At 33.2% G+C, this 60,948-nt stretch overlaps 3 protein-coding genes and 1 long non-coding RNA gene across 5 annotated transcripts; 3 read left to right on the top strand and 1 right to left on the bottom strand.

The window, feature by feature from the left end:
- Positions 1–2,665: 2,665 nt before the first annotated feature.
- Positions 2,666–20,688, top strand: LOC146944229 (eukaryotic translation initiation factor 4E-1-like). Its single transcript, XM_085742635.1, has 5 exons — positions 2,666–3,013; positions 18,961–19,126; positions 19,232–19,357; positions 20,298–20,363; positions 20,453–20,688. The coding sequence occupies exons 1-5, from the start codon at positions 2,742–2,744 to the stop codon at positions 20,501–20,503; spliced, it is 681 nt and encodes a 226-aa protein (XP_085598761.1). The 5' UTR covers positions 2,666–2,741; the 3' UTR covers positions 20,504–20,688.
- On the top strand, positions 3,027–5,144 carry LOC146944230 (uncharacterized). 2 transcript variants are annotated; one of them, XR_015025882.1, is made up of 3 exons: positions 3,027–3,444; positions 3,557–3,576; positions 3,673–5,144. It is a non-coding gene; the product is annotated as an uncharacterized LOC146944230 (long non-coding RNA). The 2 variants fall into 2 exon arrangements; XR_015025881.1 differs by having other exon boundaries at positions 3,027–3,576.
- A 1,134-nt stretch (positions 20,689–21,822) lies between the features above and the next one.
- On the bottom strand, positions 21,823–27,775 carry LOC146944228 (transcription factor GTE12-like). Its single transcript, XM_085742634.1, has 10 exons — positions 27,691–27,775; positions 24,443–25,292; positions 24,236–24,296; positions 23,869–23,918; positions 23,720–23,777; positions 23,547–23,630; positions 23,314–23,435; positions 23,153–23,219; positions 22,436–22,557; positions 21,823–22,352 (listed from the first exon to the last, which is right to left on the bottom strand). The coding sequence occupies exons 2-10, from the start codon at positions 25,163–25,165 to the stop codon at positions 22,080–22,082; spliced, it is 1,560 nt and encodes a 519-aa protein (XP_085598760.1). The 5' UTR covers positions 25,166–25,292; positions 27,691–27,775; the 3' UTR covers positions 21,823–22,079.
- An 18,922-nt stretch (positions 27,776–46,697) lies between these two features.
- On the top strand, positions 46,698–47,969 carry LOC146944227 (uncharacterized). The gene is made up of 2 exons (XM_085747925.1): positions 46,698–47,591; positions 47,880–47,969. Exons 1-2 carry the CDS (start codon positions 46,698–46,700, stop codon positions 47,967–47,969), a joined length of 984 nt encoding a protein of 327 aa, XP_085604051.1.
- The last annotated feature ends 12,979 nt before the right edge of the window (positions 47,970–60,948 follow it).

The raw sequence follows: 60,948 nt of genomic DNA, 5'->3' as shown, positions 1-60,948 counted from the left end.
AAAATCTTGTGAGTCTTTCGTTCAGCGTTCTTGCATTACCAATTCTCTAGGTCTTCACTCCTTTATATAGAGGTGTGAGAGAGACGTTGTGAAATTGCCAGCACACCAAAGAGTGGTTGTTGAAGCTTGATCTTTCACCAATAATCTTTTGCCTGATTTGGCTGTTGTCCTATGAAGAACAAATTTGAAATCCATTCCTTATCCAAAGGAACATCTATGCAGGCGAAACCGTATTCTGGAGCTGTTTTCTTGTCCTGTAGCGCGGACACAAAACAGAGTAGTGGAGAACGTGGTTGTACAATTCGTACAAAGTACAATGTCAACGCTTTCGTCCAAATTGCAAACACACGCCTTCAAACACCTTTGAAATGACCGTTGCAAACTCCACTAATCCTTTGTTTGTGTTTTCGAATCCAATAGACAGCTTTTGCATTGATAATTCTTCAATTCTTGATTCTTTGCAAATCCAGTTGATATTCAGCTTCTGGTGAAATGGCTTCTGATGAGGCAGCTTCTGATGATGCAGCTTCTGATGATATGACTTCTGCAGCTTCTGATGACGCAGCTTCTGATGATGTGGCTTCTGGACCTCTTGTCTTCAGAAGCACTATTCTTCAGGAGCAGCTTACTTCAGGAGCGCTATTTCTTCAGGAGCAGCTTGACTTCAGGAGCGCTTTTTCTCTTCAGTAGCAAGTTGCCTTCAGGAGCGTCCAAGCTTCAAATTTTTGTTGTTTCCATAGCTCTTTATTTGCTCATTCAGAACCAATGATGATGTAACTTTATAATTATGGTCCTGTACACTTGAACAAATATTAGCTAGTCCAATTTACAATTTTTAATACCTTGTTATCATCAAAACCCTTTAAGGTTCATTGTTAAACACATTTTGTTCCAACATATTCTTGCAACTCCAATGTTCTTATTTAAATCTTATATGGATTATGATGATGTAACGCTAACCCTCAGTGGTTTACCACCTACCTTTCTGTATGGACGGGTAGATGGAGTGCAGGATGCTTAGTTTGTTTGCTTGATGATGCCGAGGAGTGGAGTTCCTCTTTTATGCAAGTGTCTAGATTAGGGCTCTGATCTAGGGTAGTTCTTGCATGTTGGTTTTTTTTTGGACTATGTATTTTGGAGTTGAGATGTTATTTGTTATTTGAGATTTGGAGAATACAATTGTATTTTTGTTGAGATCCGGAGATGTTTTATGAATTATATGTATGTTCCGCTGCTATGTTGTGTAACATGATCTTTATGCATGTATTTTTGTGGTTGATTCGAAGACGTAACATCTATTTCTAGAATATGTTTGTATATTCGCGCGTTTTACCGCTTATTAGAAATAGGGTGTTACACTTAACACACGCAAGGTTTAACACTAGCGTGAGTAAACTCACGCCCAGGTTAACACTAGCGTGAGTAAACTCACGCCCAGGTTAAAACTAGCATGACTTAAGTCACGCCCAGGTTAACACTAGCGTGACTTAAGTCACGCATGTTTGGCAGGTGGTCAGAAGTGAAGAACACGTTTTTTGGACTTTGGTCGGTTATTCAACCATGGTTTTATTGAGTTTTACACGTTTTTTTACTGTTTTTTTGACTGCATTTAGTGCATATAAAACCTATGGACTACATTATTTTCAATTAGGCCTTTTTTCAATTTTTTTAATACGTAACTTTATTCTAATTTAGTCAATGCGCAAATTTTATTCTAATTCAAATTATTTTACGCACTTAAAATAAATATTGTTTCGATATTATTCATTAAATAAATACAAATATAAATAGAAAATAGAAAAATACAAAAATATTTATTCATTAAATACAAAAATAGAAAATAAAAGCAAATATAAAATAAAAAGGAATGAACAAAATTGAGGCACATAACAACATCTTATTTTATTAATAGAATTTAAACAAGATACAATAATTTATTCAAACATTATAATAATTTATTCATATATTTCACCCACTTTGGTATGTACCAATAGCTCTTGGGGTAAATAGTGATCCGTCCTGTTTGGGGAAAACGACATCAAGATCCTTTGAGGTAAATTTAAATTTGGTTCCTTTTATACCCCCATGATGATTTCTTTTTACCCACGGTAAAAAGATTTTGGGAGTAAGAGGAAGCAAATCGAATTTTACCTCAAGGGATGATGCCCCTTTCCCCAACCTAACGGACCAATACTTCCCCCAAAAGCCACTGGTATATACCTAAAGGGGCCTAGAGACTAAAGAAGCAAAAAAAAAAAAAAAAAGAGAAAGAGGGGGAGAGAGATAATGTGAGGAAAAGAGGATAGTTGGGAGGGTATTTATAGGTGGTTTAAGGTCCAAAAATGTGTGAAAAACTTAAAAAAAAAATGTGTAAAAACAAATCAAAACCATTGACCACCGTCCAAGAAACGTTTGTGCTTCAGTTTTTACCACCGGCCAACTAGCGCGAGTTAACTCGTGCAGAGACTCAGTGATGTGTGACTTAAGTCACGCTGAGTTACAATGTGCGTGAGTTAAGTCACGCTGCATGACTTAACTAATGTAACGTATACACTAGCGTGACTTAAGTCACGTAAGGGCATTTCGGACATTTAATTTGGAAATAAGCATAACAGTTTGGTTAAAGAGCAGATTTTAAACCACTAAACTTCTAACTTCATTTCCCATTTTACAATTTGGGAAAAATCAAAGCAAACCGAAAGAGAGAGAGAGAGAGAGAGAGAGAGAGAGAGCAAGCAAAAATGGTTGTAGAAGAAACCCCAAAATCCATCAACGACGATCAAATCACAATCCCTAAAATCGAAGACATCAACAACAATCTCGAAGAAAGAGAGATCGACGACGATGATTCCTCCGCCATTTCCAAACCCCTCACCGCCGGTCACCTATCTCACCCTCTTGAGAATTCTTGGACTTTCTGGTTCGATAACCCTCAAGCTAGATCCAAAAGTCAAGCTTGGGGTAGTTCGATTCGACCCGTCTACACTCTTTCTACTGTTGAAGAGTTTTGGAGGTAAAAATTCTTTTTCACTTTTGGTCTTCTGGCTCTTGAAAAAATTGTTCATTTGTTGTTCTTGGATGAAAAGATTCATTTTTTATTTCTTGGGTGTTTTTAATTTTGGGTTAAAAGATTCAGTTTTTGTGAATTGGGTATTTTTTACATTAGGGTTTGTGATTCATTTTTAGTTAATTGGGCATTTCTTGTTTGTAAAATGTTGAAGAATCTACTATAATATAAGAAAGTAGTGCACGCTCAACCACAGCTTGACCTCTGGCAGCGTGTGTGAGTGCCATTTGGCAGCGGCTTTGCTTGACAAGTGGACAGCTCTTCTGCTTGACATATGGCATCTGGTATTTTCAAATTTGCTTTATGAAGAGAAAGGTCATTTTGGGGGGCAAATTCTTACATTTGAATTTCAAATTTCAATACCCTTTTCTATAAAAGTTAATACTTCTACGGATCTCTTCTTTCATTAGATATCTTCTTTCATTTTTCTTCTCTCTCACTTTTTCTTATCTATGTTTAATGTTTAATAATCTATTTCTTATTTTGCAGGAAATGAAACGAAATGTAAGGTAACAACAACAACAACTCTTCTTTCTTCTTCTTCTTGATGTCCTTTTCTTTCCAAACTTTCTAATCTTTACCTTCTCTTCAATTGGATTTTGCAGGAAACTTGAAGTGTTGCAAAAAAAATATTATGAACAACTTTTCAGATCTACAAGTTCATTTGATGTTTAAAGTGTCTAAAATTTACTCTTTTCTCTTTTCTTTATCTAACATGTACCTTTTCAATATTTGTATTTACATTCAACTACAATTTTTTGATCTAGAAATGTTGCAGGAAAGTTGAATGGAGTTCATTTCTCTTTATCAAACTACAAACAAAGAAAAGAGAAAAAAGGGAAAAAAGAAAACAAAGATGGAGAACAACAAACTTAAATGTGTAAGTATGGATAGGAAAGGTGATTCAATGGATGTATCACCTAAAACGAATGTATCAATGATTCAATGGTGTTTGTTCAATCTTTTTCAAATACTTATAAACTTGCATAATCTTCCTTTAGTTTATTATTATTTTTGAAAGAAAAAAAATTGAGTAAAAATAAAGTTTATACTATTTTGTATCAATGGTGTTTGTTCAATCTTTTTCAAATACTTCTAAACTTACATAATCTTCCTTTAGTTTATTATTATTTTTGAAAGAAAAAAAATTGAGTAAAAATAAAGTTTATACTATTTTGTATAAGAAAAAAATAGCTTATAAATAAAAATGAAAAACAACCATGAAGGATTAAGAACAAGAAAAAGAAAATAAAGATGAGTACAAACATCAAAATAGACAACAATTTTGTCTGATGTAAATTGTGTCTACAATTTTCACTTCCATTAATTTGTTTTTACAACCTGTTGCTATTAAGCTATTAAAATACACAGATCTGTGATTTTTTATTATTCAACATGTGAGTTTTTTTTATTATTCAACTGTGAAAGAGAAAATTCTTTATATATTCTAAAAAGAACAGTCCTCATTTAGACTTAGAAAAAAAAAAACAGAGAGAAAGAAAGAGAATTCTTCTGTTTACATCATTCTGTAACAACGTCAAAAAAAACAAAATTTGCAGAAAAAATGGTTTTTCTATTGATATTATGGAAGAAAAAAAAAGTCTTCATTTTTGCTGGAAACGAAATTTGGGATTTTCAGAAAAAATATATTTTTTTTATCAAAATCCAGTAGAAGGATTGTCAAAAAACATCAATAGAAAAAGATTATTTGATCTACATAAGAAATTCTTACATCTTTTCAAAATACAAGAGAATCAGATCCAATTTCATCTTTTAACTGTTGTTGTTGTTGCATGTAATGGAAACATAAGATGTAAAGAACTTGACCTTGATGAAGACACCAACCCAGTTTCATACCATAACAGCGGCGGTTGCAATTTCAGGCGCGGAGGTCGCAATTTCTGGTGTGGAGGTCGACGGGGAAAGTGTTTCAAATTATGATCTTTTTTGTGGGTTTTGTAGAGGAGTTGGAGGAGAGTCTTTTTATGGTATTGATTTTTCAAAAGGTTGTCTATGTTGGCCGAGATCTAGCCAAGAAGGTGGTAGTTGAGAAGTTTACAAATCTATTTGATCTGAATGATAGATGATAAAGAATAGGGCAAGATTATGAGTGTGGTTCAGCCAAAGGCAGCCGGAAATTAATCATGGAGGTTGTGAACAGTAATCCGGCGGCTAGGGTTTGTTAGAAGAGGAGAGCTTCTCAAATTCCTTTGATGAAGAGAGAGAATAAAATTAACAAATGAGCATTTGTCTAAAAATAATAATAATAATAAAGGGTGGGAGAGATAAATTATAAAACTTAAAAGTTGGATTACCGAAAAGAAAAAAAAAATGAAAACTGGTAGCCTATGTTGTACAATACATTCAATTGTTGTACAATACATTCAATTGTTATTAAATTCTAAAATTAAATGGCTGATCTTTGAGAAAAAAATGTGAAAAAATTGATATGAGTATTTACAATTAGATGTAAGAGCATCCACATCCATGCCACCCAAATGAGTGGTATAAATGGGACCCACATAATATATTATATTACTTTACACTTTTCAATTATTTAAACCACTCAACTATATTTTCTAAATATCCATACCACTCCTCTAAAACTCTAAAATGGGTCCCACTTATCTTACACCTACAATATACTTTAAATTATATTTTACATTAAAATAAGTAATTAAAATAAAAAGAACTCAAAAGCAATACAAAAGTTCTGACAAATTCTGGAATGGAACGGTGGTAATGCATTGCCACCATGGTTGGTTTTACTACTTGCTTTTTTGCCAAATAACAGAGGTTTCCTGACACAATTTCATTTGTGGCAGTTATACCACGGTGCAAAAGCACCGATAATCATGCTCTAAGTTACTTAATTGGTTCTCTTAAAAAAATGTTTTAATTGGTTGTACGTGTAAAATTATTTTTCGACCGTCAACTCATTACCATTAAACTTTAAATATTATTGGTACTCTTAATCAATGGTTGTGATGTCTGTGTTTCCTCTTGATGCGTGTCCTCTCTACTTGCTTAGCCAAAAAAAAAAATCAATGGTTGTGATCACTTAGTCAAAATTAAAAAGGGAGATGTATTTCAAAAATTAATTGTATATTTTTAACCGATCCAACTCTAAAAAATGTGGATCCTTAATCAATTTATTAAAAAAATTATTTGCAATGGGTGTCATTATTTGAGATTTATACAATTACACTATCATGAACTTGCATGTTTTCACTAATACAATTCGTCACTAATGAAATCAATTCTGATAAATGAGACAAGTTCTCATTGATAAAATAATTTTTATTGAGAGGCCATTGATAAAATAATATTTATCTTTGATATATTTCACTGATATGTATAAAAATATGATATCACTATAATGGTGTTCCTATTTTTATACCATAACTTTGATTACACAATGTCATTAAACCATCGTTAACTAAAATGTATGAAAGAAATTGACATTGATTAAAATTTAAAAAATAATTAAAAATGGATGGAAGAAGTTTACATTGATTAATTGAACTATTAAGCACGAAAGAAGTTGTCACTGATAAAAATTATAAAATCTTACTAGACAACGATATTAAACTCTTTAACTAAAATACATGAAAAAAGTGATATTAAACTCTTTAATTAGGAAATTCACTCTAATTCACGAGATAAGTTGTCATTGATAAAATAATATTTTTAGGAGAACATTGATAAAATAATATTTGTCACCGATATATTAAATTATATTTAAGCAGAGAATCTTTGTTTTTTTGTTTTTTTTAACAAGCAAAAATGGATTTTATGAAGTAGATGTAATCGTCACAAGAAAATTTATGTAACACAAGGCAGAATTTCATATAACTCTCCAATTATTGATTAATACATTAAAGGCAATTTATTAATGAATATCAAATTTATGTACGTTGGAAACTACTCATTTAAGTTGGAGAAATGCCAATAGAGCAACTCATGAGCAGAAGCGTGTGACCAACATAAAAACTAATAGACCAACTCACTACCCTTAAGAAACCATGGGCTGTTAACTAAGGAAATTAACTATGTCAACTGGGTTGTAACTATGTATTCAAATGCAAGTCAAAACATGTGTTAGACAAATCATGACATTGGACAATGTAAGAAACAGTACCTGTAACAATTATATTAATAAAAATAGCATTATCAATTGACCAACTTTGAATAGTTCTGTCTAATCAAAGTCTATCATATACTACCTAATCTAGAATAGTAATGAGTACCATTTTTTGGGAACCAATGAAAATTATTTGTCTCAACTAAATTTCGATTACAAACAAATGGTGTTAGAAACTCAAAACAACACACTGTTATAAACACACAAATTCTGCCATCAACCAATCTAATGGATCACCTTCAGCTTACTGAACAACATATTAAGATTAAGAGACAAAAGAAAACAAGTATTAGAAGAGAAAAAAATTGGTGGTACATCTAACATTAGTAGAGATACTTCAACTAAGAAATTTACTCCCAAATTTAGTAAACCTCTTATTTGAGGAGCAAATACGCTAGACAGGTTGTCACTTATAAAATTTTAAAAATCACTTAAATACTTGGGATAAGTCGTCACAAATGAAATTAACTCTGATAAAAGAGACAAACTGTCGTTGATAAAATAATTTTTGTTGAGTGATCAATAAAAAAATAAAGTTTTTAATCGATACATTATATAATATTCAACATAGAGTATCCTCTTTAACTGATATATATATATATATATATATATATATATATATATATATATAAGATGATATCACTAACACGAAGTTCCTATTATTTACACAATAACTTTTATGGTACAACGATATTAAACTCTTTAACTAAAATACATGAAAAAAGTGATAAATTGTCACTAATAAAGTTAAATTTCATTCAGAAGACAAGTTTATTTTCAGAGCAAATACGCTAGATAAGTTGTTACTTATAAAATTCTAGAAATAACTAAAATGCATGGGATAAGTTGTCACAAATTAATTAACTCTAATAAAAGAGACAAGCTGTTATTGATTAAATTATTTTTGTTGAATGTTCATTGATAAAACAATATTTTTTTATCGATATATTAAAGGGTTAATTAAGTAAATGGTCCTTATAAATATTCAGAATTTTGTTTTTAGTCCCTACAAAATAAAATCACACTTTTTAGTCCCTATAAAATTTTCCATCAACATTTTTAGTCCCTATAAAATTTTCCATCCGCATGTTTAGTCCCTATAAAATTTTTCCATCAGCATTTTTAGTCCCTAAAATGCTTAAGAAAAAAGTCACAGGGACTAAAAAATGTGATTTTATTTTATAGGGACTAAAAACAAAACTGTGAATATTTATAGGGACTAAAAACTTAATTAACCCTATATTAAATAATATTTAATGTAACGTATCTTCTTTACTGATATATAAAAAAAACATGAAATCACTATAATGATGTTTCTATTATTTATACCATAAATTCTATTATACAACGATATTAAACTCTCTTTAACTAAAATACATGAAAAAAGTAATTAGTTATCAATAATAAAGTTAAATTTCATACATAAAACAAGTTTTTTTAAGGAGAAATACGCTAGACAAGTTGTCAGTTATAAAATCTTACTAATAACACAAATGCACGGGATAAGTTTTCACAAATAAAATTAACTGCGATAAAATAGACAAGTTGTCACTGATAAAATAATTTTTGTTGAGTGGTCATTGATAAAAATATTTTTCATCGATATATTATATAATATTCAATATAGAGTATCTTCTTTTATTGATATATAAAAAAGTGATACACTAAAACGAAGCTCCTATTATTTATACCATCACTTTTTTTATACAACGATATTAAACTCTCTTTATCATTTATTCATGAAAAAATGATAAGTTGTCACAAAAAAAGTTAAATTTCATACAAAAGACAAGTTTTTTCGAGGAGCAAATACCCTAAACAAATTGTCACTTATAAAATCTTAGAAATAACTCAAATGCATGGGATAAGTTGTCACAAATGAAAATAACTCTGACAAAAAAGACAAGTTGTCACTGATAAAATAATTTTTGTTGAGTGGTCATTGATAAAATAATATTCTTCATTGATACATTCAATAAGATTCAATGTAGAGTATCTTCTTTCGCTAATATATAAAAAACATGATATCGCTATAATGATGTTCCTATTATTTATACCATCACTTTTTTTGTACCACGATATTAAACTCTCTTTAACTAAAATGCATGAAAAAAGTGATAAGTTGTCAATAATAAAGTTAAATTGCATACATAAGACAAGTTTTTTTAAGGAGCAAATACGTTAGACAAGTTGTCATTAATAAAAATTTATAAATAACTCAAATGCACAGGATAAGTTGTCACAAATGAAATTAACTCCGATAAAATAGACAACTTTTCACGGATAAAATAATTTTTGTTGAGTGGTCATTGATAAAATCTTATTTTTCATAGATATATTACATAATATTCAATGTAGAGTATCTTCTTTCACTGATATATAAAAAAAATTATATCACTATAACAATGTTCCTACTATTTAGACCATAACTTTTTTTATACAACGATATTGAACTCTCTTTGTAATTTATGCATGAAAAAAATGATAAGTTGTCACTAATAAAGTTAAATTTCATAAAGAAGATAAGTCTTTTTAAGGAGCAAATACGCTAAACAAATTGTCACTTATAAAATAAATAAATCAAATGAAAGGGATAAGTTGTCACAAATGAAATTAACTATGTTAAAAAGACAAGTTGTCACTGATAAAATAATCTATGTTGAGTGGTCATTGATTAAATAATCTTTTTTATCGATATATAATAAAATATTCAATGTACTTTTATTGATATATAAAAAAATGTGATATCACTATAACGAAGTTCCTGTTATTTATACCATAATTTTATTATACACCGATATTAAGCTCTCTTTAACTAAAATGCATTAAAAAAAGTGATAAGTTGTTGGTTGTCACTAATAAATATAAATTTCATACATAAGACAAGTTACTTTTAGGAGCAAATACGCTAGACAAGAGGTCACTTATAAAATCTTAGAAATAAATCAAATGCCCGGGATAAGTTTTCACAAATAAATTTAACTCTGACAAAAGAGACAAGTGGTCGCACATATGTTTATATAAAAAAAATTATATCAGTACAACAATGTTCCTAATATTTAGACAATAACTTTTATTATACAATGATATTAAACTCTCTTTATAATTTGTGCATGAAAAAAGTGATAAGTTGTCACTAATAAAGTTAAATTTCATACATAAGACAAGTTTTTTTTCTGAGCAAATACGCTAGACAAGTTGTCATTAATAAAAATTTATAAATAACTCAAATGCACGGGATAAGTCGGCATAAATTAAATTAAATCCGATAAAATAGACAAGTTTTCACGGATAAAATAATTTTTGTTGAGTGGTCATTGATAAAATCTTATTTTTCATAGATATATTATATAATATTCAATGTAGAGTATCTTCTTTCACTGATATATAATAAAAAAATTATATCACTATAACAATGTTTGTATTATTTAGACCATAAATTTTTTTATACAACGATATTAAACTCTCTTTGTAATTTATGCATGACAAAACTGATAAATTGTCACTAATAAAGTTAAATTTCATAAAGAAGTTAAGTTTTTTTTAGGAGCAAATACGGTAAACAAATTGTCACTTATAAAATAAATAACTCAAATGAACGGGATAAGTTGTCACAAATGAAATTAACTCTGTTAAAAAGACAAGTTGTCACTGATAAAATAATTTATGTTGAGTGGTCATTGATTAAATAATATTTTTTATCGATATATTATATAATATTCAATGTAGAGTATCTTCTTTTATTGATATATAAAAAAATGTGATATCACTATAACAAAGTTCCTATTATTTATACCATAATTTTATTATACAACGATATTAAGCTCTGTTTAACTAAAATGCATTAAAAAGGTGATAAGTTGTCAGTTGTCACTAATAAATATAAATTTCATACATAATACAAGTTATTTTTAGGAGCAAATACGATACACAAGTCGTCACTTATAAAATCTTAGAAATAAATCAAATGCTCGGGATAATTTTTCACAAATAAATTTAACTCTGATAAAAAAGACAATTTGGATCTTATAAAATCTTAGAAATAACTCAAATGTACGGGATAAGTTTTCACAAATGAAATTATCTCTGATAAACTTTTATTATACAACGATGTTAAATTCTCTTTAACTAACATGCATGAAAAATTGATAAGTTGTCACTGATAAAGTTAAGTTTTATACCTAAAACAAGTTTAGTTTAGGAGCAAATACACTATACAAGTTGTCACTTATAAAATCTTAGAAATAACTCAAATAGACGCGATAAGTTGTTACAAATGGACATAACTTTGATAAAAGAGACAAGTTTCGCTGATAAAATAATTTTTGTTGAGTGGTCATTGATAAGGACGTTATTTTTTATCGACATATTAAATAAGATTCAATGTAGAGTATCTTCTTTCAATGATGTATAAAAAAATAAACATGATATCACTATAACTATATTCGTATTATTTTAACCATAATTTTTATCATACAAAGATATTAAACTCTCTTTAACTAAATGCATGAAAAAAGTGATAAGTTGTCACTAATAAAGTTAAACATCATACGGCAGACAAGTTTTTTTTAGTAGAAAATACGCTAAGCGATTTGTCACTTATAAAATCTTAGAAATAACTCAAATGTACGAGATCAGTTGTCACAAATGGAATTAACTCTGATAAAAAAGACAGGTTGTCACTTATAAAATTTTCGAAATAACTTAAATGTACGGGATAAGTTTTCACAAATGAATTGTTCAAAAGAAAAAAAGTTTTCACAAATGAAATTAACTCTAATAAACTTTTATTATATAACAATATAAAACTCTTTTTAACTTAAATGCATGAAAAAAGTGATAAGTTTTCATTAATAAAGTTAAATTTCATACAGTAGACAAGTTTTTTTTAGGAGCAAATACACTAAACAAGTTGTCACTTATAAAATCTTATAAATATCTCTAATGTATAATATAAGTTGTCACAAATGAAATTAACTGTGATAAAAAAGACAAGTTGTCACTTATAAAATCTTTGAAATAACTCAAATGTACTGGATAAGTTGTCACAAATAAAATTAACTCACATAAACTTTTATTATATAACTATATTAAACTCTCTTTTACTAAAATGCATGAAAAAATAAATGATAAGTTGTCACTAATAAAGTTAAACTTCATACGACAGACAAGTTTTTTTTAGGAGCAAATACGCTAAACGAGTTGTCACTTATAAAATCTAAAAAATAACTCAAATGCACGGGATAAGTTGTCACAAAAGGAATTAACTTTGATAAAAAGATAAGTTGTCACTTATAAAATCTTAGAAATAGCTCAAAGGTACGGGATAATTTGTCACAAATAAAATTAACTCTAATAAATTTTGATTATACAACGATATTAAACTCTCTTTAACTAAAATGCAGGTAAAAAGTGATAGGTTATCATCACTAAAATTAAATTTCATAAGATTAGAACTTTTTTTTAGGAGCAAATACGCTAAACAAGTTGTCACTTATAAAACCTTATAAATAACTCAAATGGACGGGATAATTGTCACAAATGGAATTAACTCTAATAAAAGAGACAAGCTGTCATTGATAACATAATTTTTGTTATGTTGTCATGGATAAAATAATATTTTTTATTAAGTAACCAAAAAAAAAAATATTTTTTATCGATATATTAAATAAGATTCAATGTAGAGTATCTTCTTTCACTGATTATTTATACCAAAACGTTTATTATACAACACGATATTAAACACTCTTTAACTAAAATGCATGAAAAAAGTGATAAATTGTCACTAATAAAGTTAAACTTCATACGACAGACAAGTTTTTTTTTGGAGCAAATACGCTAAACGAGTTGTAACTTATAAAATCTTAGAAATAACTCAAATGTACGGGATTAGTTGTCACAAATGAAATTAACTCTAATAAAAAAGACAATTTGGATCTAAAAAAAAAAATTAGAAATAACTCAAATGTACGGGATAAGTTTTCACAAATGAAATTATCTCTGATAAACTTTTATCCTACAACGATATTAAATTCTCTTTAACTAAAATGCATGAAAAAAATGATAAGAAATCGCTAATAAAGTTAAATTTGATATAAAAGACAAGTTTATTTTAGTAACAAATACGCTACACAAGTTGCCACTTATAAAATCTTAGAAATAACTCAAATACACGGGATAAGTTGTCACAAATGATATTAACTCAGATAAAAGAGAAAAGCTGTCATTGATAAAATAATTTTTGTTGAGTGGTCATTGATAAAATAATATTTTTTGAGTGATCATTGATAAAATATTATTTTTCATCGATATATTAAATAATAGTCAATGCATAGTATCTTTTTTCACTGATATATAAAAAAACACATCACTATAACGATGTTCCTATGATTTAGACCATAACTTTTATTTTACAATGATATTAAACTCCAATAAAAGAGACAAACTATCATTGATAAAATAACATTTGTTGAGTGATCATTGATAAAATATTATTTTTCATCGATATATTAAATAATAGTCAATGTATAGTATCGTTTTTCACTGATATATAAAAAAACACATCACTATAACGATGTTCCTATGATTTAGACCATTACTTTATTATATAACGATATTAAACTCTCTTTAAATAAAATACATGAAAAAAGTGAAAGAAGTCACTAATAAAGTTAAATTTGATACATAAAACAAATTTTTGTGAGGAACAAATACGCTAGACACGTTGTCACTTATAAAATCTTAGAAATAACTTTGATAAAAGAGACAAGCTTCGCAGATAAAATCATTTTTGTTGAGTGGTCATTGATAAAGACGTTATTTTTTATCGACATATTAAATAAGATTCAATGTAGGATATCTTATTTCAATGATGTATACAAAAATAAACATGATATCACTATAACTATATTCGTATTATTTATATCATAATTTTTATCATACAAAGATATTAAACTCTCTTTAACTAAATGCATGAAAAAAGTGATAAGTTGTCAATAATAAATTTAAACATCATACAACATACAAGTTTTTTTTAGGAGCAAATACGCTAAGCGAGCTGTCACTTATAAAATCTAAGAAATAACTCAAATGCACGGGATAAGTTGTCACAAAAGGAATTAACTTTGATATCACCTAAGATAAGTTGTCACTTATAAAATCATAGAAATAGCTCAAATGTACGGGATAAGTTGTCACAAATAAAATTAACTCTCATAAACTTTTCTTATACAACGATATTAAACTCTCTTTCTATACTCTTACTAATAAAGTTAAACTTCATACGACAGACAAGTTTTTTTTAGGAGCAAATACGCTAAACGAGTTGTCACTTATAAAATCTAAAAAATAACTCAAATGCACGGGATAAGTTGTCACAAAAGGAATTAACTTTGATAAAAAGATAAGTTGTCACTTATAAAATCTTAGAAATAGCTCAAAGGTACGGGATAATTTGTCACAAATAAAATTAACTCTAATAAATTTTGATTATACAACGATATTAAACTCTCTTTAACTAAAATGCAGGTAAAAAGTGATAGGTTATCATCACTAAAATTAAATTTCATAAGATTAGAACTTTTTTTTAGGAGCAAATACGCTAAACAAGTTGTCACTTATAAAACCTTATAAATAACTCAAATGGACGGGATAATTGTCACAAATGGAATTAACTCTAATAAAAGAGACAAGATGTCACTGATATCATAATTTTTTTTGAGTTGTCATTGATAAAATAATAATTTTTATCGATATATTAAATAAGATTCAATGTAAAGTATCTTCTTTCGCTGATTATTTATACCAGAACGTTTATTATACAACACGATAATAAACACTCTTTAACTAAAATGCATGAAAAAAGTGATAAGTTGTCAATAATAAATTTAAACATCATACAACATACAAGTTTTTTTTAGGAGCAAATACGCTAAGCGAGCTGTCACTTATAAAATCTAAGAAATAACTCAAATGCACGGGATAAGTTGTCACAAAAGGAATTAACTTTGATATCACCTAAGATAAGTTGTCACTTATAAAATCATAGAAATAGCTCAAATGTACGGGATAAGTTGTCACAAATAAAATTAACTCTCATAAACTTTTCTTATACAACGATATTAAACTCTCTTTTACTAAAATGCAAGTAAAAAGTGATAGGTTATCATTACTAAAATTAAATTTCATAAGATTAGAACTTTTTTTTAGGAGCAAATACGCTAAACAAGTTGTCACTTATAAAATCTTAGAAATTAACTCAAATGTACGGGATAATTGTCACAAATGGAATTAACTCTAATAAAAGAGACAAGATGTCACTGATAACATAATTTTTTTTGAGTTGTCATTGATAAAATAATAATTTTTATCGATATATTAAATAAGATTCAATGTAAAGTATCTTCTTTTGCTGATTATTTATACCAGAACGTTTATTATACAACACGATAATAAACACTCTTTAACTAAAATGCATGAAAAAAGTGATAAGTTGTCACTAATAAAGTTAAACTTCATACCGCAGACAAGTTTTTTTTTAGGAGCAAATACGCTAAACGAGTTGTAACTTATAAAATCTTAGAAATAACTCAAATGTACGGGATCAGTTGTCGCAAATGGAATTAACTCTAATAAAAAAGACAATTTGGATCTAATAAAATATTAGAAATAACTCAAATGTACGGGATAAGTTTTTACAAATGAAATTATCTCTGATAAACTTTTATCATACAACGATATTAAATTCTCTTTAACTAAAATGCATGAAAAAAGTGATATGTTGTCACTAATAAAGTTAAATTTCATACAGAAAACAAGTTTATTTTAAGCGCAAATACGCTATTCAAGTTGTCACTTATAAAATCTTAGAAATAACTCAAATATACGCGATAAGTTTTCACAAATGGAATTAACTTTGATAAAAGAGACAAGCTTCACTAATAAAATAATTTTTGTTGAGTGGTCATTGATAAGTACGTTATTTTTATTGACATATTAAATAAGATTCATTTTTTTTAGAGACATTTTATACCATAATTAAATAAGATTCAACGTAAAGTATCTTCTTTCAATGATGTATAAAAAAATAAACATGATATCACTATAACTATATTCGTATTATTTGTACTATAATTTTTATCATACAAAAATATTAAACTCTCTTTAACTAAATGCATGAAAAAAGTGATAAGTTGTCACTAATAAAGTTAAACATCATACGGCAGACAAGTTTTTTTTAAGAGCAAATACGCTAAGCGAGTTGTCACTTATAAAATCTTAGAAATAACTCAAATGTACGGGATCAGTTGTCACAAATGGAATTAACTCTGTTAAAAAAGACAGATTGTCACTTATAAAATCTTCGAAATAACTCAAATGTACGGGATAAGTTTTGACAAATGAAATTAACTCTAATAAACTTTTATTATACAAGTATATCAAACTCTTTTTAACTTACAAGCATAAAAAAAGTGATATATTTTCACTAATAAAGTTAAATTTCATACAGTAGACAAGTTATTTTTAGGAGCAAATACAGTAAACGAGTTGTCACTTATAAAATCTTATAAATAACTCAAATGTATAATATAAGTTGTCACAAATGAAATTAACTATGATAAAAAAGACAAGTTATCACTTATAAAATCGTAGAAATAACTCAAATGTACGGGATAAGTTGTCACAAATAAAATGAACTCTCATAAAATTTTATTATACAATGATATTAAACTCTCTTTAACTAAAATGCATGAAAAAAGTGATAAGTTGTCACTAATAAAGTTAAATTGCATACAGAAGACAAGTTTATTTTAGGAGCAAATACGTTAAACAAGTTGTCACCTATAAAATCTTAGAAATAACTCAAATATAAGTTGTCACAAATGAAATTAACTTTGATAAAAGAGACAAGTTGTCGCTGATAAAATAATTTTGTTGAGTGGTCATTGATAAAATTATTTTCCACAAAAGAGTCATTGATCTTAAGCTCTCTTTTGCTACAAAGCACAAAAGAAGTCGACATTGACTAAAATTTGAAAAAGAATTAAAATACCTGGGAGAAGTTGTTACTGATTAAATTAAATCTAATACAGAAAACAAGTTTTTTTTGGGGGGACAAATACATAAGACAAGACATCAATATTTTAGAAATAACTCAAATGCATGAGATAAGTTGTCATCAAAAATACTTTAACAATGTTTAAAATTTTTTGTTGAGAAGTCATTGATAAAGTAATATTTGTCATCAATATATTAAATAATAATGATATTACTATATCAATGTTTAATATTAGACAAATATTAAACCCTCTTTAACTAAAATGCATGTAGAGTATCTTCTTTCGTTGATATATATAAAAAATAAGATATTCGCTTTAAATTTTCAACAATGGATATAGTTGTAGGATCCATGCTTTTAAGAGGATTCATGTCCTACATTTATATACTCAATTTCCAAAAAGTTCATCTTCTATGTTCTTAATCTATAATAAAAATTAAACAGATAGTCCAAAGTCCCTTTTTTTAAGGTGATAGTCCAAAGTCCTTATACATTCTTATTTACCCAAATTATTATTCCATTAATCTAATTTATACAATGATGAAAAAAATGCGCTAACGGTACAACCCATGCGTCCGCAAGTGGTGTAATGCACATTTGAATATGTTCATTAATGAAGCTGCATTTTACTCTGTGTTACCATAAATCTATCAATACTACTAATCTTGCTTATTGCTAATTACCATGTTGACTCGGAAATATATTTTATAATACCTCCCATTTACTTTGTCAAAACTTACGATGGGAACATTGCTTCCTATTACTTCCTCATCAAGCTACCATTTATATGAATTTATGATAATTATACGTTATCCAAATCTTACTTATTCCAAAACAAAATAGAATTACTGCCAAAGAAAAATATATTTAAAAATTTTTGCTTTTTTTAAAAAACTCCCAAATTAAATTATAAACATTGGCAAAAAAACATGCGCCAACGGCGCAACCCGTGCGTATGCACGGGTACAGCACTAGTTTTTTAGGTAAAGCTTCAATCTTTTCACTTTAGGGACCTGTTTGGATAAAGAGCTTATTTGCAGCTTATATTACAAGCGTTTATCAATATGCTTATCATGATATCCGCTTTTGTATAAGATTGCATAAGCTGTTTTATAGCAAAAAAATAATAACGCTGAATTGTTTTTTTATATGCTATAAGTTATTTCTATAAGCTATATTTGAGGACTTATGAAAATAAGTTGGAAAAAGCTTATGAAAATTGTCATAAGCTGTTTTCATAAATTCTCCTAAACAGTCTCTCAAAAGATTCAGTTTTTATGAATTGGGTATTTTTCACATTAGGGTTTGTGATTCATTTTTAGTTAATTGGGTATTTCTTGTTTGTACAATGTTGTAGAATTTTTTAGGTAAAGCTTCGATCTTTTCACTTTAGGGACCTGTTTGGATAAAGAGCTTATTTGCAGCATATATCACAAGCGTTTATTATGTGCTTATCATGATAAGCACTAATGTATAAGCTTGCATAAAAATATCGTTCATTTATTGTTTCTTGATTATTTTTGTATCTTGGGTATTTCTTGTTTGTAAAATGTTGCAGAAATTTTGAGGTAAAAATTCAATCTTTTCAACTTTAGATCTTTTGGGTCATCAAAAATATTGTTCATTTATTGATTCTTGGATATTTTTGTTTCTTAGTTATTCGTGTTACTGAAATTTTCATGGTTTTTTCAGCATTTACAATAACATTCACCATCCTAGCAAGTCGGCTGTTGGAGCTGATTTCCATTGTTTCAAGCATAAGATTGAACCAAAATGGGAAGACCCTATTTGTGCTAATGGTGGAAAATGGACTGTGCAATTTTCTAGGGGAAAATCTGATACTAGCTGGTTGTATACGGTAGGCTATTGAATTTGTTTTATGAGGGTATTATTTTGATTATTCTTTGTGATGAATTAAAGTACTAATTGGTCATGTGTGTGTTTTTGTTCTTGGTAACTTTAGTTGTTGGCAATGATTGGAGAGCAATTTGATCATGGAGATGAAATTTGTGGAGCAGTTGTGAATGTCAGGAATAGGGTGGAAAAAATTTCTATTTGGACTAAGAATGCTGCTAATGAAGCTGCTCAGGTAATTTCTTGTTCCTACTTTTGAATCGATAAGAACTAGATGGTTATGATGTTGAAGAGTAATATTATGATTTTCAAACTAAAGATGTGCATTTGTTATGTGACTGAGACCCCAAAGAAAGAATTAGATGGTTATTATAATGGCATGTATTCAATCACAGTTAATGAACAATTTGAATGGACATTTTTTACATTTTTGTTGCTTCAATGCATGTGTTTGTTGTTTTCTCCCAATAATGATGAGCAGTTGTTATGTGAATGGCTCACTCTTATCATTGCTGTTAAATATGAATGTAAAAAGCATGTATTCACAGTTCATAAGCTATTTAAATAGACAGTTTTCACGTTTTTTGTTTATTCAATGTCTCTGTTTCTTGTTCTTCATCAATACCTTATTGGTTAGAGTGAACCACTAATATAGTCTCTGAAGTTTATAGACTTTGGTCAATTTAGCATCTGTAATTTACAAAATTTCTTAATGACCTCTGATATTGAAAATCCTCAATCAGTTAGATCTTTTTGGTCGATCAATTTAGTCTGAAATTATCATGGAGGGACTAATGTGAGTGAGAATTTAAATTTGAGGGATCACTTGTGAATTTTATTGATTTTAAGACAAATTGCCTAACTCCCAGCAATTTTAAAACTTAATTTATGATTCACTATTATACATATGCTGCGACAATTCCATATAAGCTATTTTTTGATAGAAGAGAATTTAAAAACTCTTGTAATTTGTCAGATGGAGGATGAATGTGTGATTATTATACATATGCTGCGACAATTCCATATAATTTACTCTTGAACTTGCCAAGCTAACTTTCTTTCATGACTTTTTAGACCAGAAATTACCATATGTATCTTTTTATGCTTGTGCTGGTGTGAATCTTCTGATTGAACATTTGGTAATGGGGAACATATAAACTTCTGTTATATTTCAGGTGAGCATCGGAAAACAGTGGAAGGAGTTTCTTGATTATAATGAAACCATTGGCTTTATATTCCATGTAAGTAAAACTGCCTGTGTGTTTTTATGCCTGTGTCACTTCATGTTAAATCACACTAACTTCTGTTTTGAATTGTGCTATTTCTGTAGGATGATGCAAAGAAGCTTGACAGAGCTGCTAAAAACAAATATGTTGTATGAACTGTTCAGCGATCTTACATGGTAGCAAGTGCATGAGAGATGCCCTCCAACATCCAACATGTAGCTCAATGCATTTTAGCCTCTTTTTAATCTCTCATCTTGAGTTGTATTTCTAGATTTGTGTCCGGATCATCTTTTTGAATGTAGACAATGCTTCATCAATAATAGTGATTTAGTTAGTTTAATTGCTTCTTGATTGAATGGGGAAAAATTAGTGCATCCTAGTATTTGAATATCTGCTTGATTATTTTACTTTCCTTCTTGCTGTTGTATCGGATGTAGGGTGTAATGTTTGGAAATGAGCAGAAAATATTGCATTCTATCTATGTTGATGGAAAATATTGCTTTCCATCCGAAGAATTGAAAAAAATAAGCAGTTCATTTGGAAGTTCTAGGAAAATTAGAGGCTGTTTTTCGTTGTGAAAATTCTTTGCAAAATGCATTTTGGTCGAGACTTCTCGCACGAAGCTTCTAGGAAAATTAGAGGCAGTTTGTTGTGAAAATTCTATCTTTGCAAAATGCATATTTGAAGACCAGAGGTGTAGATCTATTTCTTGCACGTTTGGTTGCTCATGAGTAAAATTGATCGTCTCCATAAATTGATTCTGCTTTAAGCTATGATTTGAATTAAAATTAACAGATGCCTAATGCCAAATGCGATGATTACTTTTTACTAGGGCACCGTTGGTGTTGCAATTCTCAATAACCAACACATTAAAATTACTTTCTACTAGCATTCCGTGAGTACGCCACTCAATCACATCAAGTATATTTTACTCCCTCCGTTTCAAAATAAGTGTCGCTTTAGGTCATTGCACAATGAAATAATCATTAGATATAACACTTTTACTAAATTGCCCTTACTTTATAAGACTAAGACAAACTTAAAGTTGGATTGAAAATTGTGTGAGAGAAAAGTTGGAGAAGGTAAAGTTGGAAGAAAAAAATTAAAGTTGTATTGGAAATGTAAAGCGACATTCATTTTGAAACAAATTTTTTTGGCTAAAGCGACACTCATTTTGAAACGGAGGGAGTAACATTTATGTACTCACATTAGGTATATTTAACAATAATTAAAAGTATGTGTTATTTGGTCCTTAAAAGTGTAAATTGGCGTTTAAGATTTTTTAAAAAGTGAAAATATTTGACACTCACGTAACAAATTCGAGCTAAATAGCTAGACTCAGAATCCCTTAAAAAGTTTCGGACACCAACTAAAGATGGCAAGTCAGGTTTTTTTGGTAAAAATTAGTTATCGATGATTACTTTGTACCAATAACATAGTTAAAAAAAAAAAATGCACAAACAGTTAAAAGCTATTTAAGACAAAACTGATCAATACTTCTGGTTTTTAGCATAATCTGATCATTTTTATATCACATACAATTCTAAGTCTATCAGTGTTTTCTAAGTTCGCCGGAGGATTCCTCCAAGTAGATACCAACAGGGCTTCTTTATGTTCCAACAATAAGGCACACATGATCAAAGACCTGATTCTACAGCAATATGCATATATAATTATTGTACGTTTCCTGTCTAAAGGATATAAACAATCAATACTGGCAGATCAAAGGTATCAAAAAATTTCCCCTTCTTCCCAGCTTCCTCCTACTCCTCCTCCTCCTCCTCCGTTCAGAATCTCCTCATCTTCATCTGCGATATAATCATCCTTGATAAACAAACCAAGTCGCTCCAATGGGTTCTCGAACTGAAGTTTATCCAATCTCTCCATTGCAGTTCTGTGATCATTTCGACTGCCCATGGCCTTGTAAGACAGCCTACACCCACTCAAACTCTCCAGTTCTTTCACAACCTCCAAATTATGTTCAATGTCAACAGATCTCTTCATCTACAAAAGACACCAGAGTGGATATTCATTTCACTAATTATAAGAAATGAGTTATAAAATATGGATGTTAAGACAGAACAAACCTGTTCTATTGCAGCTCGTGCAGCTTCTCTTTCCTTTTCTATTTGTTGCCTCAATTCTTCCTCTGCCCTCAATCTTTCAGCAGCTTCAGCAGCTTTAATTTGGGCTTCGATCCTTGCTTGCTCTGTTAAGCATAGGTATAATCAAAATGAATCAAATTATAGTTCTCACTATCCAAAATAAAAGGTCACTTCAAATAATCTCTAGGCATTCTTCAAAGAAAAGTTAACATCATCTCATTACCTACACCAATCCACAATCATATAATACTCTGTCCCTCCCACAATAAATGTCATTTTCAGTTTTCCATGTAGTATTAATTACTTTTTCCAACAGGAACCTCTAATTACTTTTTCCAACAGTAAGGCTCCAAAGTCGTTATATTTCATTTTAAATTCATGATAATGGCAACACATCCATTCTTAACTAGGACAATTACTTGGCCTTTTACTTAATTTGTGTGGAACAAGCAAGGTTACAGTTGCAGAAGAAGTACTTAAATACATGAGTACAAAAAAACACAGTTTATTCAGGAATTCCGAGTATTGACACAATAAATAGAACCTTGTAACACAGATGACATTCCTTTGAAATATTAAACCAAATGTTAAAATGAAACAACGGTGAGTAATGTTGATGATGAGCACACAACAGTTCAAAAGAAGCACACAGATATTCTACCAAATTAAATTGTCTTTCAAATAAGAGACAACATTCACCTTCGCGTTGTATCCTTTCCAATCTTTCCTTTTCAAGCTGCATTTTCATAGGATCGCCTTTATCGCCCTGAAAGTGAAATGAAAAATATATTAGCAAAAACCACACTAGATTTCAAAAATTCATTTCATTAAGGCAAGAGTAGAGAGAAAGAAAGCCTTACATGTTTGAAAAGAGTCTTCTGCTGTGCTTTTAATATGGTATCCGCAAAGCGGCTTTTGAGCATAGCAGTGCGAAGAGCCTTTTTAGGTGAAAGCTGGACAGGAAGAACAGGCGTGTTCCATACTAAAAAAAAAAAAAAAAAAAAAAAAAATTAATAAACAATTATCACTATCAGACCAATTTTCATCACAAAAAGAAACAGAATTAATTGAAGCTTAGAAGACAGAAACTGACCTTCAACAGAAGAGGCGTCAGTAGCAAGAGTTGCATGCGGAGAACTAGGACATGCGTGTTCACTATCTAAAGAACTTACAGCCCCTTTACACAATATCAACATCAAGTATACCATATCAGCAGTAACGTAAGCGGGTACAACATAATAGTTTACAAATCATAATTCTTCTCACCATCAGAACCGGGATCAGATTTCCTCTGCAAAGGTGATGTACATTTAGCCTGGCAGTCCTGGTATAAGATATTAATTCTTCTTAGATTTGAAAATAACAGGAATATCGTAAAGTTACAGATAATTTTGCTAATTATATATTATTAAAACCTGTTTCAAAGCAGAAGCACCGCACGTAGTTGTCTCCCTACCTTCAGATCCTTCAAGAGATATATTACAAAGTCAAACCGCAAATACAAGTCAATCAGGCAAACAATAACACACTAAACACGTAAGCAACCACAAGATTGTCTAATAAGCTGACGGCACTGGAGTTAAATTGCAAGAAATGACACAACAGCGTGTGACATCACAACAAATACTAAACTTGCATGCGACAAGACACAATGAAAGATAGGCTTTTCTTAATAGAACCAGAACCAGAGAGCTACTCTTAATCACGGTTAAATTTTCTGCCTATGGAATACACATCTATGAGCCCTCCATAAACTCATACAGTACTCTTAATGTGTCATACCTTTAATCAAGTCCTTCTCAAGTGGTTTGCAAGGAATCTGTGATAACTTAGGTACCTCCACCTATGAACAAAATATTGCCAATATAATGACATCTATCAAAAATAAGGCTTTTACAGAAGCAGTAACTTTATATCAATTTCAGTAAATATACTGCATAGTTGCATATTACAATAAGGCTTTTTTCCCTCACAAAATACATCACTTACTTTAGCATCTCTTGTTGCCAATGAACTAATCTTGTGAATTCCTTTGTGTTCGGATGCCCGGGAGCTTTTGGTAAAGGAATCTTTATGCCGGGATTGTGTACCATTAAAACTCTTTCTCACAGTTTCTTTAATCATTCCAGTCTCACTTTTCTCATGCTCATCTTCGAAGTTCCATTTTTTATCCATGTCTTTCCATTTTCTTTCAAATAATTTGTTGAGTTCCTTTGCCATCAAATGAACATCGTTGCTTGGAGGATTATATGTCATGGCATTTGAAAAGGTCAATCTAACATCAGCTGCAAACTCCTCTTTGCTATAATAAATATTTTTATCCAACTTGAATTTAATTGTGCCTAAATCCATGGGATGAGATATGACCGTAAAATAATCTGGAATATTCAGCGCTACAGGATCCACTGGCGTCTTAAACACCCAGCTATAAGGATGAGATATTAAGCATTTGAGGATTGCAGCACACTTATGCGACCCTTTCCGATCAAGCTTCTGCCTTTTATTCTTTGGACCCTCAATATCCCCTGATGGTTCCCTTTTATTTGAACCTAGCAGAGAGGACTTTTTGATAGGATTACAACGTCCATTTTCATCAAGTTGAGACACTTTCTCTCCAAACTGACATTTTGGCCCAGAAACAACTTCTATCCTTTTGGTGGAGAACTTGATCTTCAACTTTGTAGCTGGTGCAATAATCTCTGTGGCAATCATGGTTGATAAAAACCTGTGAGTGTGAGGTCACTCTCTAAATTTCCAAGTTCTCAAAAGCCAGAATGCTCTAACTCCTCTGACACAAGGAAATCAGGTACGCTATCATTCCATGTGAAGACTGGACAGCCTGAACAAATTCATAAAAAAGACAAAAGCCACCATCAGTTTCAACACAATACTTATGTGGGGCACAAACAGTAGCAGATTACTTTTCTTGTAAACTAAATGTTTGTCTCAGTCAAACTCACTCAAACTTACTATCCAATAGTTTTTTTAAAAGGACTTTCCAATATTTGAGTAATATATTTTTGGATATAATTCATGTACTTGGTCAGTGTAAAGATTTTTTCAATCATAATTATCATGTCGTTGAAAACTATCATATCGTTGAAAACATTTGCCTTTAATAATAACTTTTTCTAATGTTACACATGATTGGTTGTTATTCACGAACGAAGTAAGACTTTGTACACTTCTAGTGTATCAAAGATTCAAAATCAAACTCATAGTTATAAAAAGCTTATTTAACATATGATAACGTGATATTAAAACTAAAATCAAATGCCCATTTCTAGACTTCTAGTGATATTAAAAAAAAAAAAGACTTCTAGTGTATTGTATCATAAATTCAAAATCAAACTCTCAGTTTTAACCAATAAAGTTAGTTTTCCTAAAACAGTAAACCATCAATATGAAAAGCTAATTTAACATATGATGCTGAAACTGAAATCAAATGCCCACAAATCATTCACAATAATTAAAATTTTCTTCCAATTATTATAAATTCAAAAGAAAATCATACATCTATCATGGTAGTCAGAATCGAGATTTAAGGCATAAACAGTAAGGGGAAATAAAATTGTAACATTTATCGTAAGATTATACAAATTCATACATCTACAAAATATGCAAATAAAAATAGCATAAGTAGGAAAATATGGAAGCAAGGGAAAGAGATCGCAGGGAATTATGGAAGCAGGTGAAAGAGAAACGATCGAGAGAGGTGTAGTGGAGAAGTTACTTGACTCTTCCAATCTTATAGGAGAACGGTTGCAGGAATGAAACAGAGAGGTGGGACTTCCTTGGAAAAAGGTGTCGCTGTATAGTTAATGTGCGTCCTTAAAAAAATCCAATTTCCTATAAAGAAAACCTCAATTTCTAAATGGGCCTTGTTCTGACCCACAAAGTGAAACGGGCCATCTTCTAACCCGAGCCCTGAAACTCATCTTCTAACCCAACCTTTGAAACAGGTCTTCTTTGACCCGCAACTGAGACAGTGCAGCAACCAGAATGCAGAATCGTTTGGATAAACGTAGATTTTACAATTTTACGATTTTCAGGCTTTATTATACACGATTTTACAAATATACGATTCTGGGTGTACTCATAATCGTTGAGGGGTTGCTTAATCGTAAAATCGTACGTTTCTACAACTCAAAACGTGGTTCTGACCACCATGCATACTATTGTTATCAACTCAATCTCTGCTTATGAAATAACAATAAAAAATCAATCTCTCTCTAATGAAACTTATCATCATCCAATAGTTTCTTTTTTTCAAGAACGTCCAGTTTTTGAGTAAAGAGATTTAGGATTTTATCGATTATAATTGTCGGCTTACAAAAAAACAACATAATTGTCGGCTAATAAAACTCAATCTCTCTCTCTCTCTAATAAAAACTTAACTTACAATAGTTTTTTTACAGATCCGTCTAAGATTTGAGTAAATAGTTTCAGGATTTTTTCAATCATAATTGTCAGATCATTAAAAATATTTGACTAATCATAATTTTTTTCCAAAGGGACACAAATGATTGGTTGTGATCCATTTACAGAGTAAAATTCTTCACAATTGCAGTGTATCAAAGATTAAATAATTCATCAAACTAGTCCACAAACTATCATTCTCTCACCCATAGTTTAAAGACTAAATTGGAGAGATAATTGGAGAGAATGATAGTTTAGGGACTAAATTGATGGTTTATTCATCAATGATCCAAAATTTAAATCACAGTTATAACAAATAAAATTTGTCTCCCTAAAACAATAAACCATCAATATAAAAAACATATTTAACATACATATATTGAAATTGAAATCAAAAACTCCAAAATTCACTGACAACAATACCCAATTTTGCCCCAATTCAAAATTCAAAAGAAAATCACGCATACTACTGAATTCAACAAAATTAACCAATCCAACAACTACCCAATAACAATATCAAACAAAATCCTAAATCACAAAACATTACAATTAACAAATCTCACTAGATCAAGCAATCGACAAATCAAACCAAAACATCAAATTAACACAAAAATAACAAAACCCACAAAGAATTTCACTCAATTCCGCATTCAAATCGAAAAACCCATGATTCAAAACCGAAAAAAACACCGAAAAATCAAATCTTGTAGATTACCCTAAAAAAAACAAAGAACAAAAAAATAACCGTAAAGAAAAACGAAGAAAACAGAAATTCAATAGGAAGGTTGAAAAGGAAATAGGGTTTAGAAAGGAAGTACCTTGACTGAAGCAGATATGAAGGGCTGCGATGCGAAACCCTTGTCGAAGAGAAACACCGGCAGTGTGAAAAAAAAGCGATTTAGGAAGGAAGTACTTTTATTTTTATGTTTGGAAGTGTGATATTTATTTACACTATTATTAATTTTTGTTACTTGGTACTACTTTTTAGTGTGAAAAAAACATTATCTTTTGTTTTCATGATTGAGTGTAAAAATAAAAAGAGTTAGTGGGGTATTCTTGGAAACATCGAAATAAATAAGAATTTGTCAACAAAAAACACATAGTAAATAAATATGAAAAGGATTTGTTTTTGTTTTTTTTTTTAACCAGTTAGATTTATTTGGGTTTTGTTTTTGGGAGAAACTTCCGTGCTTTTTCTATGGATTTTAACTAAATTATTCATTATTTTTTTATAATAACCATAATTTTCTCAAAGTTTGTTATAATAAAAACAGTGATATATGTTGAGGTTGGAACTCAAACTCTCCAGACACCTTCACTTCATTCATTCAAATTGAAAGAGTACATCGATATAATGCAAATTCGCTAAAAACAAAAAGGATGAATCTGTGAACAGGCTCACAACATCCATGTTGATAGCATAAAACGGCAAAGTACAAATGCCTACACATATGACTATATTTAAATCTCCGGAATAATCATGTTTCCGGATCTGCAACGTGGATGACGACAAAGTCATTGATTGGATCTGCACTGGATCGAAGCTGATCTAACAATCTGAATCGATCAAATACCTGAGAGAAACAAACAAACAAACAACGTCGCACAAAGACGACGAACAACAAACGTCGCACAAAGACGACGAAATCACAAAATAAAAAACGAAATAGATGTGAAAATCACTTATTTCAATAAAAGGGAAAGAGAAAAACGAGTTAGAGGGGTGATTTTGGGTCAAAAATTGACCCTAAATCACCCCTCTTTGGTGGATGAAGGGGAAGAAACTAGGGTTTTGATGACGGTTCACAAGAGAGAGAAAGGAAAAAGAGATCCTGTTTTTATATCTATATATTGACTTTTTTTTTTTAAAAAAAAAGTATCTTGTTTATGTAATATTGTCATTGTGTGTGTGCCATTCAAGAAAAATAAAAGATATTTGGAGCTTTTGAATTACAAACCAATTTTGCTATCTAATTTTTATCATATATGAATTTGCTTTAATAATATGTTAATTTTTACTATGTTAGTCATCATTTTTAATTTCCACATAAACTCTAAAAATTCCAAAAAAGAAACAAAAAAACTGTGGTGGCGGCACACTTCTCTATTTGTAACACAATCCAACTTCTCTTTATTAGATGTTTCTCTTTTCTCTATTTTGAGCTCTCAAAGTGCAATCCTCTATCACTTACTTGTTTGTACTCATTTCTCTTTATTTACCAAATACGGTTAAAAATTTCACTAAGAATGCAAGCAATCAAAAGTGCATCCCCTTTATTCCTCTTCAATCTCTGCAAAACTGCAACAACAAATCTAGTATATAAATTGTCCCTTGGACATAAAGATTTATAAACAAGGTCTATAAATTAAGAAAAAGTCAAACATAAGGGAGGCTGGAAAGAGTGAGGAGAACAAAAAAAAAAAAGAGAGAGAAAGTAAATGTAGACAAAAAACTATATTTATCACCACCTCAATTTTGCTATCTTAATTTAACATAAAAGTAAAACATTTTGTGACCATTTTAATTAGGCTTAAGTGCAGCTTTACCCCCCTTATTTTGATTGAATTTGGATTTTACCCTCCTATTTATAACTCGGAATTTTACCCCCCTATTTTGATTGATTCTGGATTTTGCCTCCCCTATTTTAAAACTCGGAATTTTACCCCCCCCCCCCCCCCCCCCCACCTATTTTATGTTTTTCAGGATTTTGCCCCCTCCCCCTATTTTATCCACATAATTAATTATTTATATTAAATGTTTTTTATTATTTATTTTTTTAATGGAAAAATAAAAATAAAACCAGAAAAATACTAAAAAAAATGAATAAAAAAAACTAGAAAAAATGCATAAAACTAGTATGATCTCTAAATATAAAAAACTAGTATGAAAATAGCAAATATTTAGAGGTGCAAAGTAGTTTTTTCATGTATTTTTAATTGAATATTTTTTGTATTTTCATTGTTTTTCTATTTTTTTGCGTTTTCTTGTTTTCGTTTTATTTTTTTTACTGAATTAATATTTTCTAATTGTTTCTTTATTTTTCTAGTATTTTTTTGTTCTTTATATTAAAATAGGGGGGGCAAAATCCTGAAAAGCGTAAAACAAAGGGGGGTAAAATTTCGAGTTTTAAAATAAGGGTGGCAAAATCCATATTCAATCAAAATAGAGGGGGTAAAATTCCAAGTTTTAAAATAGGGGGGGGGGGGGGGGGGGTGGGGGTGGGGGGGGGGGGGATGTTAGGGTAACTTTAGTGTATTTTATGAAAGAGTGTGAATAAAACATATACCCCTAAAATTGAGAATCTATTAAATAAAAACTATAACAACGAAAAAAACATATACCACAAAGATGTGGATTCAAATCATGGTGTTAGCGTGAGGACATCACTCAACTCACCTAAACTTTTTCTAATAAGAAAACAAGTCTACAATAGGAATTTTCTCTGATGGAATCTCGTTTCATAAAAAAAAAAAAAAAAAGATTTCTTTTTAGCCTCCCATATCTCTAAAGCCCCCTTATTTTCCTTGCAAATTCGTAAGACAAATGGAAAAGTAGTTTGAGTCATTTGACAAATAGAGTTTGTTTCCTTTAAATTGTTAACTGCACCCCTGCTTTTACATTCTCACTTCCTTTAAAATATTTCTCAATAATCAAACTTTTTTATACAAGAGTAAATTATGCTCCACTCATCTAAGTAAAGTTTTAATTACACTCTCCTTCCTTCTTGGATTAAAATATGCACTTCCATCTCTTAAGAAGTAAAAAAGTTTGGCTAAATTATACTTTTTTTCAAAGAGATGTTGAGTCACAATCATCTCTATTACGAATTAAATATGTACCGCATTTTAATCTATTTTAAGGGTAAATAAATACTTTCATGACATCTAATGACTTTGAGCCACTGGTTAAGAAAGAATAATTCAAAAGTAGAGGAAAACAGTAATAAAAAAAGTAGAGGAAAATATGCATTCAAATTTTGATTATATTAAAATAGATCCACAAAACCATTTTTCTCCGTACTTTATGTCTTAGATTTTTATTTCTAGACTATTGAATACATACATACATACATACATACATACATACATACATACATATTTTTTAAAAAAAAAAAAATCATAAAGGGAGGGAATCATATATTTTAGCATACTAGGAGGGAAAAATATAATTCAAAATACTCCTACTTTTACTCAACAAACCCTTCTTTTTCGACCATCTAGCCACACCATATTGTGGCAGCTAACCTCTCAAAGACCACCAATACTTTCACAACTATTTCTTTACATTTTCCTCTCCTCAACTTCATTAGTAGGTAAAGTTAGGTGAGTGAATTTCTTAAAATACAATTTCTTAAAATATAGTTTGTGAATATTGAAAATTTAAATATAATTAAAATAATAATAAGTTTTTAAATACATGGTTTTGGAATATAAGATTAAAAAAAAATTGAAGAAGCTAAAATGATATATATTCACACCAAAAACCAACGCAACTCTAGCACAAGGTGTGCCAAAGAAACGTTAAAACACACAAAGTATATGTCAAAAGTAACGAAAACAAAAAGCAAAACAGACGGGCACTAGTCGATACCCAAACATAATAACGGGTTCGACCGCCATTGCTGACAACCATACACAAAAGCGGCATTATTAGCACGCAACCACCAATATGAGTGAAACTTAACCTTTTCCACTAGCTCCTTAATAGGAGTGATGATATTATTAAAAATTCTATCATTACGCTCTTTCCAGATAAGCCAAACGCATAGAAGCCAAATGAGTTGTAGAAAAGAGCGTCTAGTCTTCATACCACCTAAATAGTTTGTAAACTGAATAAAATGAGCACCAATATTTTGATGGTCGACTCCTGAAAAACCAAGCCAAAGCCGCACCTGCTGCCATATATTACCAAAATAATCACAAAATAAAAAGATGGTCTGCAATTTCAATATGACCACACCCCCCCAACGCAGGAGATGTCTGTGACCTGAAGAATGCCCTTATCATAAAGATTGATTCTGGTTGGCAATCTGTCCCGAAGCAAGCGCCAAGCTAAAATCGACACCTTCAATGGAACCTGAGGGTGCCAAATCAAGCTCTGAGCATCACCCACCACATGGTAATCCTGAGAAGTAAGAACCGCATACCTTGATCGCACCGAATTACCTCCGACAACGTCAGGGTGCCACTGCCAACTATTTGAAACATAAGACTGGAGAGAAAAATTAGAAATAAAAGCCCTACACTCCGCTAGCATCTCATCCTCCCACGCCCACAACTTTCTCCTCCACTGCCAAGCTCCTCCACCCTCCCCCCAACGTAGAGAGAACATGGTAGCAACAGTAGCCAACTTGTTCTCAGCTAAGGTAAACAACCGACTATAACGCCGACAAAGGGGAACATCTCCAACTCACCTATCCATCCAAAATGAAGTGGTTTCCCTTGAAGGTGAGAAAAACACAAGAAGGGGGGTTGAATTGTGTTTTTGAAAAATTCTTCGTTTCTCCTAAAAACTGAACACACTGATCAGAAGCTAAGTGAGACAACTTCTGAAGTGATAATCAGAATCTAAATGCAGCGGAATAAAACAGAGAGAGAGAGAAGAAGAACGACACAAAGCAATTATACTGGTTCCTTCCACAAACCGGAAGTAGTCCAGTCCCCCTTGCACTTCCAAGGAGATTTCACTATGAGTAATATCTGATTACAAATGCTCAAGCACACAAGCAAGAGACTTCCAATGCTCAAGCACACAAGCAAGAGACTTCCTTTGCTCAAGAACACAATCAAGAGACTTCCTGCTCAAGCACAACTGCAAGAGACTTCCTAACTAAACAAAATTACACAGAAAATTGTTTAAGGTTGAACACTTGATATACAATCAGAGGTGCTCACAATACAAATCAGATACAGACTCAATGGACTTAAGAATTTCTAAGATATGACTTTGAGACACAGAAATTCTAAGTGAATGCAGAACAATTTCAGCAGAGGTTTGGTACTTGTGAAAATCTTGTGAGTCTTTCGTTCAGCGTTCTTGCATTACCAATTCTCTAAGTCTTCACTCCTTTATATAGAGGTGTGAGAGAGACGTTGTGAAATTGCCAGCACACCAAAGAGTCGTTGTTGAAGCTTGATCTTTCACCAATAATCTTTTGCCTGATTTGGCTGTTGTCCTATGAAGAACAAATTTGAAATCCATTCCTTATCCAAAGGAACATCTATGCAGGCGAAACCGTATTCTGGAGCTGTTTTCTTGTCCTGTAGTGCGGACACAAAACAGAGTAGTGGAGAACGTGGTTGTACAATTCGTACAAAGTACAATGTCAACGCTTTCGTCCAAATTGCAAACACACGCCTTCAAACACCTTTGAAATGACCGTTGCAAACTCCACTAATCCTTTGTTTGTGTTTTCGAATCCAATAGACAGCTTTTGCATTGATGATTCTTCAATTCTTGATTCTTTGCAAATCCAGTTGATATTCAGCTTCTGGTGAAATGGCTTCTGATGAGGCAGCTTCTGATGATGCAGCTTCTGATGATATGACTTCTGCAGCTTCTGATGACGCAGCTTCTGATGATGTGGCTTCTGGACCTCTTGTCTTCAGAAGCACTATTCTTCAGGAGCAGCTTACTTCAGGAGCGCTATTTCTTCAGGAGCGCTTTTTCTCTTCAGTAGCAAGATGCCTTCAGGAGCGTCCAAGCTTCAAATTTTTGTTGTTTCCATAGCTCTTTATTTGCTCATTCAGAACCAATGATGATGTAACTTTATAATTATGGTCCTGTACACTTGAACAAATATTAGCTAGTCCAATTTACAATTTTTAATACCTTGTTATCATCAAAACCCTTTAAGGTTCATTGTTAAACACATTTTGTTCCAACAATCTCCCCCTTTTTGATGATGACAAACAAAAGTATTTAAAATTGATCAATTGTTGTTAATCTAATTAACAAGTTGACTTTGGGGTTCTGAGGTTTGTAAGCTCAGAATCTGAGGTTTGTAAGCTCAAACTCCCCCTGAGTCTGATAGTCTTTAAGGTGAGGTTTGTAAGCTCCCCCTAAGTTCTATCCAGGTTAATTAAATTCATTTTTCGCACAATAATATTATCAGAGCTTAAAAACAAAATTGAATCATTGAAAGAATTAATTTATAGATAAGAAGAATGGTTCAATTAATTTTACTTGAATTTTGATACTCCTTCGTTCGTTCATAGCTTATACCAATAAGGTAAAAAAAAAAATGATAGAAGGTTTTCAAAAATTTCAAATGCCATTAATGGGGATCAGAGCCTTTAAATACTTGTCACATATACTCCCCCTTTTGTCATTATCAAAAAAAATAAAAAATAAGCATAAAAGACAAAAAGATTTGAGAAAAACTCAAACAAAAGAGAGTATAAAAGAAAATGAACTAAATAAGTCAGAGCAAAATATATGAACATGCATATCAATTGTCAGAAGCAGCTAAACAGTCAGAATCAGTAAGCATTCAGAAGCAAGAGAAATAAGACAAGATGGTTTCAGAAGCAAGGACTAAGAAATTTTAAAACAGACAACAAACAAAGAAAAACACAAGGGTGTGCAACTAAGGGTTGGTTTGTTGTTGTTTCTTCATCTCTTCCATTTCTTCAATCTTCTTCTTCAACAGTTCTTCAAGTTGTTGTTGCCTCTGAAGAAGAGCTTGTTCCCTTTCTCTAGCTTCTTGCTGCTGCTGTGCCATCTGTTTCTTCAGAAGCTTACACAACCTGGCTTCTCTGGTCAAGTAATCCATTTCAAAGAAGAAAGGCTGGTTTGCCAGGAGCAGTGTAGAACTTCTTACTCTAAGACTCTGATTCAGATTTTCCATTAGCCTTCTGACTGAAGCTTGCTTGACTCTGATGCATTTAACCCTTATGCTTTCAATTAGCTCAGTTGCCCGGTTCTGAAGAGATGCCCAGGAGTCATCATATGCACTTGTGAGATCAATTGTCCTTCGTTGATCCACAAGATTATGCAACTGACTCAGGATTGAGAGAAGCTCAGAATTAATATATCCAGATTCCAGGATGTTTGAGGGTGGTTGTTCAAGGATTTCAAGATCAGAATCACTGATTTCCAAATCTTGAACAGGGTTAGGAACTGGAATGGTAAAGTGTGTTTGTGTGTTTGAAGATGAAGGCTGGTTAGAATCAATGTGTGTGGTGGAGGTTGAGTCTTGAACATTGACTAGAGAGATGTCAACATCCATGGGAGTTGGTTCTGGAGAGTGTTCAGGTAAAGGTTGAAATTCAGTTTCAGTTGGTGGTTGTTGTGGTGAAGTTGTTGTTTGATTGTTGAGTTGGGGGTCAATGATGGCTATTGGTGATTGTGGGGGTGTTGTGGGTTTTTGTGGTTCAGGTGTTTGTTGATGGGGGTTTTCTGAAACAACATTTTCAGAAGCAGCTGCTTCTGGAGTTGTTTCAGAGGCCTTTTCTGAAGTAAATTTGTCTATGGGTAACTCACCTGAGTAGTGGAGAGCAAGATTGTCTAAGACAGAAGTGTCTTCTATTGGTTCAGGTGCTGATGGTGAAGAGGGTGAAATGGGGAGAGAGGTGACTGGAATCTGAATTACTTGATCTGCAGGGCCAGCTTCAGAAGTGATCTTCTGTGGATCAGCAGATTGAGAAACTGCTTCTGAAGTTCCCTCTTCTGGAGCATTTTCAAAGACGAGCATCATATCGTCTTCCTCATTGTCTTCAGTAGGTTTACCAGCAATGGCTCTTACTTCAGCCAGTTTATCTTTGTAGAACCTATCACAGTCCTCCAATCCCAAAGCCTTGAGCTTTTCATCTCTTTGATGAGTGTATTGAGCTTTTTGATCCTTTCTTTCTGATATAAGATCAGCAGCACGTTCATCTGCCATCCTTTTCCTTATTCCTGTCATCTCAACCATAGGACTCACAAGTTGAAGGGGAGCCTTCTTCTTCTTCAGCTTGGGATCAGCCTCCTCTTTCTCTATTTCTTCAAGAGCTTCATCCAGCTGCTCTTGAGTGATTACCAAGTCTGCCTTACCTTTTCTCCTCTTCTGTGGAATAGAAGCAGCACCAACCTTCTGCATCTTTCCTTTTTCCTTGATAAAAACAGGTTTGGCAACTTCTGACTCAGTACTAGTTCTGGCCTTCTTTCCTTTAGTAGGAGCAGCTTCTGATTCAGAACTAGTTCTGGCCCTTTTCCCTTCAGGTGCCTCAGAAACAGCAGCTTCTGACACAGCAACTGCCTTGGCCTTCTTGCCTTTCCCTTTAGCAAGAGCAGCTTCCTCCTGAGACCTTGCATCTTCCTCCAAGACGTACTCAGCTACTGATTGAACTAGGAAATCAGAGTCACTTTCCTTAAAGATGGGAGGAAAGTCCCTGATTATCTCAGTTTCAGCAGTTGTCATTTCTAACCACTTTTCATCTTTAGGGGCTTCTTTGATGAACTTCATAGAGCATAAGCTCCTGCTACTGATAGTCCTTTCAGCAGTAGAGACTACGAAACATTTATCAGAAGCACTCCTTGTCCTTTTTAAGAACTCCAGCACCCTTCCTTGATGAAAGATTTCAGAAAGCAATCTTCCATAGGGTACTTGTTTTCTTCCTCTTGTAGTGCTTTCGTTTATGGCCCAGCAGAGATGATCCATTACATATCTGGGGAAGTTTATCTTTTCAAGATTGGTCATGAAATAAATTGCTAGCTTCTGTTGGTTGTTGGGTTGGTCAGACCCTCCTGCTCTTTGAAAGAAGCAATCATTACTGAATTTCACCAACATTCTGTTGTGAATCTCCATCTCTGAAGGCTTGGCATCTTTCTTCCCACCCAGAAGAGAGTTGTAGTAACCTTTTAGCAGGACATCTTCCTTCCTGACTATTTCTTGGAATCTTCCCTCTGCATGCATCCTACAAGCTTTAGCTATAACGTCCTCAGTGATGGTTATAGGAATGCCCATCACTTCAGACCTTATTTCTAAGCTATCAAATGATGTAGGATTCATATCCATGACCATTTTCCCTTTCTTTGACCCCGCTTGTTTGCTTACGACTTTTGCAGGCTTTTCATTGTACACTTCAGCTTTTAACCAAAAGTCCTTGACCAAGTTCACATATGTTGGCCCATTTAGCATCTTGAAATACTCAGACATCATCTGAGTTTCTATCAAACCTTCCATGTTTACTTCATACTTCTTGAGTGAAGCAAAATCCACCGGTGACTCTACTTGAACTATTAAGGATTCCCATGGAATATCCATAGTCTTCTTTTTGTAGATGGACCCAGATTCTGATACGCTTTGCTTGTTTGATGTAGATTCTGAAACTTTTGAGCTTGATGATGCCATTTGATGATTTACGAAGATTTGAAGAAGATGAAGATTTTAGGGTTCTAAGGTTGAGAGAATGCGCTTACTTCGCAAGAGGTTTGAGAGCAAATGTGTTTGTTGTGAGTGAGTAGTGTGTGAATTGTCAAAGTGTTAAAAGTAAAACGATTGCAATTCAAAAGAGACAAACAAACATAACATTAATGATAAAATTGGGGGCGCGTGAAAAGTACTTTCAAAGCTTTTAAATCATCATTGCCCTTTTAGTTATACACCAACACATATAGGCCACGTAAGAAGTTCACAGAGTAACTACCAAGTTAGTGGGCCAGAAGTTACTTTTTAAAAGGTAACTTCCAACGTTTCCACTAATTCAACTATTCAGAAGCAACAAATCCAGCTTCTGGACTTCAGATGCTGACGTCATCATCAGAAGCGAGTTTTCCTCAGAACCTCAATAAAGAGCTTCTGATGGACTACCGCTTCTGAACTAACTTCAGAACCTAAAATCCTATTCAGGAGCAAGCAAGCATTTAATCAGATACAAAGTGCATGTTCAAATTTTTCTTTATAAAATCAAATCTTTCAACAGTTAAAGGCTTAGTAAATATATCAGCCCATTGATTTTCAGTATCAATGAATTGTATATCTAAAATTCCTTTTTGAACATAATCTCTGATAAAATGGTGTTTGATTTCAATGTGCTTCGCTCTTGAATGCAAAATTGGATTTTTAGACAAACAAATAGCAGCAGTATTATCACAATAAATGGGAATACTGTTAGCAGTTATCTGATAATCTTCCAACTGATGTTTCATCCAAAGTAGTTGTGTACAACAACTTGCAGCTGAAATGTATTCTGCTTCTGCTGTAGACATAGCAATAGTTGTTTGTCTTTTGCTAGCCCAGGATATAAGATTATCACCCAGAAATTGACAATTGCCACTGGTTGACTTTCTTTCAATCCTATCACCAGCATAATCAGCATCACAGAATCCAATTAGCTTATAATCTAAGGATTTCCTATAAAGGAGTCCAAGATTGGTCGTTCCTTTCAAATACCTGAAGATTCTCTTGACAGCAGTCATATGAGATTCTCTAGGATCTGATTGGAATCTTGCACACAAGCATACACTGAATAAAATATCTGGCCTAGATGCAGTGAGGTATAACAAAGAACCAATCATACCTCTATACAGCTTCTGATCTACTTTAGTTCCTTCATCTTCTTTGCTCAGGTTGCACGTAGGATGCATTGGAGTGTTCATCACTTTACAATCTTCAAGTTTGAACTTCTTCAGAAGCTCCTTTGTGTACTTTGATTGATGAACATAGACTCCATCTTTGCATTGATTGATTTGAATGCCAAGGAAGAACTTCAGCTCTCCCATCATGCTCATTTCAAATTCATCCTGCATTAACTCAGAAAATTCCTTGCAAAGAGATGCATTAGTAGAACCAAATATTATATCATCAACATATATTTGCACAACAAGAATATCTTTCCCAAGGGTCCTTCTGAAGAGTGTAGTGTCAACCTGTCCTCTCTTAAAATCATTTTTGATTAAGAAATTACTTAGTCTATCATACCAAGCTCTGGGAGCTTGTTTCAAGCCATATAGTGATTTCTTCAATTTAAAAACATGGTCAGGATATTTAATATCCTCAAATCCAGGAGGTTGCTTAACATACACTTCTTCTTCTATGACACCATTGAGAAATGCACTCTTGACATCCATCTGATATAATATTATGCCATGATTAACTGCATAGGAAAGAAGTAACCTGATTGCTTCCAATCTTGCAACTGGAGCAAACGTTTCAGTGTAATCAATGCCTTCTTGTTGACTATACCCTTGTGCAACAAGCCTGGCTTTGTTTCTTGTTACTTCACCTTGCTCGTTCAGCTTGTTTCTGAATACCCATTTTGTTCCAATAATGTTCTTGTGCTGAGGTTTGGGTACCAGATCCCACACATCATTTCTTTGAAATTGATTCAACTCTTCTTGCATAGCTAGGATCCATCCATCATCTGAAAGTGCTTCATCAACTGTTGTAGGTTCAATCATTGAGATTAGTCCAATCATTGACTCTTCTTGTCTGAAATGTGATCTTGTTCTTCTTGGACTATCTTTGTTTCCAATGATTAGCTCTTCAGGATGTGAAGACTTGTGTTTGAATGTGTTTCTGGGAGGATCTTCTTGATGTGAGTCATCTTGTGCTTCATCAGAAGCAGCTTCATCTTGTGCTTCTGATGTGGGTTCAGCTTCTGGACTATTTTCAGACTCAGCCATCTGATCAGGTTCTGGAGTAGCTTCAGGAACCTGTATCTCTGCAAAACTTTCACCTTGCTTTGAAGTTTTATCTTCAAGCTCTTTGTCATCAAATTTAACGTGCATAGATTCTTCAACACAGAGTGTTTCTGAATTATACACCCTGTATGCCTTTGACCTTTCAGAGTAACCTAAAAAGATTCCTCTTTGGGCCTTGGCATCAAATTTCTTTAGGTAGAGCTTGTTGTTCAGAATGTAACATGTACATCCAAATTGATGAAAGTAAGAGATATTGGGTTTTCTTCCTTTAAAGAGTTCATATGCTGTTTTCTCCAAAATAGGTCTAATATAGATCCTGTTTTGAACATAGCATGCTGTATTCACTGCTTCTGCCCAAAAATGTTTTGGTAAATTGTTTTCATGAATCATGGTTCTGGCCATTTCTTGTAAAGTTCTATTCTTTCTCTCTACAACCCCATTTTGTTGTGGTGTTCTAGGAGAAGAGAATTCATGGAAAATTCCATGTTTTTCACAAAAAGCTTCAAATGGCTCATTTTCAAATTCTCCACCATGATCACTTCTGACTTTCAAAATTTTTGATTCTTTTTCAGATTGAATTTGAGTGCAGAAGCTACTGAATACATCACACACAACATCTTTACTCTTTATGAATTTCACCCAAGTCCATCTGCTGTAATCATCAACAATGACTAATCCATATCTGCTTCCATATAAGGATGCAGTACTTACTGGTCCAAATAAATCAATATGGAGTAATTCTAAAGGTCTTGAGGTTGAAACAATATCTTTTGTTTTAAAAGATGATTTCACAATTTTCCCTCTCTGACATGCACCACAGAGTGCATCTGAATGATAGTCAATGTCTGGTAGCCCTTTCACAAGTTGTAACTTACTAAGCTTAGAGATTAACCTCCAGTTAGCATGTCCCAACCTTCTGTGCCACATCCATTTCTTATCATTCACTGATAGTAGGCAAATCACCTTCTGATCAGCCAGTTCAGAAAAATTGATTTTATAGACATTGTCAACTCTCTTTCCTTTGAACACAATGGATTTGTCTTCCTTGTTGATTACTGTACAGTTGGGTTTTTCAAAAAGCACATCATAACCATTATCACAAAATTGACTAATGCTCAAAAGGTTATGTTCAAGACCATCTACCAACCATACATTATTAATTGAGGTAGAGGAGTTACCAATAGTTCCTGTACCTATGATCTTGCCTGACTGGTTGCCTCCAAATTTCACATTTCCTCCCTCTTTCATTGTTAGGCTGAGGAACATGGACTTGTCTCCTGTCATGTGTCTTGAGCAACCACTGTCTAGGTACCATGATCTTTGCTTTGGCACTGCTCTTAGACATACCTGCATCATTGACATTTTTAGATTTAGGTACCCATTGTTCTATGGGTCCTGGAAGGTTAGTACTTAAGGCTTTACTCTTCACTTCTTGTACCTTGTGCTGTGAGTTGGGTTGCTTCTGATTAACCATCACCTTAGGTTTTGGTACTTCAGAAGCAGTAACTGTCTTCTTCTGAAACTTAGACTTCAGAACCCCAGATTTTGGTTTCACCAGACTCTGAGGAATAGGTTCTGATCTTTTCAGGATCCTAACCTTTGAAGTTTTGGAATCAGATTTGATCATAGCCTTTGACTTAGAGTTCTTTGGCTTTGAAGTAATCTTAGCCTTAGAACTAGAAGCTTCAGGTTCTGATTGAACAACAGTTTCCAACTCAGCCCCTTCTGGTACAAAGAATGTTTTCAGACCTTCCTTGATGCATTCACAACAAGACTTTAGATTGGTTTTCTCCAGTTTCACTTCTGGAAAGCCAATTCCTCTGCCATTGTTCTTGTAAATGCTATAAATCATAGAAGCTACTCTGCTTCTGTCAATGCCAGATATAATAAAGTCTTCAAGAGCAATTTCATGGTTACTTAAAGGTTTTTCATTACACTTTTCTTGTAGCTTCTGACATAAGAACCTGAGCTGATCTTCATATGTTTTACACATGAAGTCAAAGCCCCTAAGTCCTTGTTCAGAAGCTTTCAGATCCAATAAAGTTGATTTTTGCTGTTGTACCAAATCAGCATATTTTTCTTTTAAATCCTTCAACTCATTGGTTCTTACTTCAAAATGTGTAAGAAGTTCTTTAAGTGACTCAACAAGTTCATCTCTGGGAATTTTGGAATATACCTCATTTTCATCTTCTGAGTCTGAATCTGACCCAGCTTCTGAAGTTGCTGTTGCTACCAACCCAACAGCTACCTTTGCATCTTCATCAGCTTCCTCTTTATCAGATCCAGATTCACTACCCAAATCATCCCAGGTTGCCATTAAACTCTGCTTAATCTGCTTCTTGAGTTTGCTTGGTTTGAATGTAGACCTCTTTGACTTGTCCTTTGACTTTTCTCTTTGAAGATCAGGGCATTCAGCAATGAAGTGTCCAGGCTTCTTACAGTTGAAGCATCCCTTCTGATCTTCTTTCCTTGAGCTTCTGGAGTTACCCCTTCTGGAGAGAAACTTTCTGTTCTTCTTGGCCAGATATTGAAGTCTGTTTGAGAGCATGGCCATTTCTGCAGCATCTGGTTCAGAATCTGAACTTGACTGTTCTTCCTCTTCAGATTCAACCACTTTGAGAGCTTTTGATGACTTGCCTTTGGATGGAAGAGCTATTGATTTACTCTTCTTAGTAGACTCATGTTCATTAAGACTTAACTCATGAACTTTGAGAGAACTAACAAGATCTTCGACACTTAAAGTGTTTAAATCTTTAGCTTCCTCAATGGCAGTCACCTTCGGTCTCCATCTGGCAGGTAAGCTTCTGAGAATCTTGCTTACATGATCAGAAGCAACATAGCTCTTCTTTAGAATCTGTAGACCAGAAACTAAGGTTTGAAACCTTGAGTACATCTCCTCAATAGTTTCATCATCCTTCATTTTGAATAACTCATACTGATGTACAAGCAGGAGAGCCTTTGCTTCTTTGACCTTCTTGCTCCCTTCATAATTTGAACAGAGAGAAGCAAACATAGCTTTAGCAGTGGATTTGTCACTCATCTTCATGTATTCTGCTTTGGGTATGGCAGTGACAAGAGCTCCTCTGATAATATGATGCTTCTTGTAAAGTTTCCTCAATTCTGGAGTATGTTTCTTTCTATCCATAGCAGCTCCTTCTTCATCAAGGACTAAACCACCAACGCCGTCTTCCAGAATATCCCACAATTCTTCATCTAGGCTCATGATGTAACTGTAAAAATTGGTCTTCCACCAAGAGAACTCTTCAGCATCTCCATTGAACTTTGGAACTTTTCCAACACTGGTTTTCTTACTATCACTATAATCATGTGAGACATTTTTATAGCTAGTATCACCATCAGGAGGAGGAGTAGTCATGTTTTTCTCAGATCTTTGACTGTTGCACGGTTAAGTGATACACAACAGACCAAGGCTCTAGATACCAATTGAAGGTGAGAAAAACACAAGAAGGGGGGTTGAATTGTGTTTTTGAAAAATTCTTCGTTTCTCCTAAAAACTGAACACACTGATCAGAAGCTAAGTGAGACAGCTTCTGAAGTGATAATCAGAATCTAAATGCAGCGGAATAAAACAGAGAGAGAGAGAGAAGAAGAACGACACAAAGCAATTATACTGGTTCCTTCCACAAACCGGAAGTAGTCCAGTCCCCCTTGCACTTCCAAGGAGATTTCACTATGAGTAATATCTGATTACAAATGCTCAAGCACACAAGCAAGAGACTTCCAATGCTCAAGCACACAAGCAAGAGACTTCCTTTGCTCAAGAACACAATCAAGAGACTTCCTGCTCAAGCACAACTGCAAGAGACTTCCTAACTAAACAAAATTACACAGAAAATTGTTTAAGGTTGAACACTTGATATACAATCAGAGGTGCTCACAATACAAATCAGATACAGACTCAATGGACTTAAGAATTTCTAAGATATGACTTTGAGACACAGAAATTCTAAGTGAATGCAGAACAATTTCAGCAGAGGTTTGGTACTTGTGAAAATCTTGTGAGTCTTTCGTTCAGCGTTCTTGCATTACCAATTCTCTAAGTCTTCACTCCTTTATATAGAGGTGTGAGAGAGACGTTGTGAAATTGCCAGCACACCAAAGAGTCGTTGTTGAAGCTTGATCTTTCACCAATAATCTTTTGCCTGATTTGGCTGTTGTCCTATGAAGAACAAATTTGAAATCCATTCCTTATCCAAAGGAACATCTATGCAGGCGAAACCGTATTCTGGAGCTGTTTTCTTGTCCTGTAGTGCGGACACAAAACAGAGTAGTGGAGAACGTGGTTGTACAATTCGTACAAAGTACAATGTCAACGCTTTCGTCCAAATTGCAAACACACGCCTTCAAACACCTTTGAAATGACCGTTGCAAACTCCACTAATCCTTTGTTTGTGTTTTCGAATCCAATAGACAGCTTTTGCATTGATGATTCTTCAATTCTTGATTCTTTGCAAATCCAGTTGATATTCAGCTTCTGGTGAAATGGCTTCTGATGAGGCAGCTTCTGATGATGCAGCTTCTGATGATATGACTTCTGCAGCTTCTGATGACGCAGCTTCTGATGATGTGGCTTCTGGACCTCTTGTCTTCAGAAGCACTATTCTTCAGGAGCAGCTTACTTCAGGAGCGCTATTTCTTCAGGAGCGCTTTTTCTCTTCAGTAGCAAGATGCCTTCAGGAGCGTCCAAGCTTCAAATTTTTGTTGTTTCCATAGCTCTTTATTTGCTCATTCAGAACCAATGATGATGTAACTTTATAATTATGGTCCTGTACACTTGAACAAATATTAGCTAGTCCAATTTACAATTTTTAATACCTTGTTATCATCAAAACCCTTTAAGGTTCATTGTTAAACACATTTTGTTCCAACATCCCTGTCCCCCACCTCCTCACAACCGACCCAGCAAACCAACCCTCACCCTCCTCTCCTATCCCATCTCTAATCTTCGCCATCTCCCTCCACCAACAAGAAACACTCCTGCCCCCCACCTCCAACATCCCTGCCTACTCACCGTACCTAGCAACCAACACTCTATACCAAAAACCTCCTCTATCAACCAACATCCGCCAACACCATTTCCCTAAAAGAGATAAATAAAACTCCCTCAACTGTCTAACCCCCAAACCTCCATCCTCCTTACGCAAACAAATAGTATTCCAACCAATCCAATGAATTTTACTGAGAACCTCACTCCCCCCCAAAAAAAATTTAAAATAAAGATTCAATGGAAGAGATTATATCTGACGGAGCTTTGGAGAAAGAAAGAGCATAGACAGGCTTTGAATAAAGATTCAAAATTTATATTCTAATTGACAGAAATTCAAATACAACACTAAAAAATTAGAGTTGTCAATGGATCAGCCCAACTTGCACTGACTCAATGTGATGAGGACCTTCAAGAAGTTCAAGAACAATAGGAGGTATGATTAGTTAAAGTAAAGTTAAGACTACAAATTGAGATGAAAGAAAAGAATATTGCTATTTTGTTGGATTTGAAAATTGTTGGAGAATTCAATGAAGATGAATTATTTCAAGTGAGTATTCCCGAAAGTGTAATGAAATTGTTGAAGCCTCGATATATATTTTTTACATGCCTTCTTTTGTAATTGTGACATTTTATTTCTCTTTAAAAATCTACTGTGCAATTTGAATACATATGTTAGTTTTAGTCATTTAGGTGTGTGTTAAACATTCATCTTGCATGCCTCTAATAGGCGTTCATATTTGCAACTAGTTTTTTTTATGTTAGTAGAATTTGACAAGTTTTCATACTTGGTTGAACCACTTATGGATTCTGTAAAGAAACTTTTCAAATTGCTTGTGGCGATCAACTTTATTTTTTTTGTGGTGTCCGGATTTAAACGCCGAACTTTGCATATATTATACATTGTCTTTATCAACTGAGTTAAACTTACGAATACTTGTGACGATCACTTTTGATATTATCTTTCTCGTGGAACAGTGATAACATGATATTTTACCTTATTTTTAGTTAAGTTTTCATTCAATAATATATTGATGTTTTTAATTAAGTTTATTTGCATTTAACTAAATTATCTCTTTATTTGAATAAATGGATAATGCAAGAGAGATATGAAGACTTAATACAATAATGATGGAATTCTCACAAAGAATGATGACTTGTTGACCAAGCCAACTTATGGAGCAATGAAGACTCTTTTCAATGACCAAGGAGTGGAACATTACTCACCAACACTTAGGGATGAGAATAGGTCAGGTCGGTCTATAGCGGCCTACGACCTAGCCTACGACAGGCCAGGCCAGGCTAGGCTTTTTTCTTAAAGGCTTAATTGCACTTTTGGCACCCTAACTTTCCAAAAGTTGCGGTTACAGCCCCCTAATTAATTTAAATACAAAACGGCCCCTTAAGTATTGAATTTTTGTCAGTTTTGGCCCCCTGATCCATTTTTGACTTGGTCATTGATGACGTGGCACCCAAACCCCTTAGACCAAGTCCAATGGGGGTATTGAATGGGTATTTAGAGTTGTTGAATGATTGGAGAAGAGGGTATTGAAGATGAGATGGAGGAGGGAAGTGATGAAGCCATTCAATAAGTTGAAGCCTGCACCGGATTGCGACGCGGCGCGTTTCTGTTCGTCCAGGCAAGCGCGTGTTCTACACGCACCGACAGGGCGCGTGGGACTCTGCAAACGCGGAGAGAGAAGAAGCTTTTGAATAAAGCTGTGACACGTGGTGTTATCTGGTTGGCTGCCTGGATTTTTATCTTCTTAATAATTTGGACTCAATTATTTCATTGCAAATAATTTTTTTATTTTTTTATTTTTTTACCAAAATTCGTAATTTTTTTTTCTCTATAAATAGAGACTTGGATCATTTGATTTGGACACAGAAAAAAAATCAAGTTTTTCACTCTCTTAATCTTATTATTAGCCTTTCTTTTGAAATTTTAGTCTTTGATTAGTGAAATGGATCCCAACAACAATCAATTCAACACCCAAAATTCTTCTAATTACCCATTTAGCTACCAAAATCCCAACAATTATCAACACCCAAATCAATTTCCCAACCAACATCCTCAAAACCCAAATCAATTTCCCAACCAAAATCCTCAAAACATGCCTAATTTTGGTTATGCCTCAAATTTCAATCACCCATCCTCTGTTCCAAACAACTTTCATCCATATTCTAGATCTATGATGGGATATTCATCTCAAACACCCCCATTTAACGGTTATATGCCAATGATGAATGAAAGTTTTCAGAGTGTTGGTGAATATCCTGAATTTTCATCACAAATAAATCGTGATGGAATGACAATAGCTAATGAAGTCACTCCAGAGGATACAACTCCTAAGAGCAAGAAAAACCAGCAACCAGCATGGAACACTGAACAAAATTTGGTGTTAATTAGTGGGTGGATAAAATATGGAACATGCAGTGTTGTCGGGAGAAACCAAACAAGTGAATCATATTGGGGTAAAATTGCTGAGTATTGTAATGACCATTGCTCATTCGATTCTCCACGCGATGTCATTGCATGCCGAAACCGTTTTAATTATATGAGCAAATTAATAAATAAATGGGTTGGTGCTTATGATACCGCTAAGCGTCAGCAAGCAAGCGGTTGGTCGGAAGATGATGTTTTGGCAAAAGCCCAAGAAATATATGCAGGTGGGAAGAATGTTCAATTTACTTTAAAGGAAGAATGGCGTGCTCTCCGTGATCAACCTCGTTATGGCAGTCAAGTGGGAGGAAGTGTTGGCTCAGGAAGTAGTGGATCTAAGAGATCTCACGATGACTCTGTAGGATCTAGTGCTCGTCCAATGGGTAGGGAGGCAGCTAAAAAAAAAGGAAAAGGAAAAAAGAAAAGCAAGGACGCTGGCTTCGAGGAGGTGGAACAGGAGTGGGTTCAATTCAAAGAAATGAAGGTGCAAGAGATGGAACACTTTAAAGAGTACACCGAAAAAATGGAAAAGTACACCGCAGTGCAACAAGAGAAAAACAAATTGAAGAAAATGGACATGTACATAAAGTTAACTTCCCAAGAGCATCTCGATGACAGGAAAAAAAAATGGTGGAAAACTTGGAGCGTGAGCTGTTTGGAAATTAATTCACTAATATTTGTTTGTATTCGGTCAAAATTGTCAGTGTTGTCTAGTCCCCAATGTTTACTTTAAATAATTGTCAGTGTTGTGTAGTCCTCAATGTTGCTTTAAATAATTGTCAGTGTTGTCTAGTCCTCAATGTTGCTTTAAATAATTATGCATAATATTTGTCCCGTGACTTTTTTCACAAACTTTAATTTCACAGCCCATTGTATTCCTCACTAGCCCATGGTATTGCTTTAATTTCACAAACTTTTTTCACTATTTTGTCAGTGTTACATCCATGGTATTGCTTTAATTATGCATTCCAATATATATCGTGATGGTATTGCTACAACCCATGGTATTGCTTTACTTTACTAGCCCATGGTATTATGCATTCACAAACTTAATTATGCATACTTTACTATGCCACAGCCCATGGTATTGCTTTACTATGCCACAACACATGGTATTGCTTTACTATGCCATAGCCCATGGTATTGCTTTACTATGCCACAACACATGGTATTGCTTCACTCCCCGTGCTTCACCTATTTTCTTATATATATAGGGACTTGAATAACATTCATATCTACTTCCAACTTGAATATTGTTTAAACTATTTCCTTTCTCAAATTGCATTCCAATATCTACTTCCAATATCTACTTCCAATATCTACTTCCAAACACTATCAATGGATCCTTTTGGTTTTGATATGAAAGCCTACTTCGAAAAACGTGATGCTGAAGACACGTATATGGTCAACCGATTTATTCAGCGTCGAAAAAAACTAGAGGAAGGTAGTGGATCAGGTAGTGGATCTCGTAAAAAAAAATATTTAAATAGAGATCATGCAGCAGCTAACCAAAGACTCATTGACGACTACTTTGCCAATGAGCCTACATATGACGATGCAATGTTTCGTCGTCGGTTCCGGATGCAAAAACACGTTTTCCTTCGAATCGTTGGAGACCTTTCAAGTAGTGATAACTACTTCACCCAGCGAGTTGATGCCACCAACAAAGAAGGTATATCACCATTAGCAAAATGTACCACAGCAATGCGAATGTTAGCATATGGTGTGGCAGCAGATGCGGTCGATGAATACATCAAAATAGGAAGTAGTACAGCATTAGAGTGCTTACTTAGATTCTGCAAAGGAATCATACGACTGTATGAGCAAGTGTACTTGAGAGCACCAACCGAAGATGACCTGCAAAAAATACTACATGTTAGTGAAATGCGGGGGTTCCCAGGGATGATCGGGAGTATTGACTGTATGCACTGGGAGTGGAAAAATTGTCCTAAAGCATGGGAAGGTCAATTTACCAGGGGGGATAAGGGAACCACCACAGTTATTCTTGAAGCAGTTGCATCTCATGATCTATGGATCTGGCATGCCTTTTTTGGATGTCCGGGAACGTTGAACGATATAAACGTTCTAGACCGGTCACCAGTGTTTGATGATGTGGAACAGGGAAATACTCTAAGGGTGAATTTCTTCGTGAATCAACGTCCCTATAATATGACATACTATCTAGCTGATGGTATCTACCCTTCTTATCCAACTTTCGTCAAATCAATTAGACTTCCTCAAAGTGAACCCGATAAGTTATTTGCAAAACAACAGGAGAGCTGTAGGAAGGACATCGAACGTGCTTTTGGAGTGCTTCAAGCTCGATTTAAAATCATCCGTGAACCAGCTCGCTTGTGGGACATAGCCGATTTGGGTATCATCATGAGGTCATGCATCATATTACACAATATGATTGTTGAGGATGAACGAGATACATATGCTCAACGTTGGAGCGATTTTGAGCAATCTGAGGGAAGTGGATCTAGTACACCGCAACCATACTCGACCGAGGTGTTACCCACTTTTGCAAATCATGTGCGTGCTAGATCCGAGTTGCGTGATCCAAATGTTCACCACGCATTGCAGGCAGATCTAGTGAAGCACATATGGACAAAGTTTGGAATGTTTTGAGTTTGAAGATCATTTGTATCGTACTAAATAAATTACGTGTGTGTTGTGTGCTTGTTTGTTGTCTTGCATTTTAAGCTAATCGTGTGTCGCGTGCGTAGTTTGTTGTATTGCATTTTAAGTTAAGAAAATAAAAATAAATTATTTAAAAAAATATTGTTTTTTTAAAAAAATTATTTGTATTATTTTAATTTAATTATAATCGATAATTATAATTTTATGCAATTATAAAAACAAAAATTAAATAAGAATAAGAAATAAAAAGTGGTGGGGTAGGGTGTTGAATGAAAACTATTGGAGTGGTAAAAATTGAATGGGTGTTGAATTAAGAGAGAGAAAATGATGTGGAGTGTTGGGAATTGAAAAAGTGGGTGTTGAAGGTTATTGAATATTTTTTGCCATTGGACATGGTCTTATGTTTGGTGCCACGTGGATATTTATTTTTTTATTATTTTTTAAAATCTTGCATGCTTTTTTAAATTGGGAGGAAATTAAAAAAAAATAGAACAAATTAAAAAAAAAAGGAAAAAGAAAAAGAGATAGAACAAATTCCTCTTCTTGATGCAACAACCCTTGTTCTTCTTGCTCTTTACATTACTTGTACTGCCTGGAAGACTCATAACATAAGGACGGGGATATGCAGATGAAACAATGCCTCCAAGCCCAACCGGCTGCGAGGGCATAGTAGGAAAGCAAAGTCCACTAACAGTTGATGAATCCATAAATGGTGTTGAACAACCAGAAAAGGCGTTCGAAGATAATGGAAAATTGGTTTCAAATGGAAATCCCGGATATGGAAATGGGGTTGTAGGTGGATACGCAACAACAGGAGAGGATGAAAGTACTGGCCCTCTGTACATCTCAAGACTTCCAATGACTTCTTCTTCCTCTTGAACCCATCACCTTCCCAACAAAACCCCCAAGCTAACAACCACCACCACCACCGTAGACCAAGAAGAATCCAATCACATTGACTCCGAACTTCCCTCCACCGTCAATTTCTCTTCCGACGCCGTTCCCAACAACGAACCCGAAAACGACAGTGACGACGATGACGAAGACGACGAGGACGAGGAGAATTCCGATGAAGAGCCTGTGGTGGACCGAAAGGGAAAAGTTTCCTCCTCTTTTATCTTCCTCACAAATCAGAACAATTAAGATGGATGAACAAGGGTTTGCAAGCAAGCGTTTGTGGTTCAGCGACGGTGACGATGGTCAGTGACCGACGATGAACAAGGGTTCGCAAGAAAGGGTTTGTGGTTTTGCGGCAATGAATTTGAGGCTTTTTTCTGTATGGAGGAAGACAATAGAGGAAGACGATGGGTTTATGGTTCACAGATGTATCGATGGATTGATTTTGGGAATAATCAATTTGGGCATTGTTTTTGAGGTTGTTGTTGTTGTGATTTGTCGTAGCTGCTATTGTTCTTTAACTTAGTTTGTTTGCAGTATTTAACTCTATTCAGGTGAAGGTTTTTCATGATTTGTCGTAGCTGCAGTATTTAGCTCATCGATCAAGCTTCTTTTCCAATTAACAGGTTGTTTTATCTGGGTTTGTTGGATTTTGTGAAAATTGTATGTTTTTATGAAAATTGTTTAAAATTAAGGGGAGATGGTTGTTGGGTTTGATGAAGTTGCTGGGTTAAGAAGATGAAGGAGAAGGAGAAGGAGATTGATGAATGTGCACTGTTGTAGAGAGAAAGAAGGTTTGAAAGAATCATGGAAAGAAGAAGAAGAATCACGTTTTTCTCTTTTTTTTTCTTTTCCTTTTCTATTTTTTTTCTTCTGATTTTTTAATTCTTTTTTTAATTTATTTAATTTTAAAATTGATTTTTTTTGGTTTTTTAAATTTTTTTAAATTTAATATCCATGTGGCACCAAACATAAGGGGTTTGGGTGCCACGTCATCAATGACCAAGTCAAAAATGGACCGGGGGGCCAAAACTGCCAAAGAATCAATACTTAGGGGGCCATTTTGTATTTAAATTAGTTAGGGGGCTGTAACCGCAACTTTTGAAAAGATAGGGGGCCAAAAGTGCAATTAAGCCTTTCTTAAATAGAGAAGACCTAGACTTTTTTAAAAGCCTATTTAGCTTAAAAGACCAGGTCACAAGCCATTTAAAAAGACTCTTAAGCCTATTAGGCCGGCCTATTTAAGTAAATATGAATAAAATTATTTATTATTATATAATAGGCTAAATTACACCCCGGGTCCTTTAAGTTTGTAAACGTTTTCGATTTAGTCCTTCTATTACAAAAAAAATGATGTGGCAGAAGGACTAAATTGAAAAAGTTTACAAACTTAAAGGACTTATGTGTGACCGAAATAACTTAAAGGACCTATCTGTTACAAACCTCAAACTTAAAGGACTTATTTGTGACAAAAATAACTTAAAGACTAATCTGTTACAAACCTCAAATTTAAAGGACCCCTAGTGTAATTTAACCTATATTATATTTTGTACTTTGAATTAAAATACAAATTTGTTAAGCTTATTAGTATACATTAATTTTTTGTATATTTAAATGTATTATTATAAACTAGAATTGAAATATGATACAATATACAGGCTTTGTTTGGTTACCCAAAAAAAGAGCTTATAGCTTTTAGCTCATAGCTTATAAGCTCGTCTAAGTTAAATATTATTGTCTTCCGTTATGCAAGCATTTGATGAAAGGAGATGATTTAGTAGAAATTTTCTGCAGCACATGTTCCATTCAAAATTAATTTGATCTGATAAGTTTTGTTGCTTTTAGGGAGAATAACTTCCCAAGCTCTCTTCAAAGTTTGATTGTAAAGAAGCATAAAGAGAATGAGTGTGTACATTGGTGTTGGTTGTGCGGTTAAATGGCAGATTCTAAGGGGACTTTTACTTAATAATGGAGAAGAAGGAAAAGAAGCATAAGAATAAATAGGTGCATTTATTAACCCTTTCTCTTGAAAGTTGATTTTTAGGTTTATCTTTTTTCAAAATCAACTATTTCTCATCTCTGTTCTCACATTTCCTTCTTTGTTTTTTGAGTTGTATTCTCAACTATATCTTTCTCACCCATTCCAGCAAATATCAGGTGAGACACTAAACAAAACCCAATAATATCTTCATTATAGATGCTTAGTTTTAGTCATATGGTTATTTTCCTTCATAATTTTGCAGGTTGGTCTTTAAGGGGATAGTTGTATTAGTATCTATGTTTGGGTGTTTTTTACTATTGTATATTTATGCATATACTATACTATTCTATCTTAGCATTTAAAATTAAATTTTTGTTTTTTTTGAAAGTAAAATTTCTCTGTGCTTATTTTATGTGTGGTCATGGGACCTATTTTATAGTACGGGAATGAGCTGAGTTTGGTTGAGGGTTTTGGAGCAACTTCTTTTTGTTTGAGTGCTGATGCTTTTTTGTATTTTTCTGTTTCGGCTGCAAGTCTGATTTAGTTCTTTTAGTGTTGGCTGCCTTTCATTTTGTTTTCTGCAGCTCTGTGTTGTGCGTTGTAGGTCTGGTGTAATTCTTTTTTTGCTTGAATTCCTTTTCTGGCTGGCTGCAGTTTTGTTTTGCTGGGTTATCAGTTCAGGTTCGCTTCTTTGATCATTGTTGAGGTTGTTTTGTGCGTTTTGGTGTGTTGATGATGAAGTTGTGCAGCCTTCTTGAGCAATGCAACATTGATTCTTTTAACTTGGTTTTCTACTTACCGATGGCTGAGTGATATGGTTGCATAATGTCATGTTGTAAAATTGTTGTGTCATAGACATTTAATGATTAGAGTTTATTTGTTTTGTATTGTACCAAAGTTGTCTTTTTTTGTATTTGATTCGGGGAGTGAGAGTCTCTAACTGGTGTAGTCTTAGCTGATCGGTGGGACTCTATTAGAGTTGTTTTGTATCGAATACTTTGTATCCGGATTTTCAAATATATCATGTGTTAAAATATAATGTGATCTACATATGCTTAAATTAAATATGCAAACTATAATACTATTTATTTTTCTTTATAGTATTTGAAACATAAAGTGATGCTTCAATACATGTGTCATTTTTTTAAGTGGAAAATATTAGTGGTTAGTTGTTAGATTAATTTTTTCTTCTTTGTTTGGGTTTTTTCTTTTTTCGGGTTTGAACATAAAACACTAAAATCCTTATTTCTTAACTCATCGAGCTTTGCAAACCCCATAACTTCAATACATGTGTCTGATTAAATACAAAATTAATAATTTCAGATATCAGACCCGTGCGTTTGAAAAATATTAATTATAGCTTCCTTTGGCCGTTTCATTTGATATGACTAAAAATAAAGGTAAGGTCAATCACTTAAGCATGTTGGGGTTTATTTGCCTCAACCAAAATTTTCTCATAGGCATCAAGGAGTGATTTAAAGATATTGGTTATTGATGATGAAGGGGAAGATAGTTATGTGACCTGTAATGTAGTTTATAAAGAAATTTTTCAAAACTGTTTGACTTGCTTATATAAATATTCATGTTTGTGGCATTGATCAATGATACATAATATTCTAGAATCCTATATTTTTCAAAATTCTTGAGTTGATTGTAATCAAAATATATTAAGCAATAGTTGATCACAAACCCGCGCGATAGTGCGGGTCAAGGGTCTAGTAGAGGCCAAAACACAAAAAACCACAAAAGGTCCAAGACCAATAAAAACAACAGAGACTTTTACAGCCAATTGTGACCCATGATATAGTCGCATTGGCCCTAAAACCCCTAATTCTTTACTCCATTCAAACTCCATAGTGCATTTCGGCCAATCGTAACCCTAGGTTGCGACCGTAATGCACCTCCAACCTTCCAATCCTTAAAAAATTTCATTATATATATCCAAAAACACATGACCACATCCATAGACATCCATGCAAAGCTTCATCATGCACTTGGAAAGAAAGAAAGAAAGAAAGACAATCTATGAGCCTTGTACTAAAGGAATTGATGCCATGCAAAACAATAAGGCCCTTTTTTCTTTTTTTTTTATAAATAAAATGTGAGCTTCTCTACCCCCTTCCTTATTTAATTTTTCCATGCTTTAAACATTGAGGATTATGTATAATCCAATCATGGGGGTTCTTCCTGTTCTTCCTCTACAGAATTATCTTTTATTTTTAATTTCTTTTAATCTTCTTTTATGCTTTCAATAAAAAGTTATCACCCCATTCCATTCCCAAAACCTTGTTGTTTTTGAACATTAATAGAAATAATTGTAATTCTTTGTATGAAATGAATGGGTAAAAGGAAATCATATGATCATGTGGTAATATATCTCTAAGTTTCATAAATTAGCAGGTTCCTTGTTATTTTTTCTCAAAAATTTGAAAGCAAGTTTTATAGTAAATCTTTTGGATTCATGATTTCACATACTCTTGTCTTATAAAATTATTTGAACTTGATTATGTTTTTGTGAAGCTTCCGTAGAAAAAATAGATACTTTAAATAAATTGTCTGACCTTTGTTAAATTGAAAAATTGAATGCATTTTGAGCTAACCTAAAATTAAAAAGTTCTTGAGCCAATAGAATAGATTGTAGGACAATAAATGGAAACTTGTCCGCTAAGATTGATGACCCTAACCCAGTCATTTCTCCTAAAGGAAGTTGATCTCCAATCCTCAGAGAGTAAAAAAAAAAACTAATCTCGCTAAGATTGGCGATCCTCACCCGGTCATTTCTCCTAATAGAGGTTGATTCCCTTGGCACTAACCACTAGGTTATTGATTCATATATGACATAGCCCCTATTTGGTTCTGCGGTTGGCATCCATGGATGTGCGTTTACACCTTTAAACGTGGTTTTATGGTATTTGGAAGGTGTTTGGTACCCATGTTATTGTTCCTTTTAAAATTGATTTTAGGTGAAGCTACAATATGTAGCTTTTGTGTCCAGCTAAATCAATTCTATAGAAGTAATATTATTATTTTCAGCTTTACCCCTCGTTATCCTGCGTTTTTTTACTGTTATCTTATCTTCATGTTAGGGATGAGAGATGAATGGGCCCATTGTAATTTATATTGAGTCATTTGCCTTTTACATTTTTTTTTTATTTTCTTGCTTTAATTCTAGATTTTTTTTAATGACAATATATATATATATATATATATATATATATATATATATATATATATATGGTTTTGATAGAAGCCACCCATGTAGGTGTCTTTTAGCAATCCACATCTCAAGGTGTGATTTCCACTTTTTAGTTATAACTTTGCTAATAGGCACCTTCATAAAAATTAGTTGGTGTCTTTTAACAAATGCTCATAGAATAACTTGCTAAAAGACACCTACATAAAAGGTGTCTTCTAGTAAAACTCATACATATATAGCATTTTTGGTGTCTTTTAACAAATGTTCATAGAATAACTTGCTAAAAGTAGGGACGGAAATACGGGCCAGCCCGCCCCGTTTAGGCCTAGCTCACTATTAGCCTGCTAAAAACGGGGTGGGGCGGGACGGGCCAACTTGAGGGGGTGGGCTCAAACTCACACCCCGCCCCACCTAAAGGCGGACTATCGGGCTGGCGGGCTGGCTCGTCTATTATTTAAAATAATTTTTTGTCGATTGTTATTAACAAATACACTGCTATTATAAAAATAATAATAGTAAAAAAAAAAGACTCAAGTGAATCAGAGCAAATCAGACTCAGACCTAGAGTAGAGAGTGAAAGGGAGAGAGGACGAGTTTGAGTCTCGGATGAAAGTTTTATAATGTAGTAGCGGTGAATCAGTTGTTGGGTATCATTTGGCCCAATTGTTTATGTGGTGTGTAAATTAAAAATTCGGTCACTAATAGTAAAAAAAGAAAGTTTAATAAGCCCGCGGGCCAGCCCACCCTGCTATGACCCGCTTTTTTAATGGGCTTAACAGGGGCGGGCCAACTAGAGAGATGGGCTCAAAATCTCACCCCAGCCTGCCTAAAATGGCGGGTTAAACGGGTTGGCCCGACGGGCCGGGCCCATTTTGCCACCCCTAGCTAAAAGACACCTTCATAAAAGGTGTCTTCTAACAAAACCCATATATATATATATATATATATATATATATATATATATATATATATGTGGGTTTTTTTTTTGACAATATATATATATATATATATATATATATATATATATATATATATATATAAAAGAAGGGGATTAGATCCCAAGTAGTACACCAAAGGGAAAACCAAAGAAAAACAAAGCACCTGAAGTAGTGAGGGCAAAATACACGCCAAACTCAAACTACAAGAAAAACACCAAATTAAGACGGAATTTCGGGACGGAATTATTTTCCGTCCCAAAATAATTAAATTGGGACGGAATTTGCGACACTATTTTGTCATAAATATTTGATTAAATAAGTCTATATTGTTTTGGGACGGAATTGAAATTCTGTCCCCAATTTGAGACGGATTGTTGTTTTTGTCGCAAAATTGAGACGGATTTTTTATCTCCATCTCATATTTGAGTCAAAATTTGTAGAATCTAATTAACACGACACTTTCCATTTTATTAAGATATATTAGGCGACATATTGAAGAATCTTGAGATACTTGACATCTCAGGGAACAACTTCAATGGTGCTGACATTGCATTTGATCTTAGTGGCCTTTCTTTCCTACAACAACTTTAATGACACTGATATTGCATCTGCTCTTAGTGACATTCCTTCACTCAAGACTTTATATTTAATAGGGATGAGTATTACTCAAAGATCCATTCATACTTTCATAATATGTCGAACTATATTTTTTTTTTCTTCTGAAAAACATATGGCCTCTAATCATATATGTTTATATTGCTCAATATATCAAAACTGAAGACTTTGGGGGTCCTTGACTTGTCTGCGAACAACTCGAGCTTATGGAATTTAGGTTTGTTGTCATCATTTGATAATTTATTGTCCCTGATATCATATTCCTAGTAGAAAAAAAATGTTCTCAAATTCTTTTTTTATCCGACAATCATGGATTTGGATTTGCCGTCACAGTTTACAAGTTCTTTCACTGAGCTTCAACCGTTTGAGTAACAATATTCTTTCATCCCTAAATGGTCTTCCAAGTCTCAAATCTCTGGACTTAAGTTACAACAACTTGAATGGATCGCTAGATATTAATGGTGAGTATTAATTGATATTTAGATTATTAATTCAAACGTGTTCTAATTTTTTTTACGATATCTGTTTATCTTCTTGGGAGACATATTTGCCTTTGGGGTACACATGTTTATGACTATTTCTTTCCTTGTGTTTTTGTACAGAATCAAACCTTTGGATATTTCTTAGACAAATCAACAATTGCTGGTGTACGTGGTTTTTGTGTTTCAGCAGTGCTAAGACTCGAGGAAGTTATTAGAACTTAAGAATTAATTGAGTTTGATATTTTGTATAGCTTCAAGTTATTAGAAGGTTAACCTATTGGATGATTCATAATACTTTGATATTTCGTTAGATACTTATATGTTTCTGATGAAACTATCGATGTTTACAAATTGAATTGTGCTCTTGGAATGATTTTTTGAAATTGTTATGACACAATTAAATGTGCATAATAAAAGGATATTAAAATCGCAGAAGAATATTGTAAATAGCATTTGTCGCACGTGTTTTATCTTGGTTTTCGGGTGTCAAACATTGATTACGTTTGAACCTTTTTAACCGGTGATATCTCATTTTTTCTTGGGAAGGGAAAAAATAAGCAAAACCCTTGAGAATCGAGGTCCGGGAGTTGTTTTCGCTACGGGAAGGTGTTAGGCACCCATAACGACTATAATATCCTATAGGAACCGTCTTTACTTTCTACGCGCGCGCTTTATTTTTAAATGCTATTTGAAAAGTGATATTTACACCTAAAGTTTGCTACGTGAAGAATTGGAGGGAGAAGAAAGTGTTTGAATTTTTATTTTATTTGAATTGAAGGAATTTTGATTCCTTGCCTACGTACCCTTTTAAGGGATCAAATCCACCGTAGTTCTCTTCCAAAAAATGTTTTTGTTTTTGTTGGTTGATTTTAAGTTTGAAAATGGAATTCGAAAGAAGAGATAGGAGGCCTCCAAGGGCATGAGATTTAAGGAAAAAGTGAAGTTGGAATTAGTTATTTGCAAAAACAAGTCAAAGTTGGAATTAGTTTCATTGATGCTTTTATTAAGAAAATAAAGAGAAAAATTCACTTGGAATGTGTTCCAAGAGTTTATTTGAAAAAAATTTGAGTGAGATGGTTCAAGTTTTTTTTGTTTGGAAAATTGGAATTTTCTCTAAGTGTAAAACCTAAGCATACATCTAAACATGCAATTACCTAACCATACATCTAAACATGCATATCCTAGCCATACATCTAAAGTAACCAAGTGAGGTGTGTGCTAGTGTCGGTGTGAGTGTCGGTGTACATCATTAGAGTCCATTGTCCTTTACTCATTGGCCTAGATACATGCTATGGTCTTGTAAGAATTTAAAAGCATAAGAAAAATATTACAAAATCCCTAAGTTTTACATTCTAAGCCTTGGTAAAAATTAAAGTGCAAGAAATTAAAGTGCAAGAAATAAGAGATGAAAATATGATGTGAGATGCTATGGAAATGAGACATGAAACAAGAGGGGTTAGTAGCACAAATGATATAGAAACTAGTATCAAAATGCATAGTAAAGCTATTGTAACTTGCAAGAAAAGTAAACCAATCAAGCTTGACAAAAAGTGATAAAAGAACTTGAAACTTAATGCAAAACCAAGACTAGATTGAAGCCTAGATTCTCATAATATTGGAGAAATTTTGGATGACTTGTTTCGAGAAAACCAACATGAGAATCTAAGGATTTAACTATGCCAAAGTTTACAAGACTTTCAAGTTCTTCATGCACTTTTATTTCACATTATTTACCAAGCACAAAGTTCACAACAACAAAAAAAACTACACCAAAACAGCAAGTATACATCACATTTAATAGGCAAATTCACTCCACAAAGTCACATATCCAAGGCCACAATTATGTATCAATATCCAAGCTTAAAACCACATTACAATTTCACAAAAAGTAAGCAAAAAACAAGGATATATTCTACATATTTTTGAAATGAATTTTTTACATGTAATTTTATTCGAAAGATAGGTCTCAAAGGCTTAAAATTACCCACACAAAACCCACACAAATTTTTAGAAGTTTTTAACAAAGTTTTAACAAGAATTAGAACATTGAATCAACAAGAGCACAAAATATTTTTTCATACAATTTTAATCAAAATTCAACATGCAAACAGCATCAAGATTCATCAAAAGACACAAGGAAATTAATAGAAATTTATTTAGAATTTTTTGCAAAATTTTTGAACACATAGGGGTGCAAACAGCAAGAAATTATCACAAACACACAGGCAGGGGGGTGCAGTTAGCAGATCTGTAGAAAAATGAAACAGAAATGAAAGAGGAGTGCTGGGCCTTGGTTAGCTGCGAAAATGGGCCTATGGAGGAGGCATATAAATTCATTTTGCTGTAGAAAACCTCAATTCTTCTTGTTCTCCCTCTCTCTAAAATTTTGCTCTCACCTCTCTCTAAAATGTTCATCTTCAACCTCATGAATGTCACCGGAAAGTTCAACAAACTCGCCGGAATCTTCAAAGGTTCGCCGGAAAATTCATAACTCCGGCGACACTTCCGGATTCCGGCGAGCTCCGATTCGAATTTTTTTTTTACACTTTTTAAAACCGGATCGTTATCCTCTTTTCGAATATGAACCCGGAAACATCCAAAACACAATCAATCCACCTACATCTAATAGCTACAGCCGCGCAAATGGAGGAAAAAGAATGGAATAAAAAAAGCTTGGATCAAGAACAATACCGTGATGCTTGACGAAGCTTTGAATGGCTCCGGATTCTTCTTATGTATTCGGATTCGGTGCTGTTTTTCTTCTCCCTTTGCTTCGATTGTATTCCTTTCCTTCGTCCGATTCCGGTTTGTCGTTGTTGAATTCGGTCACAATGGAATTAATTGAAGATCGTTGTTCATGGATGTGATTTTTGTGGAATTGAAGGTTTGTGTTGATGAGTGTTTTTGATGAATCCGTGAATTTGGTAATGGATTTGTGGAGGTTTGAGGTTAATTGTGGTGGTTGAAGTTTGTTAGAGATGAAGATTGTGGTGGTTATGGAGGTTTTGTGGTGAATTTTAATGGTGGATGTTGTTGATGATGATGGTGGAGGAAGAAGATTGTGGTGGTTAGAGAGAGGTTGAAGATGAAGTTGTGGTGGTAGAAGTTAGTTAGGGTGGTTAGAGGTGGTGGAAAGAGTTTGTTATGGAGGTTAGAGGTGGTGAAGAAAGTTGGTTGTGGTTTTGGAGAAGAAAGAGGGAAAGAAAATTGATTTTTTGTGATTTTTGTGTATTTGTGAAAAATGATTAGTG

This window comes from Medicago sativa, chromosome 2 (assembly GCF_051527215.1).
Source record: "Medicago sativa cultivar Bolivia chromosome 2, Bolivia_mono, whole genome shotgun sequence".
Classification (NCBI taxonomy): domain Eukaryota; kingdom Viridiplantae; phylum Streptophyta; class Magnoliopsida; order Fabales; family Fabaceae; genus Medicago; species Medicago sativa.
This window is presented reverse-complemented; position numbering and strand designations above follow the sequence as displayed.

Bases quoted from the DNA above. Each gene is read 5' to 3' on its own strand.
- LOC146944229 (XM_085742635.1), top strand. From the start codon at position 2,742: ATGGTTGTAGAAGAAACCCCAAAATCCATCAACGACGATCAAATCACA. The intron at 19,358-20,297 runs GTAATTTCTTGT...GTTATATTTCAG, and splicing joins CTGCTAATGAAGCTGCTCAG to GTGAGCATCGGAAAACAGTG. The intron at 20,364-20,452 runs GTAAGTAAAACT...CTATTTCTGTAG, and splicing joins CCATTGGCTTTATATTCCAT to GATGATGCAAAGAAGCTTGA.
- LOC146944228 (XM_085742634.1), bottom strand. From the start codon at position 25,165: ATGATTGCCACAGAGATTATTGCACCAGCTACAAAGTTGAAGATCAAG. The intron at 23,436-23,546 runs GTCAGTTTCTGT...TTTTTTTTTTAG, and splicing joins TGACGCCTCTTCTGTTGAAG to TATGGAACACGCCTGTTCTT. The intron at 22,353-22,435 runs GTTTGTTCTGTC...TGTCTTTTGTAG, and splicing joins CACGAGCTGCAATAGAACAG to ATGAAGAGATCTGTTGACAT.
- LOC146944227 (XM_085747925.1), top strand. From the start codon at position 46,698: ATGGGATATTCATCTCAAACACCCCCATTTAACGGTTATATGCCAATG. The intron at 47,592-47,879 runs GTGAGCTGTTTG...CTATTTTGTCAG, and splicing joins AATGGTGGAAAACTTGGAGC to TGTTACATCCATGGTATTGC.